General features: G+C 43.7%; 9 non-coding genes across 9 annotated transcripts; all 9 read right to left on the bottom strand.

Annotated features, from left to right (window-relative positions):
• Positions 1-2,370: 2,370 nt before the first annotated feature.
• TRNAY-GUA (transfer RNA tyrosine (anticodon GUA)) lies at positions 2,371-2,456 on the bottom strand. The gene is given in 2 exon segments: positions 2,371-2,406; positions 2,420-2,456. It is a non-coding gene; the product is annotated as a tRNA-Tyr (tRNA).
• Positions 2,457-3,836: 1,380 nt separating this feature from the next.
• TRNAY-GUA (transfer RNA tyrosine (anticodon GUA)) lies at positions 3,837-3,922 on the bottom strand. Its single transcript is given in 2 exon segments — positions 3,837-3,872; positions 3,886-3,922. It is a non-coding gene; the product is annotated as a tRNA-Tyr (tRNA).
• Positions 3,923-12,662: 8,740 nt separating this feature from the next.
• TRNAY-GUA (transfer RNA tyrosine (anticodon GUA)) lies at positions 12,663-12,748 on the bottom strand. Its single transcript is given in 2 exon segments — positions 12,663-12,698; positions 12,712-12,748. It is a non-coding gene; the product is annotated as a tRNA-Tyr (tRNA).
• Positions 12,749-14,601: 1,853 nt separating this feature from the next.
• On the bottom strand, positions 14,602-14,687 carry TRNAY-GUA (transfer RNA tyrosine (anticodon GUA)). The gene is given in 2 exon segments: positions 14,602-14,637; positions 14,651-14,687. It is a non-coding gene; the product is annotated as a tRNA-Tyr (tRNA).
• A 12,798-nt stretch (positions 14,688-27,485) lies between these two features.
• Positions 27,486-27,571, bottom strand: TRNAY-GUA (transfer RNA tyrosine (anticodon GUA)). Its single transcript is given in 2 exon segments — positions 27,486-27,521; positions 27,535-27,571. It is a non-coding gene; the product is annotated as a tRNA-Tyr (tRNA).
• A 3,051-nt stretch (positions 27,572-30,622) lies between these two features.
• TRNAY-GUA (transfer RNA tyrosine (anticodon GUA)) lies at positions 30,623-30,708 on the bottom strand. Its single transcript is given in 2 exon segments — positions 30,623-30,658; positions 30,672-30,708. It is a non-coding gene; the product is annotated as a tRNA-Tyr (tRNA).
• Positions 30,709-31,913: 1,205 nt separating this feature from the next.
• TRNAY-GUA (transfer RNA tyrosine (anticodon GUA)) lies at positions 31,914-31,999 on the bottom strand. The gene is given in 2 exon segments: positions 31,914-31,949; positions 31,963-31,999. It is a non-coding gene; the product is annotated as a tRNA-Tyr (tRNA).
• An 8,740-nt stretch (positions 32,000-40,739) lies between these two features.
• Positions 40,740-40,825, bottom strand: TRNAY-GUA (transfer RNA tyrosine (anticodon GUA)). Its single transcript is given in 2 exon segments — positions 40,740-40,775; positions 40,789-40,825. It is a non-coding gene; the product is annotated as a tRNA-Tyr (tRNA).
• A 1,853-nt stretch (positions 40,826-42,678) lies between these two features.
• Positions 42,679-42,764, bottom strand: TRNAY-GUA (transfer RNA tyrosine (anticodon GUA)). The gene is given in 2 exon segments: positions 42,679-42,714; positions 42,728-42,764. It is a non-coding gene; the product is annotated as a tRNA-Tyr (tRNA).
• Positions 42,765-71,687: the final 28,923 nt, after the last annotated feature.

Below are 71,687 nucleotides of genomic sequence, written 5' to 3' on the forward strand. Positions count from 1 at the left end.
CAAAATACTACAAATTTGGCTTGTGAGGTTCCCGAATTGAGTAAAAGCACATCAGTTCCCAATTAAAAAAATGACCCCCTCCGCAGTCTCCCGCATGTTACTGACCACCATACTAAGGGGGAAAAGTTGAAAGGCGGCGCCTCACAGGCTATCTCCTCAGAGTATTCAGCCGTGTTGGGCCTTGACAATATTTTAATATCTTGGATGGTGTATAGTGTTCTCTGATTTCCCTTGAGAAATCAAGATTGTCAAGGGGATTCTGCTGTTTTGCCAGTTCATAGCAAGAGATGGGGATCCAAAACACCTCACAGGAAACCAATGAAGATTCGTGTTGGACAGAAAAATAACATGGTCACAGCCTCAAAGGAAAAGGCATCTATTTTCAGTGATATAATATAATTATAAATTGTCTGTTATTTTACTTTCCAAGTATTTTACTTTCCAAGTATTCAATAAAATGTGCATTTGGCAAAAGTCCTTCGAGCCCGATTTGAACCAGCGACCTAAGGATGCCTGTTTTACTACTACAATCCTCCGCTCTACCAACTGAGCTATCGAAGGCTTGGCAAATCAGTCTCTAGCAAGCTCAATACGAGCTTCCACTTCAACCGTCGACATTCAAACATCTCTTGCAATTCGTGCAAAATACTTTAAATTGGGCTTGTGAGGTTCCCGAATTGAGTAAAAGCACATCAGTTCACAATTAAAAAAATGACCCCCTCCGCAGTCTCCCGCATGTTACTGACCACCATACTAAAGAGGAAAAGTTGAAAGGCGGCGCCTCACAGGCCATCTCCTCAGAGTATTCATCAGTGTTCGGTCTTGACAATATTTTAATATCTTGGATGGTGTATAGTGTTCTCCAATTTCCCTTGAGAAATCAAGATTGTCAAGGGGATTCTGCTGTTTTGTCAGTTCATAGCAAGAGATAGGGATCCAAAATACCTCACAGGAAACCAACGAAGATTGGTGCCGGACAGAAAAATAACGTGGCCACAGCCTCAAAGCAAAAGGCATCTATTTTCAGTGATGAAATATAATATAATTATAAATTGTCTGTTATTTTACTTTCCAAGTATTTTACTTTCCAAGTATTCAATAAAATGTGCATTTGGCAAAAGTCCTTTGAGCCGGATTTGAACCAGCGACGAGCTATCGAAGGCTTGGCAAATCATTCTCTAGCAAACTCAATACGAGCTTCCACTTCAACCGTCGACTTGTAAACATCTCTTGCAATTCTTGCAAAATACTACAAATTTGGCTTGTGAGGTTCCCGAATTGAGTAAAAGCACATCAGTTCACAATTAAAAAAATGACCCCGTCCGCAGTCTCCCGCATGTTACTGACCACCATACTAAGGGGGAAAAGTTGAAAGGCGGCACCTCACAGGCCATCTCCTCAGAGTATTCAGCCGCGTTGGGCCTTGACAATATTTTAATATCTTGGATGGTGTATAGTGTGCTCTCATTTTCCTTGAGAAATCAAGATTGTCAAGGGGATTATGCTGTTTTGCCAGTTCATAGCAAGAGATGGGGATCAAAAAAACACCTCACAGGAAACCAAAGAAGATTGGTGTTGGACAGAAAAATAATGTGGCCACAGCCTCAAAGCAAAAGGCATCTATTTTCAGTGATGAAATATAATATAATTATAAATTGTCTGTTATTTTACTTTCCAAGTATTTTACTTTCCAAGTATTCAATAAAATTTGCATTTGGCAAAAGTCCTTCGAGCCGGATTTGAACCAGCGACCTAAGGATGCCTGTTTTACCACTACAGTCCTCTCCTCTACCAACTGAGCTATCGAAGGCTTGGCAAACCGTTCTCTAGCAAGCTCAATTCGAGCTTCCACTTCAACCGTCGACATGCAAACATCTCTTGCAATTCGTGCAAAATACTACAAATTTGGCTTGTGAGGTTCCCGAATTGAGTAAAAGCACATTAGTTCCAAATTAAAAAAATGACCGCCTCCGCAGTCTCCCGCATGTTACTGACCACCATACTAAGGAGGAAAAGTTGAAAGGCGGCGCCTCACAGGACATCTCCTCAGAGTATTCATCAGTGTTCGGCCTTGACAATATTTTAATATCTTGGATGGTGTATGGTGTTCTCCCATTTCCCTTGAGAAATCAAGATTGTCAAGGGGATTCTGCTGTTTTGTCAGTTCATAGCAAGAGATGGGGATCCAAAACACCTCACAGGAAACCAACGAAGATTGGTGTCGGACAGAAAAATAACGTGGCCACAGCCTCAAAGCAAAAGGCATCTATTTTCAGTGATGAAATATAATATAATTATAAATTGTCTGTTATTTTACTTTCCAAGTATTTTACTTTCCAAGTATTCAATAAAATTTGCATTTGGCAAAAGTCCTTCGAGCCGGATTTGAACCAGCGACCTAAGGATGCCTGTTTTACCACTACAGTCCTCCGCTCTACCAACTGAGCTATCGAAGGCTTGGCAAATCAACTCTAGCAAACTCAATACGAGCTTCCACTTCAACCGTCGACATTCAAACATCTCTTGCAATTCGTGCAAAATACTACAAATTTGGCTTGTGAGGTTCCCGAATTGAGTAAAAGCACATCAGTTCACAATTAAAAAAATGACCCCCTCCGCAGTCTCCCGGATGTTACTGACCACCATACAAAGGAGGAAAAGTTGAAAGGCGGCGCCTCACAGGCCATCTCCTCAGAGTATTCATCAGTGTTCGGCCTTGACAATATTTGAATATCTTGGATGGTGTATAGTGTTCTCCCATTTCCCTTGAGAAATCAAGATTGTCAAGGGGATTCTGCTGTTTTGTCAGTTCATAGCAAGAGATGGGGATCCAAAATACCTCACAGGAAACCAATGAAGATTGGTGTCGGACAGAAAAATAACGTGGCCACAGCCTCAAAGCAAAAGGCATCTATTTTCAGTGATGAAATATAATATAATTATAAATTGTCTGTTATTTTACTTTCCAAGTATTTTACTTTCCAAGTATTCAATAAAATGTGCATTTGGCAAAAGTCCTTCGAGCCGGATTTGAACCAGCCACCTAAGGATGCCTGTTTTACCACTACAGTCCTCTGCTCTACCAACTGAGCTATCGAAGGCTTGGCAAAACGTTCTCTAGCAAACTCAATACGAGCTTCCACTTCAACCGTCGACTTGTAAACATCTCTTGCAATTCGTGCAAAATACTACAAATTTGGCTTGTGAGGTTCCCGAATTGAGTAAAAGCATATCAGTTCCCAATTAAAAAAATGACCCCCTCCGCAGTCTCCCGCATGTTACTGACCACCATACTAAGGGGGAAAAGTTGAAAGGCGGCGCCTCACAGGCCATCTCCTCAGAGTACATAGCTCTCAACCATTTGTGTCACAAAGGCGGGTGAAAACACCCGATTTTATTTTTGGCGGGTGAGAGGCCCATTGAAATGAATGGGCGTGCAGGAGGCTTGGCGGGTGAGTCAGCTGTTTAGAAGGCGGGTGACACCCGCCAAAAGCGTGTGAGTTGAGAGCTATGCAGAGTATTCAGCCGTGTTGGGCCTTGACAATATTTTAATATCTTGGATGGTGTATAGTGTTCTCTCATTTCCCTTGAGAAATCAAGATTGTCAAGGGGATTCTGCTGTTTTGTCAGTTCATAGCAAGAGATGGGGATCCAAAACACCTCACAGGAAACCAACGAAGATTGGTGTCGGACAGAAAAATAACGTGGCCACAGCCTCAAAGCAAAAGGCATCTATTTTCAGTGATGAAATATAATATAATTATAAATTGTCTGTTATTTTACTTTCCAAGTATTTTACTTTCCAAGTATTCAATAAAATTTGCATTTGGCAAAAGTCCTTCGAGCCGGATTTGAACCAGCGACCTAAGGATGCCTGTTTTACCACTACAGTCCTCCGCTCTACCAACTGAGCTATCGAAGGCTTGGCAAATCAACTCTAGCAAACTCAATACGAGCTTCCACTTCAACCGTCGACATTCAAACATCTCTTGCAATTCGTGCAAAATACTACAAATTTGGCTTGTGAGGTTCCCGAATTGAGTAAAAGCACATCAGTTCACAATTAAAAAAATGACCCCCTCCGCAGTCTCCCGGATGTTACTGACCACCATACAAAGGAGGAAAAGTTGAAAGGCGGCGCCTCACAGGCCATCTCCTCAGAGTATTCATCAGTGTTCGGCCTTGACAATATTTGAATATCTTGGATGGTGTATAGTGTTCTCCCATTTCCCTTGAGAAATCAAGATTGTCAAGGGGATTCTGCTGTTTTGTCAGTTCATAGCAAGAGATGGGGATCCAAAATACCTCACAGGAAACCAATGAAGATTGGTGTCGGACAGAAAAATAACGTGGCCACAGCCTCAAAGCAAAAGGCATCTATTTTCAGTGATGAAATATAATATAATTATAAATTGTCTGTTATTTTACTTTCCAAGTATTTTACTTTCCAAGTATTCAATAAAATGTGCATTTGGCAAAAGTCCTTCGAGCCGGATTTGAACCAGCCACCTAAGGATGCCTGTTTTACCACTACAGTCCTCTGCTCTACCAACTGAGCTATCGAAGGCTTGGCAAAACGTTCTCTAGCAAACTCAATACGAGCTTCCACTTCAACCGTCGACTTGTAAACATCTCTTGCAATTCGTGCAAAATACTACAAATTTGGCTTGTGAGGTTCCCGAATTGAGTAAAAGCATATCAGTTCCCAATTAAAAAAATGACCCCCTCCGCAGTCTCCCGCATGTTACTGACCACCATACTAAGGGGGAAAAGTTGAAAGGCGGCGCCTCACAGGCCATCTCCTCAGAGTATTCAGCCGTGTTGGGCCTTGACAATATTTTAATATCTTGGATGGTGTATAGTGTTCTCTCATTTCCCTTGAGAAATCAAGATTGTCAAGGGGATTCTGCTGTTTTGCCAGTTCATAGCAAGAGATGGGGATCCAAAACACCTGACAGGAAACCAATGAAGATTCGTGTTGGACAGAAAAATAACGTGGCCACAGCCTCAAAGCAAAAGGCATCTATTTTCAGTGATGAAATATAATATAATTATAAATTGTCTGTTATTTTACTTTCCAAGTATTCAATGAAATGTGCATTTGGCAAAAGTCCTGCAAGCCGGATTTGAACCAGCGACCTAAGGATGCCTGTTTTACCACTACAGTCCTCTGCTCTACCAACTGAGCTATCGAAGGCTTGGCAAATCAGTCTCTAGCAAGCTCAATACGAGCTTCCACTTCAACCATCGACATTCAAACATCTCTTGCAATTCGTGCAAAATACTACAAATTTGGCTTGTGAGGTTCCCGAATTGAGTAAAAGCACATCAGTTCACAATTAAAAAAATGACCCCCTCCGCAGTCTCCCGCATGTTAATGACCACCATACTAAGGGGGAAAAGTTGAAAGGCGGCGCCTCACAGGCCATCTCCTCAGAGTATTCATCAGTGTTCTGCCTTGACAATATTTTAATATCTTGGATGGTGTATAGTGTTCTCCCATTTCCCTTGAGAAATCAAGATTGTCAAGGGGATTCTGCTGTTTTGTCAGTTCATAGCAAGAGATGGGGATCCAAAATACCTCACAGGAAACCAACGAAGATTGGTGTCGGACAGAAAAATAACGTGGTCACAGCCTCAAAGCAAAAGGCATCTATTTTCAGTGATGAAATATAATATAATTATAAATTGTCTGTTATTTTACTTTCCAAGTATTTTACTTTCCAAGTATTCAATAAAATGTGCATTTGGCAAGAGTCCTTCCAGCCGGATTTGAACCAGCGACCTAAGGATGTCTGTTTTACCACTACAGTCCTCTGCTCTACCAACTGAGCTATCAAAGGCTTGGCAAATCAACTCTAGCAAACTCAATACGAGCTTCCACTTCAACCGTCGACTTGTAAACATCTCTTGCAATTCGTGCAAAATACTACAAATTTGGCTTGTGAGGTTCCCGAATTGAGTAAAAGCACATCAGTTCCCAATAAAAAAAATGACCCCCTCCGCAGTCTCCCGCATGTTACTGACCACCATACTAAGGGGGAAAAGTTGAAAGGCGGCACCTCACAGGCCATCTCCTCAGAGTATTCAGCCTAGTTGGGCCTTGACAATATTTTAATATCTTGGATGGTGTATAGTGTTCTCTCATTTCCCTTGAGAAATCAAGATTGTCAAGGGGATTCTGCTGTTTTGCCAGCTCATAGCAAGAGATGGGGATCCAAAACACCTCACAGGAAAGCAATGAAGATTCATGTTGGACAGAAAAATAACGTGGTCACAGCCTCAAAGCAAAAGGCATCTATTTTCAGTGATGAAATATAATGTAATTATAAATTGTCTGTTATTTTACTTTCCAAGTATTCAATGAAATGTGCATTTGGCAAAAGTCCTGCGAGCCGGATTTGAACCAGCGACCTAAGGATGCCTGTTTTATCACTACAGTCCTCCGCTCTATCAACTGAGCTATCGGAGGCTTGGCAAATCAGTTTCTAGCAAGCTCAATACGAGCTTCCACTTCAACCGTCGACATTCAAACATCTCTTGCAAAATGACCCCCTCCGCAGTCTCCCGCATGTTACTGACCACCATACTAAGGGGGAAATGTTGAAAGGCGCGCCTCACAGGCCATCTCCTCAGAGTATTCAGCCGTGTTGGGCCTTGACAATATTTTAATATCTTGGATGGTGTATAGTGTTCTCCCATTTCCCTTGAGAAATCAAGATTGTCAAGGGGATTCTGCTGTTTTGTCAGTTCATAGCAAGAGATGGGGATCCAAAACACCTCACAGGAAACCAACGAAGATTGGTGTCGGACAGAAACATAACGTGGCCACAGCCTCAAAGCAAAAGGCATCTATTTTCAGTGATGAAATATAATATAATTATAAATTGTCTGTTATTTTATTTTCCAAGTATTTTACTTTCCAAGTATTCAATAAAATGTGCATTTGGCAAAAGTCCTTTGAGCCGGATTTGAACCAGCGACCTAAGGATGCCTGTTTTACCACTACACTCCCCTCTACCAACTGAGCTATCGAAGGCTTGGCAAACCATTCTCTAGCAAGCTCAATTCGAGCTTCCACTTCAACCGTCGACATGCAAACATCTCTTGCAATTCGTGCAAAATACTACTAATTTGGCTTGTGAGGTTCCCGAATTGAGTAAAAGCACATCAGTTTCCCAATTAAAAAAATGAGCGCCTCCGCAGTCTCCCGCATGTTACTGACCACCATACTAAGGAGGAAAAGTTGAAAGGCGGCGCCTCACAGGCCATCTCCTCAGAGTATTCATCAGTGTTCGGCCTTGACAATATTTTAATATCTTGGATGGTGTATAGTGTTCTCCCATTTCCCTTGAGAAATCAAGATTGTCAAGGGGATTCTGCTGTTTTGTCAGTTCATAGCAAGAGATGGGGATCCAAAACACCTCACAGGAAACCAACGAAGATTGGTGTCGGACAGAAAAATAACGTGGCCACAGCCTCAAAGCAAAAGGCATCTATTTTCAGTGATGAAATACAATATAATTATAAATTGTCTGTTATTTTACTTTCCAAGTATTTTACTTTCCAAGTATTCAATAAAATGTGCATTTGGCAAAAGTCCTTCGAGCCGGATTTCAACCAACGACCTAAGGATGCCTGTTTTACCACTACAGTCCTCCGCTCTACCAACTGAGCTATCGAAGGCTTGGCAAATCAGTCTCTAGCAAGCTCAATACGAGCTTCCACTTCAACCGTCGACATGCAAACATCTATTGCAATTCGTGCAAAATACTACAAATTTGGCTTGTGAGGTTCCCGAATTGAGTAAAAGCACATCAGTTCCCAATTAAAAAAATGACCCCCTCCGCAGTCTCCCGCATGTTACTGACCACCATACTAAGGAGGAAAAGTTGAAAGGCGGCGCCTCACAGGCCATCTCCTCAGAGTATTCATCAGTGTTCTGCCTTGACAATATTTTAATATCTTGGATGGTGTATAGTGTTCTCCCATTTCCCTTGAGAAATCAAGATTGTCAAGGGGATTCTGCTGTTTTGTCAGTTCATAGCAAGAGATGGGGATCCAAAATACCTCACAGGAAACCAACGAAGATTGGTGTTGGACAGAAAAATAACGTGGCCACAGCCTCAAAGCAAAAGGCATCTATTTTCAGTGATGAAATATAATATAATTATAAATTGTCTGTTATGTTATTTTCCAAGTATTTTACTTTCCAAGTATTCAATAAAATGTGCATTTGGCAAAAGTCCTTCGAGCCGGATTTGAACCAGCGAACTAAGGATGCCTGTTTTACCACTACACTCCCCTCTACCAACTGAGCTATCAAAAGCTTGCCAAACCATTCTCTAGCAAGCTCAATTCGAGCTTCCACTTCAACCGTCGACATGCAAACATCTCTTGCAATTCGTGCAAAATACTACTAATTTGGCTTGTGAGGTTCCCGAATTGAGTAAAAGCACATCAGTTTCCCAATTAAAAAAATGAGCGCCTCCGCAGTCTCCCGCATGTTACTGACCACCATACTAAGGAGGAAAAGTTGAAAGGCGGCGCCTCACAGGCCATCTCCTCAGAGTATTCATCAGTGTTCGGCCTTGACAATATTTTAATATCTTGGATGGTGTATAGTGTTCTCCCATTTCCCTTGAGAAATCAAGATTGTCAAGGGGATTCTGCTGTTTTGTCAGTTCATAGCAAGAGATGGGGATCCAAAACACCTCACAGGAAACCAACGAAGATTGGTGTCGGACAGAAAAATAACGTGGCCACAGCCTCAAAGCAAAAGGCATCTATTTTCAGTGATGAAATATAATATAATTATAAATTGTCTGTTATTTTACTTTCCAAGTATTTTACTTTCCAAGTATTCAATAAAATGTGCATTTGGCAAAAGTCCTTCGAGCCGGATTTCAACCAACGACCTAAGGATGCCTGTTTTACCACTACAGTCCTCCGCTCTCCCAACTGAGCTATCGAAGGCTTGGCAAATCAGTCTCTAGCAAGCTCAATACGAGCTTCCACTTCAACCGTCGACATGCAAACATCTATTGTAATTCGTGCAAAATACTACAAATTTGGCTTGTGAGGTTCCCGAATTGAGTAAAAGCACATCAGTTCCCCATTAAAAAAATGACCCCCTCCGCAGTCTCCCGCATGTTACTGACCACCATACTAAGGAGGAAAAGTTGAAAGGCGGCGCCTTACAGGCCATCTCCTCAGAGTATTCATCAGTGTTCGGCCTTGACAATATTTTAATATCTTGGATGGTGTATAGTGTTCTCCCATTTCCCTTGAGAAATCAAGATTGTCAAGGGGATTCTGCTGTTTTGCCAGTTCATAGCAAGAGATGGGGATCCAAAACACCTCACAGGAAACCAATGAAGATTGGTGTCGGACAGAAAAATAACGTGGCCACAGCCTCAAATCAAAAGGCATCTATTTTCAGTGATGAAATATAATATAATTATAAATTGTCTGTTATTTTACTTTCCAAGTATTTTACTTTCCAAGTATTCAATAAAATGTGCATTTGGCAAAAGTCCTTCGAGCCGGATTTGAACCAGCGACCTAAGGATGCCCCGCTCTACCAACTGAGCTATCGAAGGCTTGGCAAATCATGCTCTAGCAAGCTCAATATGAGCTTCCACTTCAACCGTCGACATGCAAACATCTATTGCAATTCGTGCAAAATACTACAAATTTGGCTTGTGAGGTTCCCGAATTGAGTAAAAGAACATCAGTTCCCAATTAAAAAAATGACCCCCTCCGCAGTCTCCCGCATGTTACTGACCACCATACTAAGGAGGAAAAGTTGAAAGGCGGCGCCTTACAGGCCATCTCCTCAGAGTATTCATCAGTGTTCGGCCTTGACAATATTTTAATATCTTGGATGGTGTATAGTGTTCTCCCATTTCCCTTGAGAAATCAAGATTGTCAAGGGGATTCTGCTGTTTTGCCAGTTCATAGCAAGAGATGGGGATCCAAAACACCTCACAGGAAACCAATGAAGATTGGTGTCGGACAGAAAAATAACGTGGCCACAGCCTCAAATCAAAAGGCATCTATTTTCAGTGATGAAATATAATATAATTATAAATTGTCTGTTATTTTACTTTCCAAGTATTTTACTTTCCAAGTATTCAATAAAATGTGCATTTGGCAAAAGTCCTTCGAGCCGGATTTGAACCAGCGACCTAAGGATGCCCCGCTCTACCAACTGAGCTATCGAAGGCTTGGCAAATCATTCTCTAGCAAACTCAATACGAGCTTCCACTTCAACCGTCGACTTGTAAACATCTCTTGCAATTCGTGCAAAATACTACAAATTTGGCTTGTGTGGTTCCCGAATTGAGTAAAAGCACATCAGTTCCCAATTAAAAAAATGACCCCCTCCGCAGTCTCCCGCATGTTACTGACCACCATACTAAGGGGGAAAAGTTGAAAGGCGGCGCCTCACAGGCCATCTCCTCAGAGTATTCAGCCGTGTTGGGCCTTGACAATATTTTAATATCTTGGATGGTGTATAGTGTTCTCTCATTTCCCTTGAGAAATCAAGATTGTCAAGGGGATTCTGCTGTTTTGCCAGTTCATAGCAAGAGATGGGGATCCAAAACACCTCACAGGAAACCAATGAAGATTGGTGTTGGACAGAAACATAACGTGGCCACAGCCTCAAAGCAAAAGGCATCTATTTTCAGTGATGAAATATAATATAATTATAAATTGTCTGTTATTTTATTTTCCAAGTATTTTACTTTCCAAGTATTCAATAAAATTTGCATTTGGCAAAAGTCCTTCGAGCCGGATTTGAACCAGCGACCTAAGGATGCCTGTTTTACCACTACAGTCCTCCGCTCTACCAACTGAGGTATCGAAGGCTTGGCAAATCATTCTCTAGCAAACTCAATACGAGCTTCCAATTCAACCGTCGACTTGTAAACATCTCTTGCAATTCGTGCAAAATACGACAAATTTGGCTCGTGAGGTTCCCGAATTGAGTAAAAGCACATCAGTTCCCAATTAAAAAAATGACCCCCTCCGCAGTCTCCCGCATGTTACTGACCACCATACTAAGGGGGAAAAGTTGAAAGGCGGCGCCTCACAGGCCATCTCCTCAGAGTATTCAGCCGTGTTGGGCCTTGACAATATTTTAATATCTTGGATGGTGTATAGTGTTCTCTCATTTCCCTTGAGAAATCAAGATTGTCAAGGGGATTCTGCTGTTTTGCCAGTTCATAGCAAGAGATGGGGATCCGAATCACCTCACAGGAAACCAATGAAGATTGGTCTTGGACAGAAACATAACGTGGCCACAGCCTCAAAGCAAAAGGCATCTATTTTCAGTGATGAAATATAATATAATTATAAATTGTCTGTTATTTTACTTTCCAAGTATTTTACTTTCCAAGTATTCAATAAAATGTGCATTTGGCAAAAGTCCTTCGAGCCGGATTTGAACCAGCGACCTAAGGATGCCCCGCTCTACCAACTGAGCTATCGAAGGCTTGGCAAATCATTCTCTAGCAAGCTCAATACGAGCTTCCACTTCAACCGTCGACATGCAAACATCTATTGCAATTCGTGCAAAATACTACAAATTTGGCTTGTGAGGTTCCCGAATTGAGTAAAAGCACATCAGTTCCCAATTAAAAAAATGAGCGCCTCCGCAGTCTCCCGCATGTTACGGACCACCATACTAAGGAGGAAAAGTTGAAAGGCGGCGCCTCACAGGCCATCTCCTCAGAGTATTCATCAGTGTTCGGCCTTGACAATATTTTAATATCTTGGATGGTGTATAGTGTTCTCCCATTTCCCTTGAGAAATCAAGATTGTCAAGGGGATTCTGCTGTTTTGTCAGTTCATAGCAAGAGATGGGGATCCAAAATACCTCACAGGAAACCAACGAAGATTGGTGTCGGACAGAAAAATCACGTGGCCACAGCCTCAAAGCAAAAGGCATCTATTTTCAGTGATGAAATATAATATAATTATAAATTGTCTGTTATTTTACTTTCCAAGTATTTTACTTTCCAAGTATTCAATAAAATGTGCATTTGGCAAAAGTCCTTTGAGCCGGATTTGAACCAGCGACGAGCTATCGAAGGCTTGGCAAATTATTCTCTAGCAAACTCAATACGAGCTTCCACTTCAACCGTCGACATGCAAACATCTCTTGCAATTCGTGCAAAATACTACTAATTTGGCTTGTGAGGTTCCCGAATTGAGTAAAAGCACATCAGTTTCCCAATTAAAAAAATGAGCGCCTCCGCAGTCTCCCGCATGTTACTGACCACCATACTAAGGAGGAAAAGTTGAAAGGCGGCGCATCACAGGCCATCTCCTCAGAGTATTCATCAGTGTTCGGCCTTGACAATATTTTAATATCTTGGATGGTGTATAGTGTTCTCCCATTTCCCTTGAGAAATCAAGATTGTCAAGGGGATTCTGCTGTTTTGTCAGTTCATAGCAAGAGATGGGGATCCAAAACACCTCACAGGAAACCAACGAAGATTGGTGTTGGACAGAAAAATAACGTGGCCACAGCCTCAAAGCAAAAGGCATCTATTTTCAGTGATGAAATATAATATAATTATAAATTGTCTGTTATGTTATTTTCCAAGTATTTTACTTTCCAAGTATTCAATAAAATGTGCATTTGGCAAAAGTCCTTCGAGCCGGATTTGAACCAACGACCTAAGGATGCCTGTTTTACCACTACAGTCCTCCGCTCTACCAACTGAGCTATCGAAGGCTTGGCAAATCAGTCTCTAGCAAGCTCAATACGAGCTTCCACTTCAACCGTCGACATGCAAACATCTATTGCAATTCGTGCAAAATACTACAAATTTGGCTTGTGAGGTTCCCGAATTGAGTAAAAGCACATCAGTTCCCAATTAAAAAAATGACCCCCTCCGCAGTCTCCCGCATGTTACTGACCACCATACTAAGGAGGAAAAGTTGAAAGGCGGCGCCTTACAGGCCATCTCCTCAGAGTATTCAGCCGTGTTGGGCCTTGACAATATTTTAATATCTTGGATGGTGTATAGTGTTCTCTCATTTTCCTTGAGAAATCAAGATTGTCAAGGGGATTCTGCTGTTTTGCCAGTTCATAGCAAGAGATGGGGATCAAAAAAACACCTCACAGGAAACCAAAGAAGATTGGTGTTGGACAGAAAAATAACGTGGCCACAGCCTCAAAGCAAAAGGCATCTATTTTCAGTGATGAAATATAATATAATTATAAATTGTCTGTTATGTTATTTTCCAAGTATTTTACTTTCCAAGTATTCAATAAAATGTGCATTTGGCAAAAGTCCTTCGAGCCGGATTTGAACCAGCGACCTAAGGATGCCTGTTTTACCACTACACTCCCCTCTACCAACTGAGCTATCGAAGGCTTGGCAAACCATTCTCTAGCAAGCTCAATTCGAGCTTCCACTTCAACCGTCGACATGCAAACATCTCTTGCAATTCGTGCAAAATACTACTAATTTGGCTTGTGAGGTTCCCGAATTGAGTAAAAGCACATCAGTTTCCCAATTGAAAAAATGAGCTCCTCCGCAGTCTCCCGGATGTTACTGACCACCATACTAAGGAGGAAAAGTTGAAAGGCGGCGCCTCACAGGCCATCTCCTCAGAGTATTCATCAGTGTTCGGCCTTGACAATATTTTAATATCTTGGATGGTGTATAGTGTTCTCCCATTTCCCTTGAGAAATCAAGATTGTCAAGGGGATTCTGCTGTTTTGTCAGTTCATAGCAAGAGATGGGGATCCAAAACACCTCACAGGAAACCAACGAAGATTGGTGTCGGACAGAAAAATAACGTGGCCACAGCCTCAAAGCAAAAGGCATCTATTTTCAGTGGTGAAATATAATATAATTATAAATTGTCTGTTATTTTACTTTCCAAGTATTTTACTTTCCAAGTATTCAATAAAATGTGCATTTGGCAAAAGTCCTTCGAGCCGGATTTCAACCAACGACCTAAGGATGCCTGTTTTACCACTACAGTCCTCCGCTCTACCAACTGAGCTATCAAAGGCTTGGCAAATCAGTCTCTAGCAAGCTCAATGCGAGCTTCCACTTCAACCGTCGACATGCAAACATCTATTGCAATTCGTGCAAAATACTACAAATTTGGCTTGTGAGGTTCCCGAATTGAGTAAAAGCACATCAGTTCCCAATTAAAAAAAATGACCCCCTCCGCAGTCTCCCGCATGTTACTGACCACCATACTAAGGAGGAAAAGTTGAAAGGCGGCGCCTTACAGGCCATCTCCTCAGAGTATTCAGCCGTGTTGGGCCTTGACAATATTTTAATATCTTGGATGGTGTATAGTGTTCTCTCATTTTCCTTGAGAAATCAAGATTGTCAAGGGGATTCTGCTGTTTTGTCAGTTCATAGCAAGAGATGGGGATCCAAAACACCTCACAGGAAACCAACGAAGATTGGTGTCGGACAGAAAAATAACGTGGCCACAGCCTCAAAGCAAAAGGCATCTATTTTCAGTGATGAAATATAATATAATTATAAATTGTCTGTTATTTTACTTTCCAAGTATTTTACTTTCCAAGTATTCAATAAAATGTGCATTTGGCAAAAGTCCTTCGAGCCGGATTTGAACCAGCGACCTAAGGATGCCTGTTTTACCGCTACAGTCCTCCGCTCTACCAACTGAGCTATCGAAGGCTTGGCAAATCAGTCTCTAGCAAGCTCAATACGAGCTTCCACTTCAACCGTCGACATGCAAACATCGATTGTAATTCGTGCAAAATACTACAAATTTGGCTTGTGAGGTTCCCGAATTGAGTAAAAGCACATCAGTTCCCAATTAAAAAAATGACCCCCTCCGCAGTCTCCCGCATGTTACTGACCACCATACTAAGGAGGAAAAGTTGAAAGGCGGCGCCTTACAGGCCATCTCCTCAGAGTATTCATCAGTGTTCGGCCTTGACAATATTTTAATATCTTGGATGGTGTATAGTGTTCTCCCATTTCCCTTGAGAAATCAAGATTGTCAAGGGGATTCTGCTGTTTTGCCAGTTCATAGCAAGAGATGGGGATCCAAAACACCTCACAGGAAACCAATGAAGATTGGTGTCGGACAGAAAAATAACGTGGCCACAGCCTCAAATCAAAAGGCATCTATTTTCAGTGATGAAATATAATATAATTATAAATTGTCTGTTATTTTACTTTCCAAGTATTTTACTTTCCAAGTATTCAATAAAATGTGCATTTGGCAAAAGTCCTTCGAGCCGGATTTGAACCAGCGACCTAAGGATGCCCCGCTCTACCAACTGAGCTATCGAAGGCTTGGCAAATCATTCTCTAGCAAGCTCAATACGAGCTTCCACTTCAACCGTCGACATGCAAACATCTATTGCAATTCGTGCAAAATACTACAAATTTGGCTCGTGAGGTTCCCGAATTGAGTAAAAGCACATCAGTTCCCAATTAAAAAAATGACCCCCTCCGCAGTCTCCCGCATGTTACTGACCACCATACTAAGGGGGAAAAGTTGAAAGGCGGCGCCTTACAGGCCATCTCCTCAGAGTATTCATCAGTGTTCGGCCTTGACAATATTTTAATATCTTGGATGGTGTATAGTGTTCTCCCATTTCCCTTGAGAAATCAAGATTGTCAAGGGGATTCTGCTGTTTTGCCAGTTCATAGCAAGAGATGGGGATCCAAAACACCTCACAGGAAACCAATGAAGATTGGTGTCGGACAGAAAAATAACGTGGCCACAGCCTCAAATCAAAAGGCATCTATTTTCAGTGATGAAATATAATATAATTATAAATTGTCTGTTATTTTACTTTCCAAGTATTTTACTTTCCAAGTATTCAATAAAATGTGCATTTGGCAAAAGTCCTTCGAGCCGGATTTGAACCAGCGACCTAAGGATGCCCCGCTCTACCAACTGAGCTATCGAAGGCTTGGCAAGTCATTCTCTAGCAAACTCAATACGAGCTTCCACTTCAACCGTCGACTTGTAAACATCTCTTGCAATTCGTGCAAAATACTACAAATTTGGCTTGTGAGGTTCCCGAATTGAGTAAAAGCACATCAGTTCCCAATTAAAAAAATGACCCCCTCCGCAGTCTCCCGCATGTTACTGACCACCATACTAAGGGGGAAAAGTTGAAAGGCGGCGCCTCACAGGCCATCTCCTCAGAGTATTCAGCCGTGTTGGGCCTTGACAATATTTTAATATCTTGGATGGTGTATAGTGTTCTCTAATTTCTCTTGAGAAATCAAGATTGTCAAGGGGATTCTGCTGTTTTGCCAGTTCATAGCAAGAGATGGGGATCCAAAACACCTCACAGGAAACCAATGAAGATTGGTGTTGGACAGAAACATAACGTGGCCACAGCCTCAAAGCAAAAGGCATCTATTTTCAGTGATGAAATATAATATAATTATAAATTGTCTGTTATTTTATTTTCCAAGTATTTTACTTTCCAAGTATTCAATAAAATTTGCATTTGGCAAAAGTCCTTCGAGCCGGATTTGAACCAGCGACCTAAGGATGCCTGTTTTACCACTACAGTCCTCCGCTCTACCAACTGAGGTATCGAAGGCTTGGCAAATCATTCTCTAGCAAACTCAATACGAGCTTCCAATTCAACCGTCGACTTGTAAACATCTCTTGCAATTTGTGCAAAATACTACAAATTTGGCTCGTGAGGTTCCCGAATTGAGTAAAAGCACATCAGTTCCCAATTAAAAAAATGACCCACTCCGCAGTCTCCCGCATGTTACTGACCACCATACTAAGGGGGAAAAGTTGAAAGGCGGCGCCTCACAGGCCATCTCCTCAGAGTATTCAGCCGTGTTGGGCCTTGACAATATTTTAATATCTTGGATGGTGTATAGTGTTCTCTCATTTCCCTTGAGAAATCAAGATTGTCAAGGGGATTCTGCTGTTTTGCCAGTTCATAGCAAGAGATGGGGATCCGAATCACCTCACAGGAAACCAATGAAGATTGGTGTTGGACAGAAACATAACGTGGCCACAGCCTCAAAGCAAAAGGCATCTATTTTCAGTGATGAAATATAATATAATTATAAATTGTCTGTTATTTTACTTTCCAAGTATTTTACTTTCCAAGTATTCAATAAAATGTGCATTTGGCAAAAGTCCTTCGAGCCGGATTTGAACCAGCGACCTAAGGATGCCCCGCTCTACCAACTGAGCTATCGAAGGCTTGGCAAATCATTCTCTAGCAAGCTCAATACGAGCTTCCACTTCAACCGTCGACATGCAAACATCTATTGCAATTCGTGCAAAATACTACAAATTTGGCTTGTGAGGTTCCCGAATTGAGTAAAAGCACATCAGTTCCCAATTAAAAAAAATGACCCCCTCCGCAGTCTCCCGCATGTTACTGACCACCATACTAAGGAGGAAAAGTTGAAAGGCGGCGCCTTACAGGCCATCTCCTCAGAGTATTCATCAGTGTTCGGCCTTGACAATATTTTAATATCTTGGATGGTGTATAGTGTTCTCCCATTTCCCTTGAGAAATCAAGATTGTCAAGGGGATTCTGCTGTTTTGTCAGTTCATAGCAAGAGATGGGGATCCAAAATACCTCACAGGAAACCAACGAAGATTGGTGTCGGACAGAAAAATCACGTGGCCACAGCCTCAAAGCAAAAGGCATCTATTTTCAGTGATGAAATATAATATAATTATAAATTGTCTGTTATTTTACTTTCCAAGTATTTTACTTTCCAAGTATTCAATAAAATGTGCATTTGGCAAAAGTCCTTTGAGCCGGATTTGAACCAGCAACGAGCTATCGAAGGCTTGGCAAATCATTCTCTAGCAAACTCAATACGAGCTTCCACTTCAACCGTCGACTTGTAAACATCTCTTGCAATTCGTGCAAAATACTACAAATTTGGCTTGTGAGGTTCCCGAATTGAGTAAAAGCACATCAGTTCCCAATTAAAAAAATGACCCCCTCCGCAGTCTCCCGCATGTTACTGACCACCATACTAAGGGGGAAAAGTTGAAAGGCGGCGCCTCACAGGCCATCTCCTCAGAGTATTCAGCCGTGTTGGGCCTTGACAATATTTTAATATCTTGGATGGTGTATAGTGTTCTCTCATTTCTCTTGAGAAATCAAGATTGTCAAGGGGATTCTGCTGTTTTGCCAGTTCATAGCAAGAGATGGGGATCCAAAACACCTCACAGGAAACCAATGAAGATTGGTGTTGGACAGAAACATAACGTGGCCACAGCCTCAAAGCAAAAGGCATCTATTTTCAGTGATGAAATATAATATAATTATAAATTGTCTGTTATTTTATTTTCCAAGTATTTTACTTTCCAAGTATTCAATAAAATTTGCATTTGGCAAAAGTCCTTCGAGCCGGATTTGAACCAGCGACCTAAGGATGCCTGTTTTACCACTACAGTCCTCCGCTCTACCAACTGAGGTATCGAAGGCTTGGCAAATCATTCTCTAGCAAACTCAATACGAGCTTCCACTTCAACCGTCGACTTGTAAACATCTCTTGCAATTCGTGCAAAATACTACAAATTTGGCTTGTGAGGTTCCCGAATTGAGTAAAAGCACATCAGTTCCCAATTAAAAAAATGACCCCCTCCGCAGTCTCCCGCATGTTACTGACCACCATACTAAGGGGGAAAAGTTGAAAGGCGCGCCTCACAGGCCATCTCCTCAGAGTATTCATCAGTGTTCGGCCTTGACAATATTTTAATATCTTGGATGGTGTATAGTGTTCTCCCATTTCCCTTGAGAAATCAAGATTGTCAAGGGGATTCTGCTGTTTTGCCAGTTCATAGCAAGAGATGGGGATCCAAAACACCTCACAGGAAACCAATGAAGATTGGTGTCGGACAGAAAAATAACGTGGCCACAGCCTCAAATCAAAAGGCATCTATTTTCAGTGATGAAATATAATATAATTATAAATTGTCTGTTATTTTACTTTCCAAGTATTTTACTTTCCAAGTATTCAATAAAATGTGCATTTGGCAAAAGTCCTTCAATCCGGATTTCAACCAGCGACCTAAGGATGCCTGTTTTACCACTACAGTCCTCCGCTCTACCAACTGAGGTATCGAAGGCTTGGCAAATCATTCTCTAGCAAACTCAATACGAGCTTCCACTTCAACCGTCGACTTGTAAACATCTCTTGCAATTCGTGCAAAATACTACAAATTTGGCTTGTGAGGTTCCCGAATTGAGTAAAAGCACATCAGTTCCCAATTAAAAAAATGACCCCCTCCGCAGTCTCCCGCATGTTACTGACCACCATACTAAGGGGGAAAAGTTGAAAGGCGCGCCTCACAGGCCATCTCCTCAGAGTATTCAGCCGTGTTGGGCCTTGACAATATTTTAATATCTTGGATGGTGTATAGTGTTCTCTCATTTTCCTTGAGAAATCAAGATTGTCAAGGGGATTCTGCTGTTTTGCCAGTTCATAGCAAGAGATGGGGATCAAAAAAACACCTCACAGGAAACCAAAGAAGATTGGTGTTGGACAGAAAAATAACGTGGCCACAGCCTCAAAGCAAAAGGCATCTATTTTCAGTGATGAAATATAATATAATTATAAATTGTCTGTTATGTTATTTTCCAAGTATTTTACTTTCCAAGTATTCAATAAAATGTGCATTTGGCAAAAGTCCTTCGAGCCGGATTTGAACCAGCGACCTAAGGATGCCTGTTTTACCACTACACTCCCCTCTACCAACTGAGCTATCAGAGGCGTGGCAAACCATTCTCTAGCAAGCTCAATTCGAGCTTCCACTTCAACCGTCGACATGCAAACATCTCTTGCAATTCGTGCAAAATACTACTAATTTGGCTTGTGAGGTTCCCGAATTGAGTAAAAGCACATCAGTTTCCCAATTAAAAAAATGAGCGCCTCCGCAGTCTCCCGCATGTTACTGACCACCATACTAAGGAGGAAAAGTTGAAAGGCGGCGCCTCACAGGCCATCTCCTCAGAGTATTCATCAGTGTTCGGCCTTGACAATATTTTAATATCTTGGATGGTGTATAGTGTTCTCCCATTTCCCTTGAGAAATCAAGATTGTCAAGGGGATTCTGCTGTTTTGTCAGTTCATAGCAAGAGATGGGGATCCAAAACACCTCACAGGAAACCAACGAAGATTGGTGTCGGACAGAAAAATAACGTGGCCACAGCCTCAAAGCAAAAGGCATCTATTTTCAGTGATGAAATATAATATAATTATAAATTGTCTGTTATTTTACTTTCCAAGTATTTTACTTTCCAAGTATTCAATAAAATGTGCATTTGGCAAAATTCCTTCAAGCCGGATTTCAACCAACGACCTAAGGATGCCTGTTTTACCACTACAGTCCTCCGCTCTACCAACTGAGCTATCGAAGGCTTGGCAAATCAGTCTCTAGCAAGCTCAATACGAGCTTCCACTTCAACCATCGACATGCAAACATCTATTGCAATTCGTGCAAAATACTACAAATTTGGCTTGTGAGGTTCCCGAATTGAGTAAAAGCACATCAGTTCCCAATTAAAAAAATGACCCCCTCCGCAGTCTCCCGCATGTTACTGACCACCATACTAAGGAGGAAAAGTTGAAAGGCGGCGCCTTACAGGCCATCTCCTCAGAGTATTCATCAGTGTTCGGCCTTGACAATATTTTAATATCTTGGATAGTGTATAGTGTTCTCCCATTTCCCTTGAGAAATCAAGATTGTCAAGGGGATTCTGCTGTTTTGCCAGTTCATAGCAAGAGATGGGGATCCAAAACACCTCACAGGAAACCAATGAAGATTGGTGTCGGACAGAAAAATAACGTGGCCACAGCCTCAAATCAAAAGGCATCTATTTTCAGTGATGAAATATAATATAATTATAAATTGTCTGTTATTTTACTTTCCAAGTATTTTACTTTCCAAGTATTCAATAAAATGTGCATTTGGCAAAAGTCCTTCGAGACGGATTTGAACCAGCGACCTAAGGATGCCCCGCTCTACCAACTGAGCTATCGAAGGCTTGGCAAATCATTCTCTAGCAAACTCAATACGAGCTTCCACTTCAACCGTCGACTTGTAAACATCTCTTGCAATTCGTGCAAAATACTACAAATTTGGCTTGTGAGGTTCCCGAATTGAGTAAAAGCACATCAGTTCCCAATTAAAAAAATGACCCCCTCCGCAGTCTCCCGCATGTTACTGACCACCATACTAAGGGGGAAAAGTTGAAAGGCGGCGCCTCACAGGCCACCTCCTCAGAGTATTCAGCCGTGTTGGGCCTTGACAATATTTTAATATCTTGGATGGTGTATAGTGTTCTCTCATTTCCCTTGAGAAATCAAGATTGTCAAGGGGATTCTGCTGTTTTGCCAGTTCATAGCAAGAGATGGGGATCAAAAATACCTCACAGGAAACCAACGAAGATTGGTGTCGGACAGAAAAATAATGTGGCCACAGCCTCAAAGCAAAAGGCATCTATTTTCAGTGATGAAATATAATATAATTATAAATTGTCTGTTATTTTACTTTCCAAGTATTTTACTTTCCAAGTATTCAATAAAATGTGCATTTGGCAAAAGTCCTTTGAGCCGGATTTGAACCAGCGACGAGCTATCGAAGGCTTGGCAAATCATTCTCTAGCAAACTCAATACGAGCTTCCACTTCAACCGTCGACTTGTAAACATCTCTTGCAATTCGTGCAAAATACTACAAATTTGGCTTGTGAGGTTCCCGAATTGAGTAAAAGCACATCAGTTCCCAATTAAAAAAATGACCCCCTCCGCAGTCTCCCGCATGTTACTGACCACCATATTAAGGGGGAAAAGTTGAAAGGCGCGCCTCACAGGCCATCTCCTCAGAGTATTCAGCCGTGTTGGGCCTTGACAATATTTTAATATCTTGGATGGTGTATAGTGTTCTCCCATTTCCCTTGAGAAATCAAGATTGTCAAGGGGATTCTGCTGTTTTGTCAGTTCATAGCAAGAGATGGGGATCCAAAACACCTCACAGGAAACCAACGAAGATTGGTGTCGGACAGAAACATGACGTGGCCACAGCCTCAAAGCAAAAGGCATCTATTTTCAGTGATGAAATATAATATAATTATAAATTGTCTGTTATTTTATTTTCCAAGCATTTTACTTTCCAAGTATTCAATAAAATTTGCATTTGGCAAAAGTCCTTCAATCTGGATTTGAACCATCGACCTAAGGATGCCTGTTTTACCACTACAGTCCTCTGCTCTACCAACTGAGCTATCGAAGGCTTGGCAAATCAGTCTCTAGCAAGCTCAATACGAGCTTCCACTTCAACCATCGACATTCAAACATCTCTTGCAATTCGTGCAAAATACTACGAATTTGGCTTGTGAGGTTCCCGAATTGAGTAAAATCACATCAGTTCCCAATTAAAAAAATGACCCCCTCCGCAGTCTCCGGCATGTTAATGACCACCATACTAAGGGGGAAAAGTTGAAAGGCGGCGCCTCACAGGCTATCTCCTCAGAGTATTCAGCCGTGTTGGGCCTTGACAATATTTTAATATCTTGGATGGTGTATAGTGTTCTCTGATTTCCCTTGAGAAATCAAGATTGTCAAGGGGATTCTGCTGTTTTGCCAGTTCATAGCAAGAGATGGGGATCCAAAACACCTGACAGGAAACCAATGAAGATTCGTGTTGGCTTGGCAAATCAACTCTAGCAAACTCAATACGAGCTTCCACTTCAACCGTCGACTTGTAAACATCTCTTGCAATTCGTGCAAAATACTACAAATTTGGCTTGTGAGGTTCCCAAATTGAGTAAAAGCACATCAGTTCCCAATTAAAAAAATGACCCCCTCCGCAGTCTCCCGCATGTTACTGACCACCATACTAAGGGGGAACAGTTGAAAGGCGGCACCTCACAGGCCATCTCCTCAGAGTATTCAGCCGCGTTGGGCCTTGACAATATTTTAATATCTTGGATGGTGTATAGTGTTCTCTCATTTCCCTTGAGAAATCAAGATTGTCAAGGGGATTCTGCTGTTTTGCCAGTTCATAGCAAGAGATGGGGATCCAAAACACCTCACAGGAAACCAATGAAGATTCGTGTTGGACAGAAAAATAACATGGTCACAGCCTCAAAGGAAAAGGCATCTATTTTCAGTGATGAAATATAATATAATTATAAATTGTCTGTTATTTTACTTTCCAAGTATTTTACTTTCCAAGTATTCAATAAAATGTACATTTGGCAAAAGTCCTTTGAGCCGGATTTGAACCAGCGACCTAAGGATGCCTGTTTTACCACTACAGTCCTCCGCTCAACCAACTGAGCTATCAAAGGCTTGGCAAATCAGTCTCTAGCAAGCTCAATACGAGTTTCCACTTCAACCGTCGACATTCAAACATCTCTTGCGATTCGTGCAAAATACTACAAATTTGGCTTGTGAGGTTCCCGAATTGAGTAAAAGCACATCAGTTCACAATTAAAAAAATGACCCCCTCCGCAGTCTCCCGCATGTTACTGACCACCATACTAAGGAGGAAAAGTTGAAAGGCGGCGCCTCACAGGCCATGTCCTCAGAGTATTCATCAGTGTTCGGCCTTGACAATATTTTAATATCTTGGATGGTGTATAGTGTTCTCCAATTTCCCTTGAGAAATCAAGATTGTCAAGGGGATTCTGCTGTTTTGTCAGTTCATAGCAAGAGATAGGGATCCAAAATACCTCACAGGAAACCAACGAAGATTGGTGCCGGACAGAAAAATAACGTGGCCACAGCCTCAAAGCAAAAGGCATCTATTTTCAGTGATGAAATATAATATAATTATAAATTGTCTGTTATTTTACTTTCCAAGTATTTTACTTTCCAAGTATTCAATAAAATGTGCATTTGGCAAAAGTCCTTTGAGCCGGATTTGAACCAGCGACGAGCTATCGAAGGCTTGGCAAATCATTCTCTAGCAAACTCAATACGAGCTTCCACTTCAACCGTCGACTTGTAAACATCTCTTGCAATTCGTGCAAAATACTACAAATTTGGCTTGTGAGGTTCCCGAATTGAGTAAAAGCACATCAGTTCACAATTAAAAAAATGACCCCCTCCGCAGTCTCCCGCATGTTACTGACCACCATACTAAGGGGGAAAATTTGAAAGGCGGCGCCTCACAGGCCATCTCCTCAGAGTATTCAGCCGTGTTGGGCCTTGACAATATTTTAATATCTTGGATGGTGTATAGTGTTCTCTCATTTCCCTTGAGAAATCAAGATTGTCAAGGGGATTCTGCTGTTTTGCCAGTTCATAGCAAGAGATGGGGATCCAAAACACCTCACATGAAACCAATGAAGATTCGTGTTGGACAGAAACATAACGTGGCCACAGCCTCAAAGCAAAAGGCATCTATTTTCAGTGATGAAATATAATATAATTATAAATTGTCTGTTATTTTACTTTCCAAGTATTTTACTTTCCAAGTATTCAATAAAATTTGCATTTGGCAAAAGTCCTTCGAGCCGGATTTGAACCAGCAACCTAAGGATGCCTGTTGTACCACTACAGTCCTCCTCTACCAACTGAGCTATCGAAGGCTTGGCGAATCATTCTCTAGCAAACTCAATACGAGCTTCCACTTCAACCGTCGACTTGTAAACATCTCTTGCAATTCGTGCAAAATACTACAAATTTGGCTTGTGAGGTTCCCGAATTGAGTAAAAGCACATCAGTTCCCAATTAAAAAAATGACCCCCTCCGCAGTCTCCCGCATGTTACTGACCACCATACTAAGGGGGAAAAGTTGAAAGGCGGCACCTCACAGGCCATCTCCTCAGAGTATTCAGCCGCGTTGGGCCTTGACAATATTTTAATATATTGGATGGTGTATAGTGTTCTCTCATTTTCCTTGAGAAATCAAGATTGTCAAGGGGATTATGCTGTTTTGCCAGTTCATAGCAAGAGATGGGGATCAAAAAAACACCTCACAGGAAACCAAAGAAGATTGGTGTTGGACAGAAAAATAATGTGGCCACAGCCTCAAAGCAAAAGGCATCTATTTTCAGTGATGAAATATAATATAATTATAAATTGTCTGTTATGTTATTTTCCAAGTATTTTACTTTCCAAGTATTCAATAAAATTTGCATTTGGCAAAAGTCCTTTGAGGCGGATTTGAACCAGCCACCTAAGGATGCCTGTTTTACCACTACAGTCCTCGGCTCTACCAACTGAGCTATCGAAGGCTTGGCAAATCGTTCTCTAGCAAACTCAATACGAGCTTCCACTTCAACCGTCGACTTGTAAACATCTCTTGCAATTCGTGCAAAATACTACAAATTTGGCTTGTGAGGTTCCCGAATTGAGTAAAAGCACATCAGTTCCCAATTAAAAAAATGACCCCCTCCGCAGTCTCCCGCATGTTACTGACCACCATATTAAGGGGGAAAAGTTGAAAGGCGCGCCTCACAGGCCATCTCCTCAGAGTATTCAGCCGTGTTGGGCCTTGACAATATTTTAATATCTTGGATGGTGTATAGTGTTCTCCCATTTCCCTTGAGAAATCAAGATTGTCAAGGGGATTCTGCTGTTTTGTCAGTTCATAGCAAGAGATGGGGATCCAAAACACCTCACAGGAAACCAACGAAGATTGGTGTCGGACAGAAACATAACGTGGCCACAGCCTCAAAGCAAAAGGCATCTATTTTCAGTGATGAAATATAATATAATTATAAATTGTCTGTTATTTTATTTTCCAAGCATTTTACTTTCCAAGTATTCAATAAAATTTGCATTTGGCAAAAGTCCTTCAATCTGGATTTGAACCATCGACCTAAGGATGCCTGTTTTACCACTACAGTCCTCTGCTCTACCAACTGAGCTATCGAAGGCTTGGCAAATCAGTCTCTAGCAAGCTCAATACGAGCTTCCACTTCAACCATCGACATTCAAACATCTCTTGCAATTCGTGCAAAATACTACGAATTTGGCTTGTGAGGTTCCCGAATTGAGTAAAAGCACATCAGTTCCCAATTAAAAAAATGACCCCCTCCGCAGTCTCCGGCATGTTAATGACCACCATACTAAGGGGGAAAAGTTGAAAGGCGGCGCCTCACAGGCTATCTCCTCAGAGTATTCAGCCGTGTTGGGCCTTGACAATATTTTAATATCTTGGATGGTGTATAGTGTTCTCTGATTTCCCTTGAGAAATCAAGATTGTCAAGGGGATTCTGCTGTTTTGCCAGTTCATAGCAAGAGATGGGGATCCAAAACACCTGACAGGAAACCAATGAAGATTCGTGTTGGCTTGGCAAATCAACTCTAGCAAACTCAATACGAGCTTCCACTTCAACCGTCGACTTGTAAACATCTCTTGCAATTCGTGCAAAATACTACAAATTTGGCTTGTGAGGTTCCCAAATTGAGTAAAAGCACATCAGTTCCCAATTAAAAAAATGACCCCCTCCGCAGTCTCCCGCATGTTACTGACCACCATACTAAGGGGGAACAGTTGAAAGGCGGCACCTCACAGGCCATCTCCTCAGAGTATTCAGCCGCGTTGGGCCTTGACAATATTTTGATATCTTGGATGGTGTATAGTGTTCTCCCATTTCCCTTGAGAAATCAAGATTGTCAAGGGGATTCTGCTGTTTTGTCAGTTCATAGCAAGAGATGGGGATCCAAAATACCTCACAGGAAACCAACGAAGATTGGTGTCGGACAGAAAAATAACGTGGCCACAGCCTCAAAGCAAAAGGCATCTATTTTCAGTGATGAAATATAATATAATTATAAATTGTCTGTTATTTTACTTTCCAAGTATTTTACTTTCCAAGTATTCAATAAAATGTGCATTTGGCAAAAGTCCTTTGAGCCGGATTTGAACCAGCCACCTAAGGATGCCTGTTTTACCACTACAGTCCTCGGCTCTACCAACTGAGCTATCGAAGGCTTGGCAAATCGTACTCTAGCAAACTCAATACGAGCTTCCACTTCAACCGTCGACTTGTAAACATCTCTTGCAATTCGTGCAAAATACTACAAATTTGGCTTGTGAGGTTCCCGAATTGAGTAAAAGCATATCAGTTCCCAATTAAAAAAATGACCCCCTCCGCAGTCTCCCGCATGTTACTGACCACCATACTAAGGGGGAAAAGTTGAAAGGCGGCGCCTCACAGGCCATCTCCTCAGAGTATTCAGCCGTGTTGGGCCTTGACAATATTTTAATATCTTGGATGGTGTATAGTGTTCTCTCATTTCCCTTGAGAAATCAAGATTGTCAAGGGGATTCTGCTGTTTTGCCAGTTCATAGCAAGAGATGGGGATCCAAAACACCTGACAGGAAACCAATGAAGATTCGTGTTGGACAGAAAAATAACGTGGCCACAGCCTCAAAGCAAAAGGCATCTCCTTTCAGTGATGAAATATAATATAATTATAAATTGTCTGTTATTTTACATTCCAAGTATTTTACTTTCCAAGTATTCAATAAAATGTGCATTTGGCAAAAGTCCTTTGAGCCGGATTTGAACCAGCGACCTAAGGATGCCTGTTTTACCACTACAGTCCTCCGCTCTACCAACTGAGCTATCAAAGGCTTGGCAAATCAGTCTCTAGCAAGCTCAATACGAGTTTCCACTTCAACCGTCGACATTCAAACATCTCTTGCAATTCGTGCAAAATACTACAAATTTGGCTTGTGAGGTTCCCGAATTGAGTAAAAGCACATCAGTTCACAATTAAAAAAATGACCCCCTCCGCAGTCTCCCGCATGTTACTGACCACCATACTAAGGAGGAAAAGTTGAAAGGCGGCGCCTCACAGGCCATCTCCTCAAAGTATTCATCAGTGTTCGGCCTTGACAATATTTTAATATCTTGGATGGTGTATAGTGTTCTCCCATTTCCCTTGAGAAATCAAGATTGTCAAGGGGATTCTGCTGTTTTGTCAGTTCATAGCAAGAGATGGGGATCCAAAATACCTCACAGGAAACCAACGAAGATTGGTGTCGGACAGAAAAATAACGTGGCCACAGCCTCAAAGCAAAAGGCATCTATTTTCAGTGATGAAATATAATATAATTATAAATTGTCTGTTATTTTACTTTCCAAGTATTTTACTTTCCAAGTATTCAATAAAATGTGCATTTGGCAAAAGTCCTTTGAGCCGGATTTGAACCAGCGACGAGCTATCGAAGGCTTGGCAAATCATTCTCTAGCAAACTCAATACGAGCTTCCACTTCAACCGTCGACTTGTAAACATCTCTTGCAATTCGTGCAAAATACTACAAATTTGGCTTGTGAGGTTCCCGAATTGAGTAAAAGCACATCAGTTCCCAATTAAAAAAATGACCCCCTCCGCAGTCTCCCGCATGTTACTGACCACCATACTAAGGGGGAAAAGTTGAAAGGCGGCGCCTCACAGGCTATCTCCTCAGAGTATTCAGCCGTGTTGGGCCTTGACAATATTTTAATATCTTGGATGGTGTATAGTGTTCTCTGATTTCCCTTGAGAAATCAAGATTGTCAAGGGGATTCTGCTGTTTTGCCAGTTCATAGCAAGAGATGGGGATCCAAAACACCTCACAGGAAACCAATGAAGATTCGTGTTGGACAGAAAAATAACATGGTCACAGCCTCAAAGGAAAAGGCATCTATTTTCAGTGATATAATATAATTATAAATTGTCTGTTATTTTACTTTCCAAGTATTTTACTTTCCAAGTATTCAATAAAATGTGCATTTGGCAAAAGTCCTTCGAGCCCGATTTGAACCAGCGACCTAAGGATGCCTGTTTTACCACTACAATCCTCCGCTCTACCAACTGAGCTATCGAAGGCTTGGCAAATCAGTCTCTAGCAAGCTCAATACGAGCTTCCACTTCAACCGTCGACATTCAAACATCTCTTGCAATTCGTGCAAAATACTTTAAATTGGGCTTGTGAGGTTCCCGAATTGAGTAAAAGCACATCAGTTCACAATTAAAAAAATGACCCCCTCCGCAGTCTCCCGCATGTTACTGACCACCATACTAAAGAGGAAAAGTTGAAAGGCGGCGCCTCACAGGCCATCTCCTCAGAGTATTCATCAGTGTTCGGTCTTGACAATATTTTAATATCTTGGATGGTGTATAGTGTTCTCCAATTTCCCTTGAGAAATCAAGATTGTCAAGGGGATTCTGCTGTTTTGTCAGTTCATAGCAAGAGATAGGGATCCAAAATACCTCACAGGAAACCAACGAAGATTGGTGCCGGACAGAAAAATAACGTGGCCACAGCCTCAAAGCAAAAGGCATCTATTTTCAGTGATGAAATATAATATAATTATAAATTGTCTGTTATTTTACTTTCCAAGTATTTTACTTTCCAAGTATTCAATAAAATGTGCATTTGGCAAAAGTCCTTTGAGCCGGATTTGAACCAGCGACGAGCTATCGAAGGCTTGGCAAATCATTCTCTAGCAAACTCAATACGAGCTTCCACTTCAACCGTCGACTTGTAAACATCTCTTGCAATTCTTGCAAAATACTACAAATTTGGCTTGTGAGGTTCCCGAATTGAGTAAAAGCACATCAGTTCACAATTAAAAAAATGACCCCGTCCGCAGTCTCCCGCATGTTACTGACCACCATACTAAGGGGGAAAAGTTGAAAGGCGGCACCTCACAGGCCATCTCCTCAGAGTATTCAGCCGCGTTGGGCCTTGACAATATTTTAATATCTTGGATGGTGTATAGTGTGCTCTCATTTTCCTTGAGAAATCAAGATTGTCAAGGGGATTATGCTGTTTTGCCAGTTCATAGCAAGAGATGGGGATCAAAAAAACACCTCACAGGAAACCAAAGAAGATTGGTGTTGGACAGAAAAATAATGTGGCCACAGCCTCAAAGCAAAAGGCATCTATTTTCAGTGATGAAATATAATATAATTATAAATTGTCTGTTATTTTACTTTCCAAGTATTTTACTTTCCAAGTATTCAATAAAATTTGCATTTGGCAAAAGTCCTTCGAGCCGGATTTGAACCAGCGACCTAAGGATGCCTGTTTTACCACTACAGTCCTCTCCTCTACCAACTGAGCTATCGAAGGCTTGGCAAACCGTTCTCTAGCAAGCTCAATTCGAGCTTCCACTTCAACCGTCGACATGCAAACATCTCTTGCAATTCGTGCAAAATACTACAAATTTGGCTTGTGAGGTTCCCGAATTGAGTAAAAGCACATTAGTTCCAAATTAAAAAAATGACCGCCTCCGCAGTCTCCCGCATGTTACTGACCACCATACTAAGGAGGAAAAGTTGAAAGGCGGCGCCTCACAGGACATCTCCTCAGAGTATTCATCAGTGTTCGGCCTTGACAATATTTTAATATCTTGGATGGTGTATGGTGTTCTCCCATTTCCCTTGAGAAATCAAGATTGTCAAGGGGATTCTGCTGTTTTGTCAGTTCATAGCAAGAGATGGGGATCCAAAACACCTCACAGGAAACCAACGAAGATTGGTGTCGGACAGAAAAATAACGTGGCCACAGCCTCAAAGCAAAAGGCATCTATTTTCAGTGATGAAATATAATATAATTATAAATTGTCTGTTATTTTACTTTCCAAGTATTTTACTTTCCAAGTATTCAATAAAATTTGCATTTGGCAAAAGTCCTTCGAGCCGGATTTGAACCAGCGACCTAAGGATGCCTGTTTTACCACTACAGTCCTCCGCTCTACCAACTGAGCTATCGAAGGCTTGGCAAATCAACTCTAGCAAACTCAATACGAGCTTCCACTTCAACCGTCGACATTCAAACATCTCTTGCAATTCGTGCAAAATACTACAAATTTGGCTTGTGAGGTTCCCGAATTGAGTAAAAGCACATCAGTTCACAATTAAAAAAATGACCCCCTCCGCAGTCTCCCGGATGTTACTGACCACCATACAAAGGAGGAAAAGTTGAAAGGCGGCGCCTCACAGGCCATCTCCTCAGAGTATTCATCAGTGTTCGGCCTTGACAATATTTGAATATCTTGGATGGTGTATAGTGTTCTCCCATTTCCCTTGAGAAATCAAGATTGTCAAGGGGATTCTGCTGTTTTGTCAGTTCATAGCAAGAGATGGGGATCCAAAATACCTCACAGGAAACCAATGAAGATTGGTGTCGGACAGAAAAATAACGTGGCCACAGCCTCAAAGCAAAAGGCATCTATTTTCAGTGATGAAATATAATATAATTATAAATTGTCTGTTATTTTACTTTCCAAGTATTTTACTTTCCAAGTATTCAATAAAATGTGCATTTGGCAAAAGTCCTTCGAGCCGGATTTGAACCAGCCACCTAAGGATGCCTGTTTTACCACTACAGTCCTCTGCTCTACCAACTGAGCTATCGAAGGCTTGGCAAAACGTTCTCTAGCAAACTCAATACGAGCTTCCACTTCAACCGTCGACTTGTAAACATCTCTTGCAATTCGTGCAAAATACTACAAATTTGGCTTGTGAGGTTCCCGAATTGAGTAAAAGCATATCAGTTCCCAATTAAAAAAATGACCCCCTCCGCAGTCTCCCGCATGTTACTGACCACCATACTAAGGGGGAAAAGTTGAAAGGCGGCGCCTCACAGGCCATCTCCTCAGAGTATTCAGCCGTGTTGGGCCTTGACAATATTTTAATATCTTGGATGGTGTATAGTGTTCTCTCATTTCCCTTGAGAAATCAAGATTGTCAAGGGGATTCTGCTGTTTTGTCAGTTCATAGCAAGAGATGGGGATCCAAAACACCTCACAGGAAACCAACGAAGATTGGTGTCGGACAGAAAAATAACGTGGCCACAGCCTCAAAGCAAAAGGCATCTATTTTCAGTGATGAAATATAATATAATTATAAATTGTCTGTTATTTTACTTTCCAAGTATTTTACTTTCCAAGTATTCAATAAAATTTGCATTTGGCAAAAGTCCTTCGAGCCGGATTTGAACCAGCGACCTAAGGATGCCTGTTTTACCACTACAGTCCTCCGCTCTACCAACTGAGCTATCGAAGGCTTGGCAAATCAACTCTAGCAAACTCAATACGAGCTTCCACTTCAACCGTCGACATTCAAACATCTCTTGCAATTCGTGCAAAATACTACAAATTTGGCTTGTGAGGTTCCCGAATTGAGTAAAAGCACATCAGTTCACAATTAAAAAAATGACCCCCTCCGCAGTCTCCCGGATGTTACTGACCACCATACAAAGGAGGAAAAGTTGAAAGGCGGCGCCTCACAGGCCATCTCCTCAGAGTATTCATCAGTGTTCGGCCTTGACAATATTTGAATATCTTGGATGGTGTATAGTGTTCTCCCATTTCCCTTGAGAAATCAAGATTGTCAAGGGGATTCTGCTGTTTTGTCAGTTCATAGCAAGAGATGGGGATCCAAAATACCTCACAGGAAACCAATGAAGATTGGTGTCGGACAGAAAAATAACGTGGCCACAGCCTCAAAGCAAAAGGCATCTATTTTCAGTGATGAAATATAATATAATTATAAATTGTCTGTTATTTTACTTTCCAAGTATTTTACTTTCCAAGTATTCAATAAAATGTGCATTTGGCAAAAGTCCTTCGAGCCGGATTTGAACCAGCCACCTAAGGATGCCTGTTTTACCACTACAGTCCTCTGCTCTACCAACTGAGCTATCGAAGGCTTGGCAAAACGTTCTCTAGCAAACTCAATACGAGCTTCCACTTCAACCGTCGACTTGTAAACATCTCTTGCAATTCGTGCAAAATACTACAAATTTGGCTTGTGAGGTTCCCGAATTGAGTAAAAGCATATCAGTTCCCAATTAAAAAAATGACCCCCTCCGCAGTCTCCCGCATGTTACTGACCACCATACTAAGGGGGAAAAGTTGAAAGGCGGCGCCTCACAGGCCATCTCCTCAGAGTATTCAGCCGTGTTGGGCCTTGACAATATTTTAATATCTTGGATGGTGTATAGTGTTCTCTCATTTCCCTTGAGAAATCAAGATTGTCAAGGGGATTCTGCTGTTTTGCCAGTTCATAGCAAGAGATGGGGATCCAAAACACCTGACAGGAAACCAATGAAGATTCGTGTTGGACAGAAAAATAACGTGGCCACAGCCTCAAAGCAAAAGGCATCTATTTTCAGTGATGAAATATAATATAATTATAAATTGTCTGTTATTTTACTTTCCAAGTATTCAATGAAATGTGCATTTGGCAAAAGTCCTGCAAGCCGGATTTGAACCAGCGACCTAAGGATGCCTGTTTTACCACTACAGTCCTCTGCTCTACCAACTGAGCTATCGAAGGCTTGGCAAATCAGTCTCTAGCAAGCTCAATACGAGCTTCCACTTCAACCATCGACATTCAAACATCTCTTGCAATTCGTGCAAAATACTACAAATTTGGCTTGTGAGGTTCCCGAATTGAGTAAAAGCACATCAGTTCACAATTAAAAAAATGACCCCCTCCGCAGTCTCCCGCATGTTAATGACCACCATACTAAGGGGGAAAAGTTGAAAGGCGGCGCCTCACAGGCCATCTCCTCAGAGTATTCATCAGTGTTCTGCCTTGACAATATTTTAATATCTTGGATGGTGTATAGTGTTCTCCCATTTCCCTTGAGAAATCAAGATTGTCAAGGGGATTCTGCTGTTTTGTCAGTTCATAGCAAGAGATGGGGATCCAAAATACCTCACAGGAAACCAACGAAGATTGGTGTCGGACAGAAAAATAACGTGGTCACAGCCTCAAAGCAAAAGGCATCTATTTTCAGTGATGAAATATAATATAATTATAAATTGTCTGTTATTTTACTTTCCAAGTATTTTACTTTCCAAGTATTCAATAAAATGTGCATTTGGCAAGAGTCCTTCCAGCCGGATTTGAACCAGCGACCTAAGGATGTCTGTTTTACCACTACAGTCCTCTGCTCTACCAACTGAGCTATCAAAGGCTTGGCAAATCAACTCTAGCAAACTCAATACGAGCTTCCACTTCAACCGTCGACTTGTAAACATCTCTTGCAATTCGTGCAAAATACTACAAATTTGGCTTGTGAGGTTCCCGAATTGAGTAAAAGCACATCAGTTCCCAATAAAAAAAATGACCCCCTCCGCAGTCTCCCGCATGTTACTGACCACCATACTAAGGGGGAAAAGTTGAAAGGCGGCACCTCACAGGCCATCTCCTCAGAGTATTCAGCCTAGTTGGGCCTTGACAATATTTTAATATCTTGGATGGTGTATAGTGTTCTCTCATTTCCCTTGAGAAATCAAGATTGTCAAGGGGATTCTGCTGTTTTGCCAGCTCATAGCAAGAGATGGGGATCCAAAACACCTCACAGGAAAGCAATGAAGATTCATGTTGGACAGAAAAATAACGTGGTCACAGCCTCAAAGCAAAAGGCATCTATTTTCAGTGATGAAATATAATGTAATTATAAATTGTCTGTTATTTTACTTTCCAAGTATTCAATGAAATGTGCATTTGGCAAAAGTCCTGCGAGCCGGATTTGAACCAGCGACCTAAGGATGCCTGTTTTATCACTACAGTCCTCCGCTCTATCAACTGAGCTATCGAAGGCTTGGCAAATCAGTTTCTAGCAAGCTCAATACGAGCTTCCACTTCAACCGTCGACATTCAAACATCTCTTGCAAAATGACCCCCTCCGCAGTCTCCCGCATGTTACTGACCACCATACTAAGGGGGAAATGTTGAAAGGCGCGCCTCACAGGCCATCTCCTCAGAGTATTCAGCCGTGTTGGGCCTTGACAATATTTTAATATCTTGGATGGTGTATAGTGTTCTCCCATTTCCCTTGAGAAATCAAGATTGTCAAGGGGATTCTGCTGTTTTGTCAGTTCATAGCAAGAGATGGGGATCCAAAACACCTCACAGGAAACCAACGAAGATTGGTGTCGGACAGAAACATAACGTGGCCACAGCCTCAAAGCAAAAGGCATCTATTTTCAGTGATGAAATATAATATAATTATAAATTGTCTGTTATTTTATTTTCCAAGTATTTTACTTTCCAAGTATTCAATAAAATGTGCATTTGGCAAAAGTCCTTTGAGCCGGATTTGAACCAGCGACCTAAGGATGCCTGTTTTACCACTACACTCCCCTCTACCAACTGAGCTATCGAAGGCTTGGCAAACCATTCTCTAGCAAGCTCAATTCGAGCTTCCACTTCAACCGTCGACATGCAAACATCTCTTGCAATTCGTGCAAAATACTACTAATTTGGCTTGTGAGGTTCCCGAATTGAGTAAAAGCACATCAGTTTCCCAATTAAAAAAATGAGCGCCTCCGCAGTCTCCCGCATGTTACTGACCACCATACTAAGGAGGAAAAGTTGAAAGGCGGCGCCTCACAGGCCATCTCCTCAGAGTATTCATCAGTGTTCGGCCTTGACAATATTTTAATATCTTGGATGGTGTATAGTGTTCTCCCATTTCCCTTGAGAAATCAAGATTGTCAAGGGGATTCTGCTGTTTTGTCAGTTCATAGCAAGAGATGGGGATCCAAAACACCTCACAGGAAACCAACGAAGATTGGTGTCGGACAGAAAAATAACGTGGCCACAGCCTCAAAGCAAAAGGCATCTATTTTCAGTGATGAAATACAATATAATTATAAATTGTCTGTTATTTTACTTTCCAAGTATTTTACTTTCCAAGTATTCAATAAAATGTGCATTTGGCAAAAGTCCTTCGAGCCGGATTTCAACCAACGACCTAAGGATGCCTGTTTTACCACTACAGTCCTCCGCTCTACCAACTGAGCTATCGAAGGCTTGGCAAATCAGTCTCTAGCAAGCTCAATACGAGCTTCCACTTCAACCGTCGACATGCAAACATCTATTGCAATTCGTGCAAAATACTACAAATTTGGCTTGTGAGGTTCCCGAATTGAGTAAAAGCACATCAGTTCCCAATTAAAAAAATGACCCCCTCCGCAGTCTCCCGCATGTTACTGACCACCATACTAAGGAGGAAAAGTTGAAAGGCGGCGCCTCACAGGCCATCTCCTCAGAGTATTCATCAGTGTTCTGCCTTGACAATATTTTAATATCTTGGATGGTGTATAGTGTTCTCCCATTTCCCTTGAGAAATCAAGATTGTCAAGGGGATTCTGCTGTTTTGTCAGTTCATAGCAAGAGATGGGGATCCAAAATACCTCACAGGAAACCAACGAAGATTGGTGTTGGACAGAAAAATAACGTGGCCACAGCCTCAAAGCAAAAGGCATCTATTTTCAGTGATGAAATATAATATAATTATAAATTGTCTGTTATGTTATTTTCCAAGTATTTTACTTTCCAAGTATTCAATAAAATGTGCATTTGGCAAAAGTCCTTCGAGCCGGATTTGAACCAGCGAACTAAGGATGCCTGTTTTACCACTACACTCCCCTCTACCAACTGAGCTATCAAAAGCTTGCCAAACCATTCTCTAGCAAGCTCAATTCGAGCTTCCACTTCAACCGTCGACATGCAAACATCTCTTGCAATTCGTGCAAAATACTACTAATTTGGCTTGTGAGGTTCCCGAATTGAGTAAAAGCACATCAGTTTCCCAATTAAAAAAATGAGCGCCTCCGCAGTCTCCCGCATGTTACTGACCACCATACTAAGGAGGAAAAGTTGAAAGGCGGCGCCTCACAGGCCATCTCCTCAGAGTATTCATCAGTGTTCGGCCTTGACAATATTTTAATATCTTGGATGGTGTATAGTGTTCTCCCATTTCCCTTGAGAAATCAAGATTGTCAAGGGGATTCTGCTGTTTTGTCAGTTCATAGCAAGAGATGGGGATCCAAAACACCTCACAGGAAACCAACGAAGATTGGTGTCGGACAGAAAAATAACGTGGCCACAGCCTCAAAGCAAAAGGCATCTATTTTCAGTGATGAAATATAATATAATTATAAATTGTCTGTTATTTTACTTTCCAAGTATTTTACTTTCCAAGTATTCAATAAAATGTGCATTTGGCAAAAGTCCTTCGAGCCGGATTTCAACCAACGACCTAAGGATGCCTGTTTTACCACTACAGTCCTCCGCTCTCCCAACTGAGCTATCGAAGGCTTGGCAAATCAGTCTCTAGCAAGCTCAATACGAGCTTCCACTTCAACCGTCGACATGCAAACATCTATTGTAATTCGTGCAAAATACTACAAATTTGGCTTGTGAGGTTCCCGAATTGAGTAAAAGCACATCAGTTCCCCATTAAAAAAATGACCCCCTCCGCAGTCTCCCGCATGTTACTGACCACCATACTAAGGAGGAAAAGTTGAAAGGCGGCGCCTTACAGGCCATCTCCTCAGAGTATTCATCAGTGTTCGGCCTTGACAATATTTTAATATCTTGGATGGTGTATAGTGTTCTCCCATTTCCCTTGAGAAATCAAGATTGTCAAGGGGATTCTGCTGTTTTGCCAGTTCATAGCAAGAGATGGGGATCCAAAACACCTCACAGGAAACCAATGAAGATTGGTGTCGGACAGAAAAATAACGTGGCCACAGCCTCAAATCAAAAGGCATCTATTTTCAGTGATGAAATATAATATAATTATAAATTGTCTGTTATTTTACTTTCCAAGTATTTTACTTTCCAAGTATTCAATAAAATGTGCATTTGGCAAAAGTCCTTCGAGCCGGATTTGAACCAGCGACCTAAGGATGCCCCGCTCTACCAACTGAGCTATCGAAGGCTTGGCAAATCATGCTCTAGCAAGCTCAATATGAGCTTCCACTTCAACCGTCGACATGCAAACATCTATTGCAATTCGTGCAAAATACTACAAATTTGGCTTGTGAGGTTCCCGAATTGAGTAAAAGAACATCAGTTCCCAATTAAAAAAATGACCCCCTCCGCAGTCTCCCGCATGTTACTGACCACCATACTAAGGAGGAAAAGTTGAAAGGCGGCGCCTTACAGGCCATCTCCTCAGAGTATTCATCAGTGTTCGGCCTTGACAATATTTTAATATCTTGGATGGTGTATAGTGTTCTCCCATTTCCCTTGAGAAATCAAGATTGTCAAGGGGATTCTGCTGTTTTGCCAGTTCATAGCAAGAGATGGGGATCCAAAACACCTCACAGGAAACCAATGAAGATTGGTGTCGGACAGAAAAATAACGTGGCCACAGCCTCAAATCAAAAGGCATCTATTTTCAGTGATGAAATATAATATAATTATAAATTGTCTGTTATTTTACTTTCCAAGTATTTTACTTTCCAAGTATTCAATAAAATGTGCATTTGGCAAAAGTCCTTCGAGCCGGATTTGAACCAGCGACCTAAGGATGCCCCGCTCTACCAACTGAGCTATCGAAGGCTTGGCAAATCATTCTCTAGCAAACTCAATACGAGCTTCCACTTCAACCGTCGACTTGTAAACATCTCTTGCAATTCGTGCAAAATACTACAAATTTGGCTTGTGTGGTTCCCGAATTGAGTAAAAGCACATCAGTTCCCAATTAAAAAAATGACCCCCTCCGCAGTCTCCCGCATGTTACTGACCACCATACTAAGGGGGAAAAGTTGAAAGGCGGCGCCTCACAGGCCATCTCCTCAGAGTATTCAGCCGTGTTGGGCCTTGACAATATTTTAATATCTTGGATGGTGTATAGTGTTCTCTCATTTCCCTTGAGAAATCAAGATTGTCAAGGGGATTCTGCTGTTTTGCCAGTTCATAGCAAGAGATGGGGATCCAAAACACCTCACAGGAAACCAATGAAGATTGGTGTTGGACAGAAACATAACGTGGCCACAGCCTCAAAGCAAAAGGCATCTATTTTCAGTGATGAAATATAATATAATTATAAATTGTCTGTTATTTTATTTTCCAAGTATTTTACTTTCCAAGTATTCAATAAAATTTGCATTTGGCAAAAGTCCTTCGAGCCGGATTTGAACCAGCGACCTAAGGATGCCTGTTTTACCACTACAGTCCTCCGCTCTACCAACTGAGGTATCGAAGGCTTGGCAAATCATTCTCTAGCAAACTCAATACGAGCTTCCAATTCAACCGTCGACTTGTAAACATCTCTTGCAATTCGTGCAAAATACGACAAATTTGGCTCGTGAGGTTCCCGAATTGAGTAAAAGCACATCAGTTCCCAATTAAAAAAATGACCCCCTCCGCAGTCTCCCGCATGTTACTGACCACCATACTAAGGGGGAAAAGTTGAAAGGCGGCGCCTCACAGGCCATCTCCTCAGAGTATTCAGCCGTGTTGGGCCTTGACAATATTTTAATATCTTGGATGGTGTATAGTGTTCTCTCATTTCCCTTGAGAAATCAAGATTGTCAAGGGGATTCTGCTGTTTTGCCAGTTCATAGCAAGAGATGGGGATCCGAATCACCTCACAGGAAACCAATGAAGATTGGTCTTGGACAGAAACATAACGTGGCCACAGCCTCAAAGCAAAAGGCATCTATTTTCAGTGATGAAATATAATATAATTATAAATTGTCTGTTATTTTACTTTCCAAGTATTTTACTTTCCAAGTATTCAATAAAATGTGCATTTGGCAAAAGTCCTTCGAGCCGGATTTGAACCAGCGACCTAAGGATGCCCCGCTCTACCAACTGAGCTATCGAAGGCTTGGCAAATCATTCTCTAGCAAGCTCAATACGAGCTTCCACTTCAACCGTCGACATGCAAACATCTATTGCAATTCGTGCAAAATACTACAAATTTGGCTTGTGAGGTTCCCGAATTGAGTAAAAGCACATCAGTTCCCAATTAAAAAAATGAGCGCCTCCGCAGTCTCCCGCATGTTACGGACCACCATACTAAGGAGGAAAAGTTGAAAGGCGGCGCCTCACAGGCCATCTCCTCAGAGTATTCATCAGTGTTCGGCCTTGACAATATTTTAATATCTTGGATGGTGTATAGTGTTCTCCCATTTCCCTTGAGAAATCAAGATTGTCAAGGGGATTCTGCTGTTTTGTCAGTTCATAGCAAGAGATGGGGATCCAAAATACCTCACAGGAAACCAACGAAGATTGGTGTCGGACAGAAAAATCACGTGGCCACAGCCTCAAAGCAAAAGGCATCTATTTTCAGTGATGAAATATAATATAATTATAAATTGTCTGTTATTTTACTTTCCAAGTATTTTACTTTCCAAGTATTCAATAAAATGTGCATTTGGCAAAAGTCCTTTGAGCCGGATTTGAACCAGCGACGAGCTATCGAAGGCTTGGCAAATTATTCTCTAGCAAACTCAATACGAGCTTCCACTTCAACCGTCGACATGCAAACATCTCTTGCAATTCGTGCAAAATACTACTAATTTGGCTTGTGAGGTTCCCGAATTGAGTAAAAGCACATCAGTTTCCCAATTAAAAAAATGAGCGCCTCCGCAGTCTCCCGCATGTTACTGACCACCATACTAAGGAGGAAAAGTTGAAAGGCGGCGCATCACAGGCCATCTCCTCAGAGTATTCATCAGTGTTCGGCCTTGACAATATTTTAATATCTTGGATGGTGTATAGTGTTCTCCCATTTCCCTTGAGAAATCAAGATTGTCAAGGGGATTCTGCTGTTTTGTCAGTTCATAGCAAGAGATGGGGATCCAAAACACCTCACAGGAAACCAACGAAGATTGGTGTTGGACAGAAAAATAACGTGGCCACAGCCTCAAAGCAAAAGGCATCTATTTTCAGTGATGAAATATAATATAATTATAAATTGTCTGTTATGTTATTTTCCAAGTATTTTACTTTCCAAGTATTCAATAAAATGTGCATTTGGCAAAAGTCCTTCGAGCCGGATTTGAACCAACGACCTAAGGATGCCTGTTTTACCACTACAGTCCTCCGCTCTACCAACTGAGCTATCGAAGGCTTGGCAAATCAGTCTCTAGCAAGCTCAATACGAGCTTCCACTTCAACCGTCGACATGCAAACATCTATTGCAATTCGTGCAAAATACTACAAATTTGGCTTGTGAGGTTCCCGAATTGAGTAAAAGCACATCAGTTCCCAATTAAAAAAATGACCCCCTCCGCAGTCTCCCGCATGTTACTGACCACCATACTAAGGAGGAAAAGTTGAAAGGCGGCGCCTTACAGGCCATCTCCTCAGAGTATTCAGCCGTGTTGGGCCTTGACAATATTTTAATATCTTGGATGGTGTATAGTGTTCTCTCATTTTCCTTGAGAAATCAAGATTGTCAAGGGGATTCTGCTGTTTTGCCAGTTCATAGCAAGAGATGGGGATCAAAAAAACACCTCACAGGAAACCAAAGAAGATTGGTGTTGGACAGAAAAATAACGTGGCCACAGCCTCAAAGCAAAAGGCATCTATTTTCAGTGATGAAATATAATATAATTATAAATTGTCTGTTATGTTATTTTCCAAGTATTTTACTTTCCAAGTATTCAATAAAATGTGCATTTGGCAAAAGTCCTTCGAGCCGGATTTGAACCAGCGACCTAAGGATGCCTGTTTTACCACTACACTCCCCTCTACCAACTGAGCTATCGAAGGCTTGGCAAACCATTCTCTAGCAAGCTCAATTCGAGCTTCCACTTCAACCGTCGACATGCAAACATCTCTTGCAATTCGTGCAAAATACTACTAATTTGGCTTGTGAGGTTCCCGAATTGAGTAAAAGCACATCAGTTTCCCAATTAAAAAAATGAGCTCCTCCGCAGTCTCCCGGATGTTACTGACCACCATACTAAGGAGGAAAAGTTGAAAGGCGGCGCCTCACAGGCCATCTCCTCAGAGTATTCATCAGTGTTCGGCCTTGACAATATTTTAATATCTTGGATGGTGTATAGTGTTCTCCCATTTCCCTTGAGAAATCAAGATTGTCAAGGGGATTCTGCTGTTTTGTCAGTTCATAGCAAGAGATGGGGATCCAAAACACCTCACAGGAAACCAACGAAGATTGGTGTCGGACAGAAAAATAACGTGGCCACAGCCTCAAAGCAAAAGGCATCTATTTTCAGTGGTGAAATATAATATAATTATAAATTGTCTGTTATTTTACTTTCCAAGTATTTTACTTTCCAAGTATTCAATAAAATGTGCATTTGGCAAAAGTCCTTCGAGCCGGATTTCAACCAACGACCTAAGGATGCCTGTTTTACCACTACAGTCCTCCGCTCTACCAACTGAGCTATCAAAGGCTTGGCAAATCAGTCTCTAGCAAGCTCAATGCGAGCTTCCACTTCAACCGTCGACATGCAAACATCTATTGCAATTCGTGCAAAATACTACAAATTTGGCTTGTGAGGTTCCCGAATTGAGTAAAAGCACATCAGTTCCCAATTAAAAAAAATGACCCCCTCCGCAGTCTCCCGCATGTTACTGACCACCATACTAAGGAGGAAAAGTTGAAAGGCGGCGCCTTACAGGCCATCTCCTCAGAGTATTCAGCCGTGTTGGGCCTTGACAATATTTTAATATCTTGGATGGTGTATAGTGTTCTCTCATTTTCCTTGAGAAATCAAGATTGTCAAGGGGATTCTGCTGTTTTGTCAGTTCATAGCAAGAGATGGGGATCCAAAACACCTCACAGGAAACCAACGAAGATTGGTGTCGGACAGAAAAATAACGTGGCCACAGCCTCAAAGCAAAAGGCATCTATTTTCAGTGATGAAATATAATATAATTATAAATTGTCTGTTATTTTACTTTCCAAGTATTTTACTTTCCAAGTATTCAATAAAATGTGCATTTGGCAAAAGTCCTTCGAGCCGGATTTGAACCAGCGACCTAAGGATGCCTGTTTTACCGCTACAGTCCTCCGCTCTACCAACTGAGCTATCGAAGGCTTGGCAAATCAGTCTCTAGCAAGCTCAATACGAGCTTCCACTTCAACCGTCGACATGCAAACATCGATTGTAATTCGTGCAAAATACTACAAATTTGGCTTGTGAGGTTCCCGAATTGAGTAAAAGCACATCAGTTCCCAATTAAAAAAATGACCCCCTCCGCAGTCTCCCGCATGTTACTGACCACCATACTAAGGAGGAAAAGTTGAAAGGCGGCGCCTTACAGGCCATCTCCTCAGAGTATTCATCAGTGTTCGGCCTTGACAATATTTTAATATCTTGGATGGTGTATAGTGTTCTCCCATTTCCCTTGAGAAATCAAGATTGTCAAGGGGATTCTGCTGTTTTGCCAGTTCATAGCAAGAGATGGGGATCCAAAACACCTCACAGGAAACCAATGAAGATTGGTGTCGGACAGAAAAATAACGTGGCCACAGCCTCAAATCAAAAGGCATCTATTTTCAGTGATGAAATATAATATAATTATAAATTGTCTGTTATTTTACTTTCCAAGTATTTTACTTTCCAAGTATTCAATAAAATGTGCATTTGGCAAAAGTCCTTCGAGCCGGATTTGAACCAGCGACCTAAGGATGCCCCGCTCTACCAACTGAGCTATCGAAGGCTTGGCAAATCATTCTCTAGCAAGCTCAATACGAGCTTCCACTTCAACCGTCGACATGCAAACATCTATTGCAATTCGTGCAAAATACTACAAATTTGGCTCGTGAGGTTCCCGAATTGAGTAAAAGCACATCAGTTCCCAATTAAAAAAATGACCCCCTCCGCAGTCTCCCGCATGTTACTGACCACCATACTAAGGGGGAAAAGTTGAAAGGCGGCGCCTTACAGGCCATCTCCTCAGAGTATTCATCAGTGTTCGGCCTTGACAATATTTTAATATCTTGGATGGTGTATAGTGTTCTCCCATTTCCCTTGAGAAATCAAGATTGTCAAGGGGATTCTGCTGTTTTGCCAGTTCATAGCAAGAGATGGGGATCCAAAACACCTCACAGGAAACCAATGAAGATTGGTGTCGGACAGAAAAATAACGTGGCCACAGCCTCAAATCAAAAGGCATCTATTTTCAGTGATGAAATATAATATAATTATAAATTGTCTGTTATTTTACTTTCCAAGTATTTTACTTTCCAAGTATTCAATAAAATGTGCATTTGGCAAAAGTCCTTCGAGCCGGATTTGAACCAGCGACCTAAGGATGCCCCGCTCTACCAACTGAGCTATCGAAGGCTTGGCAAGTCATTCTCTAGCAAACTCAATACGAGCTTCCACTTCAACCGTCGACTTGTAAACATCTCTTGCAATTCGTGCAAAATACTACAAATTTGGCTTGTGAGGTTCCCGAATTGAGTAAAAGCACATCAGTTCCCAATTAAAAAAATGACCCCCTCCGCAGTCTCCCGCATGTTACTGACCACCATACTAAGGGGGAAAAGTTGAAAGGCGGCGCCTCACAGGCCATCTCCTCAGAGTATTCAGCCGTGTTGGGCCTTGACAATATTTTAATATCTTGGATGGTGTATAGTGTTCTCTAATTTCTCTTGAGAAATCAAGATTGTCAAGGGGATTCTGCTGTTTTGCCAGTTCATAGCAAGAGATGGGGATCCAAAACACCTCACAGGAAACCAATGAAGATTGGTGTTGGACAGAAACATAACGTGGCCACAGCCTCAAAGCAAAAGGCATCTATTTTCAGTGATGAAATATAATATAATTATAAATTGTCTGTTATTTTATTTTCCAAGTATTTTACTTTCCAAGTATTCAATAAAATTTGCATTTGGCAAAAGTCCTTCGAGCCGGATTTGAACCAGCGACCTAAGGATGCCTGTTTTACCACTACAGTCCTCCGCTCTACCAACTGAGGTATCGAAGGCTTGGCAAATCATTCTCTAGCAAACTCAATACGAGCTTCCAATTCAACCGTCGACTTGTAAACATCTCTTGCAATTCGTGCAAAATACTACAAATTTGGCTCGTGAGGTTCCCGAATTGAGTAAAAGCACATCAGTTCCCAATTAAAAAAATGACCCACTCCGCAGTCTCCCGCATGTTACTGACCACCATACTAAGGGGGAAAAGTTGAAAGGCGGCGCCTCACAGGCCATCTCCTCAGAGTATTCAGCCGTGTTGGGCCTTGACAATATTTTAATATCTTGGATGGTGTATAGTGTTCTCTCATTTCCCTTGAGAAATCAAGATTGTCAAGGGGATTCTGCTGTTTTGCCAGTTCATAGCAAGAGATGGGGATCCGAATCACCTCACAGGAAACCAATGAAGATTGGTGTTGGACAGAAACATAACGTGGCCACAGCCTCAAAGCAAAAGGCATCTATTTTCAGTGATGAAATATAATATAATTATAAATTGTCTGTTATTTTACTTTCCAAGTATTTTACTTTCCAAGTATTCAATAAAATGTGCATTTGGCAAAAGTCCTTCGAGCCGGATTTGAACCAGCGACCTAAGGATGCCCCGCTCTACCAACTGAGCTATCGAAGGCTTGGCAAATCATTCTCTAGCAAGCTCAATACGAGCTTCCACTTCAACCGTCGACATGCAAACATCTATTGCAATTCGTGCAAAATACTACAAATTTGGCTTGTGAGGTTCCCGAATTGAGTAAAAGCACATCAGTTCCCAATTAAAAAAAATGACCCCCTCCGCAGTCTCCCGCATGTTACTGACCACCATACTAAGGAGGAAAAGTTGAAAGGCGGCGCCTTACAGGCCATCTCCTCAGAGTATTCATCAGTGTTCGGCCTTGACAATATTTTAATATCTTGGATGGTGTATAGTGTTCTCCCATTTCCCTTGAGAAATCAAGATTGTCAAGGGGATTCTGCTGTTTTGTCAGTTCATAGCAAGAGATGGGGATCCAAAATACCTCACAGGAAACCAACGAAGATTGGTGTCGGACAGAAAAATCACGTGGCCACAGCCTCAAAGCAAAAGGCATCTATTTTCAGTGATGAAATATAATATAATTATAAATTGTCTGTTATTTTACTTTCCAAGTATTTTACTTTCCAAGTATTCAATAAAATGTGCATTTGGCAAAAGTCCTTTGAGCCGGATTTGAACCAGCAACGAGCTATCGAAGGCTTGGCAAATCATTCTCTAGCAAACTCAATACGAGCTTCCACTTCAACCGTCGACTTGTAAACATCTCTTGCAATTCGTGCAAAATACTACAAATTTGGCTTGTGAGGTTCCCGAATTGAGTAAAAGCACATCAGTTCCCAATTAAAAAAATGACCCCCTCCGCAGTCTCCCGCATGTTACTGACCACCATACTAAGGGGGAAAAGTTGAAAGGCGGCGCCTCACAGGCCATCTCCTCAGAGTATTCAGCCGTGTTGGGCCTTGACAATATTTTAATATCTTGGATGGTGTATAGTGTTCTCTCATTTCTCTTGAGAAATCAAGATTGTCAAGGGGATTCTGCTGTTTTGCCAGTTCATAGCAAGAGATGGGGATCCAAAACACCTCACAGGAAACCAATGAAGATTGGTGTTGGACAGAAACATAACGTGGCCACAGCCTCAAAGCAAAAGGCATCTATTTTCAGTGATGAAATATAATATAATTATAAATTGTCTGTTATTTTATTTTCCAAGTATTTTACTTTCCAAGTATTCAATAAAATTTGCATTTGGCAAAAGTCCTTCGAGCCGGATTTGAACCAGCGACCTAAGGATGCCTGTTTTACCACTACAGTCCTCCGCTCTACCAACTGAGGTATCGAAGGCTTGGCAAATCATTCTCTAGCAAACTCAATACGAGCTTCCACTTCAACCGTCGACTTGTAAACATCTCTTGCAATTCGTGCAAAATACTACAAATTTGGCTTGTGAGGTTCCCGAATTGAGTAAAAGCACATCAGTTCCCAATTAAAAAAATGACCCCCTCCGCAGTCTCCCGCATGTTACTGACCACCATACTAAGGGGGAAAAGTTGAAAGGCGCGCCTCACAGGCCATCTCCTCAGAGTATTCATCAGTGTTCGGCCTTGACAATATTTTAATATCTTGGATGGTGTATAGTGTTCTCCCATTTCCCTTGAGAAATCAAGATTGTCAAGGGGATTCTGCTGTTTTGCCAGTTCATAGCAAGAGATGGGGATCCAAAACACCTCACAGGAAACCAATGAAGATTGGTGTCGGACAGAAAAATAACGTGGCCACAGCCTCAAATCAAAAGGCATCTATTTTCAGTGATGAAATATAATATAATTATAAATTGTCTGTTATTTTACTTTCCAAGTATTTTACTTTCCAAGTATTCAATAAAATGTGCATTTGGCAAAAGTCCTTCAATCCGGATTTCAACCAGCGACCTAAGGATGCCTGTTTTACCACTACAGTCCTCCGCTCTACCAACTGAGGTATCGAAGGCTTGGCAAATCATTCTCTAGCAAACTCAATACGAGCTTCCACTTCAACCGTCGACTTGTAAACATCTCTTGCAATTCGTGCAAAATACTACAAATTTGGCTTGTGAGGTTCCCGAATTGAGTAAAAGCACATCAGTTCCCAATTAAAAAAATGACCCCCTCCGCAGTCTCCCGCATGTTACTGACCACCATACTAAGGGGGAAAAGTTGAAAGGCGCGCCTCACAGGCCATCTCCTCAGAGTATTCAGCCGTGTTGGGCCTTGACAATATTTTAATATCTTGGATGGTGTATAGTGTTCTCTCATTTTCCTTGAGAAATCAAGATTGTCAAGGGGATTCTGCTGTTTTGCCAGTTCATAGCAAGAGATGGGGATCAAAAAAACACCTCACAGGAAACCAAAGAAGATTGGTGTTGGACAGAAAAATAACGTGGCCACAGCCTCAAAGCAAAAGGCATCTATTTTCAGTGATGAAATATAATATAATTATAAATTGTCTGTTATGTTATTTTCCAAGTATTTTACTTTCCAAGTATTCAATAAAATGTGCATTTGGCAAAAGTCCTTCGAGCCGGATTTGAACCAGCGACCTAAGGATGCCTGTTTTACCACTACACTCCCCTCTACCAACTGAGCTATCAGAGGCGTGGCAAACCATTCTCTAGCAAGCTCAATTCGAGCTTCCACTTCAACCGTCGACATGCAAACATCTCTTGCAATTCGTGCAAAATACTACTAATTTGGCTTGTGAGGTTCCCGAATTGAGTAAAAGCACATCAGTTTCCCAATTAAAAAAATGAGCGCCTCCGCAGTCTCCCGCATGTTACTGACCACCATACTAAGGAGGAAAAGTTGAAAGGCGGCGCCTCACAGGCCATCTCCTCAGAGTATTCATCAGTGTTCGGCCTTGACAATATTTTAATATCTTGGATGGTGTATAGTGTTCTCCCATTTCCCTTGAGAAATCAAGATTGTCAAGGGGATTCTGCTGTTTTGTCAGTTCATAGCAAGAGATGGGGATCCAAAACACCTCACAGGAAACCAACGAAGATTGGTGTCGGACAGAAAAATAACGTGGCCACAGCCTCAAAGCAAAAGGCATCTATTTTCAGTGATGAAATATAATATAATTATAAATTGTCTGTTATTTTACTTTCCAAGTATTTTACTTTCCAAGTATTCAATAAAATGTGCATTTGGCAAAATTCCTTCAAGCCGGATTTCAACCAACGACCTAAGGATGCCTGTTTTACCACTACAGTCCTCCGCTCTACCAACTGAGCTATCGAAGGCTTGGCAAATCAGTCTCTAGCAAGCTCAATACGAGCTTCCACTTCAACCATCGACATGCAAACATCTATTGCAATTCGTGCAAAATACTACAAATTTGGCTTGTGAGGTTCCCGAATTGAGTAAAAGCACATCAGTTCCCAATTAAAAAAATGACCCCCTCCGCAGTCTCCCGCATGTTACTGACCACCATACTAAGGAGGAAAAGTTGAAAGGCGGCGCCTTACAGGCCATCTCCTCAGAGTATTCATCAGTGTTCGGCCTTGACAATATTTTAATATCTTGGATAGTGTATAGTGTTCTCCCATTTCCCTTGAGAAATCAAGATTGTCAAGGGGATTCTGCTGTTTTGCCAGTTCATAGCAAGAGATGGGGATCCAAAACACCTCACAGGAAACCAATGAAGATTGGTGTCGGACAGAAAAATAACGTGGCCACAGCCTCAAATCAAAAGGCATCTATTTTCAGTGATGAAATATAATATAATTATAAATTGTCTGTTATTTTACTTTCCAAGTATTTTACTTTCCAAGTATTCAATAAAATGTGCATTTGGCAAAAGTCCTTCGAGACGGATTTGAACCAGCGACCTAAGGATGCCCCGCTCTACCAACTGAGCTATCGAAGGCTTGGCAAATCATTCTCTAGCAAACTCAATACGAGCTTCCACTTCAACCGTCGACTTGTAAACATCTCTTGCAATTCGTGCAAAATACTACAAATTTGGCTTGTGAGGTTCCCGAATTGAGTAAAAGCACATCAGTTCCCAATTAAAAAAATGACCCCCTCCGCAGTCTCCCGCATGTTACTGACCACCATACTAAGGGGGAAAAGTTGAAAGGCGGCGCCTCACAGGCCACCTCCTCAGAGTATTCAGCCGTGTTGGGCCTTGACAATATTTTAATATCTTGGATGGTGTATAGTGTTCTCTCATTTCCCTTGAGAAATCAAGATTGTCAAGGGGATTCTGCTGTTTTGCCAGTTCATAGCAAGAGATGGGGATCAAAAATACCTCACAGGAAACCAACGAAGATTGGTGTCGGACAGAAAAATAATGTGGCCACAGCCTCAAAGCAAAAGGCATCTATTTTCAGTGATGAAATATAATATAATTATAAATTGTCTGTTATTTTACTTTCCAAGTATTTTACTTTCCAAGTATTCAATAAAATGTGCATTTGGCAAAAGTCCTTTGAGCAGGATTTGAACCAGCCACCTAAGGATGCCTGTTTTACCACTACAGTCCTCCGCTCTACCAACTGAGCTATCGAAGGCTTGGCAAATCGTTCTCTAGCAAACTCAATACGAGCTTCCACTTCAACCGTCGACTTGTAAACATCTCTTGCAATTCGTGCAAAATACTACAAATTTGGCTTGTGAGGTTCCCGAATTGAGTAAAAGCATATCAGTTCCCAATTAAAAAAATGACCCCCTCCGCAGTCTCCCGCATGTTACTGACCACCATACTAAGGGGGAAAAGTTGAAAGGCGGCGCCTCACAGGCCATCTCCTCAGAGTATTCAGCCGTGTTGGGCCTTGACAATATTTTAATATCTTGGATGGTGTATAGTGTTCTCTCATTTCCCTTGAGAAATCAAGATTGTCAAGGGGATTCTGCTGTTTTGCCAGTTCATAGCAAGAGATGGGGATCCAAAACACCTGACAGGAAACCAATGAAGATTCGTGTTGGACAGAAAAATAACGTGGCCACAGCCTCAAAGCAAAAGGCATCTATTTTCAGTGATGAAATATAATATAATTATGAATTGTCTGTTATTTTACTTTCCAAGTATTTTACTTTCCAAGTATTCAATAAAATGTGCATTTGGCAAAAGTCCTTTGAGCCGGATTTGAACCAGCGACCTAAGGATGCCTGTTTTACCACTAAAGTACTCTGCTCTACCAACTGAGCTATCAAAGGCTTGGCAAATCAGTCTCTAGCAAGCTCAATACGAGTTTCCACTTCAACCGTCGACATTCAAACATCTCTTGCAATTCGTGCAAAATACTACAAATTTGGCTTGTGAGGTTCCCGAATTGAGTAAAAGCACATCAGTTCACAATTAAAAAAATGACCCCCTCCCCAGTCTCCCGCATGTTACTGACCACCATACTAAGGAGGAAAAGTTGAAAGGCGGCGCCTCACAGGCCATCTCCTCAGAGTATTCATCAGTGTTCGGCCTTGACAATATTTTAATATCTTGGATGGTGTATAGTGTTCTCCCATTTCCCTTGAGAAATCAAGATTGTCAAGGGGATTCTGCTGTTTTGTCAGTTCATAGCAAGAGATGGGGATCCAAAATACCTCACAGGAAACCAACGAAGATTGGTGTCGGACAGAAAAATAACGTGGCCACAGCCTCAAAGCAAAAGGCATCTATTTTCAGTGATGAAATATAATATAATTATAAATTGTCTGTTATTTTACTTTCCAAGTATTTTACTTTCCAAGTATTCAATAAAATGTGCATTTGGCAAAAGTCCTTTGAGCTGGATTTGAACCAGCGACGAGCTATCGAAGGCTTGGCAAATCATTCTCTAGCAAACTCAATACGAGCTTCCACTTCAACCGTCGACTTGTAAACATCTCTTGCAATTCGTGCAAAATACTACAAATTTGGCTTGTGAGGTTCCCGAATTGAGTAAAAGCACATCAGTTCCCAATTAAAAAAATGACCCCCTCCGCAGTCTCCCGCATGTTACTGACCACCATACTAAGGGGGAAAAGTTGAAAGGCGCGCCTCACAGGCCATCTCCTCAGAGTATTCAGCCGTGTTGGGCCTTGACAATATTTTAATATCTTGGATGGTGTATAGTGTTCTCCCATTTCCCTTGAGAAATCAAGATTGTCAAGGGGATTCTGCTGTTTTGTCAGTTCATAGCAAGAGATGGGGATCCAAAACACCTCACAGGAAACCAACGAAGATTGGTGTCGGACAGAAACATAACGTGGCCACAGCCTCAAAGCAAAAGGCATCTATTTTCAGTGATGAAATATAATATAATTATAAATTGTCTGTTATTTTATTTTCCAAGCATTTTACTTTCCAAGTATTCAATAAAATTTGCATTTGGCAAAAGTCCTTCAATCTGGATTTGAACCAGCGACCTAAGGATGCCTGTTTTACCACTACAGTCCTCTGCTCTACCAACTGAGCTATCGAAGGCTTGGCAAATCAGTCTCTAGCAAGCTCAATACGAGCTTCCACTTCAACCATCGACATTCAAACATCTCTTGCAATTCGTGCAAAATACTTCAAATTTGGTTTGTGAGGTTCCCGAATTGAGTAAAAGCACATCAGTTCCCAATTAAAAAAATGACCCCCTCCGCAGTCTCCCGCATGTTACTGACCACCATACTAAGGGGGAAAAGTTGAAAGGCGGCGCCTCACAGGCCATCTCCTCAGAGTATTCAGCCGTGTTGGGCCTTGACAATATTTTAATATCTTGGATGGTGTATAGTGTTCTCTCATTTCCCTTGAGAAATCAAGATTGTCAAGGGAATTCTGCTGTTTTGCCAGTTCATAGCAAGAGATGGGGATCCAAAACACCTCACATGAAACCAATGAAGATCGGTGTTGGACAGAAACATAACGTGGCCACAGCCTCAAAGCAAAAGGCATCTATTTTCAGTGATGAAATATAATATAATTATAAATTGTCTGTTATTTTACTTTCCAAGTATTTTACTTTCCAAGTATTCAATAAAATTTGCATTTGGCAAAAGTCCTTCGAACCGGATTTGAACCAGCGACCTAAGGATGCCTGTTGTACCACTACAGTCCTCCTCTACCAACTGAGCTATCGAAGGCTTGGCAAATCATTCTCTAGCAAACTCAATACGAGCTTCCACTTCAACAGTCGACTTGTAATCATCTCTTGCAATTCGTGCAAAATACTACAAATTTGGCTTGTGAGGTTCCCGAATTGAGTAAAAGCACATCAGTTCCCAATTTAAAAAATGACCCCCTCCGCAGTCTCCCGCATGTTACTGACCACCATACTAAGGGGGAAAAGTTGAAAGGCGGCACCTCACAGGCCATCTCCTCAGAGTATTCAGCCGCTTTGGGCCTTGACAATATTTTAATATCTTGGATGGTGTATAGTGTTCTCTCATTTTCCTTGAGAAATCAAGATTGTCAAGGGGATTATGCTGTTTTGCCAGTTCATAGCAAGAGATAGGGATCAAAAAAACACCTCACAGGAAACCAAAGAAGATTGGTGTTGGACAAAAAAATAATGTGGCCACAGCCTCAAAGCAAAAGGCATCTATTTTCAGTGATGAAATATAATATAATTATAAATTGTCTGTTATTTTACTTTCCAAGTATTTTACTTTCCAAGTATTCAATAAAATGTGCATTTGGCAAAAGTCCTTCGAGCCGGATTTCAACCGATGACCTAAGGATGCCTGTTTTACCACTACAGTCCTCCGCTCTACCAACTGAGCTATCGAAGGCTTGGCAAATCAGTCTCTAGCAAGCTCAATACGAGCTTCCACTTCAACCGTCCACATGCAAACATCTATTGCAATTCGTGCAAAATACTACAAATTTGGCTTGTGAGGTTCCCGAATTGAGTAAAAGCACATCAGTTCCCAATTAAAAAAATGACCCCCTCCGCAGTCTCCCGCATGTTACTGACCACCATACTAAGGGGGAAAAGTTGAAAGGCGGCGCCTCACAGGCCATCTCCTCAGAGTATTCAGCCGTGTTCGGCCTTGACAATATTTTAATATCTTGGATGGTGTATAGTGTTCTCCCATTTCCCTTGAGAAATCAAGATTGTCAAGGGGATTCTGCTGTTTTGCCAGTTCATAGCAAGAGATGGGGATCCAAAACACCTCACAGGAAACCAATGAAGATTGGTGTCGGACAGAAAAATAACGTGGCCACAGCCTCAAATCAAAAGGCATCTTTTTTCAGTGATGAAATATAATATAATTATAAATTGTCTGTTATTTTACTTTCCAAGTATTTTACTTTCCAAGTATTCAATAAAATGTGCATTTGGCAAAAATCCTTCGAGCCGGATTTGAACCAGCCACCTAAGGATGCCTGTTTTACCACTACAGTCCACCGGCATACCAACTGAGCTATCGAAGGCTTGGCAAATTATTCTCTAGCAAGCTCAATACGAGCTTCCATTTCAACCGTCGACATGTAAACATCTCTTGCAATTCGTGCAAAATACTACAAATTTGGCTTGTGAGGTTCCCGAATTGAGTAAGAGCACATTGTTCCCAATTAAAAAAATGACCCTCTCCGCAGTCTCCCACATGTTACTGACCACCATACTAAGGAGGAAAAGTTGAAAGGCGGCGCCTCACAGGCCATCTCCTCAGAGTATTCAGCAGTGTTGGGTGTTAGCCCCCCTTCATGGGGCCGCTCCACACACCAAATGATCACGCAGGAGCCATTGTGCTCTACAACCTCCTCTTTACTCCTCCATACTCGTACTGAACTCCCGCTTCCCTTGCCCCTCCCTTTCCTCCCGCTTCCCGCTCCCTCCCATAGTCCTGGGCTCCCCTCTTAAAGGGGCTCTGTCCCTTTTCCCACTTACAACACCTCCCCCTTGCTTAACATGAGACTTCCGGGGTCACATTTGCTCGATGAGACGTTGGGGTCTCTTTGTGGCTCGGTGGGGCCTGCCTGGTTGCTCGTGGGTCTCTTCCACGCTCTCACGTTGCAGTGCTTCATAAGTCTTTGCTCTCTCCTTTTCCTTCCTCTCGATCGCTTCTCCTTTCATTGGTTCCTGCTCTTCAAAGTATAGCTCGTGGAGGAGGGAGTCCTTTGGCGTCATTTTGCCGTAGTTCTCTGTCATAGTTGTCACCTGCTCTTTGTCCCTTGTCGCTAGGATGGGGTCTGCGCGGTTCGGCTGTCCTCTGGCTTTGTTTTCTTCTCCCGCATCTTGCTCCGGCACGTGGTCCTTCTTGTGGGTTACTCCGAATGACCTATAGTGAATGCTGATGAGTGCATGCTGTAGTGCTGTCCGGTGGCTGAGACGGCTGTGCCCTATGGCGGGACTCGGTATCATCCGGATGGCGTCAGACACTCTGCGGCCTCCTTGGGTTGGGTCGCGTCGTGACTGACCTTTTGGCTGTATTGTCTGTGCGGTCCTCCATTGGCCGGCATGGTCCTGGGGTTTGTCTAGGGGTTGTTCTTCCACCCGTGTCTGGTACAGTTGCCTTGTACCAACGTTTCCTGTGGCTTCCGCATTCCCTCCCCCATACGATATCTCGAAGGGTACTGGGTGGTTGCGAGACTCATAGTTCTCTCGCAGGACGGGTGAGGTTCGTGTGTCAAGTGCTGGTCCGTCCTCTTTTGGGTGGGTCAACCCAGGGTGGAGGGGGTGTGCATGCCCGTGATGTCTAGAAGGGCTGGTGTTCACGGTCTCTGTGTTTTTCCTGGTCTTTGACAGTGCCAACGGTATGTTCGGGTATCTTTCCTGGGCAGGTGGTATGGGTCGATATGCAGCACTTGTGGGTGCTTGTGTTCCGCATTTTGCTTGAAGGTGACCTTCCTGGCCACAGCGCCAGCATGTTCGTCCCAAGGCTGAATATGGTTGTCCGTGTGTGTGTTTCCAGCCCCGCCTGTGGAATTGCTCTTTGTTTGGGGTTTGTTGCCGGTGTCTTCTGAGGTTTTGCTGTCTCCAGGGTTGAGTGGGCTTGGACTGTTGCGGTTGCCTTTCCGTGAGGGCCGCAATGGCGTTGCGTTCAACTTGCCTCTCAATGGTGGTTGCCTGTGCGTCAACTCTCTCGTAGGTTTTTGCCATATTTAGTATTTTCGCTAGGGGTAGGGGCTTTATGAGAAGGTGTTTTCTGAATGTTGACGAGATGCACCCTTCTATGATCCTTAGTCTTATAGCTTCTTCATCATTGAAGTTGGCGAAGTCGCAGTCTCCTATCTTCTGCTGGAGACGTGTGACAAACTCTCCAATTGATTCGTGTGGACGCTGCCTGTGTTGGTTAAATGCAAGGCGTTCGTAGTCTTTGTTGGATCCTACTATGAGTTTGTCGTTGACTGCCTCGAGGAGACGTTGGTACGTGGTTTTGTCTGTAGCTGGGATTGTCTTGATGATGTCCTTTACCTCTTTTCCTACCAAGTTTCTAAATATGCTGAGTTTGTTTGGCGGGTCTTTGTTCCCAATTGCACCTAGAAAGTCCTCAAATTCTTCGACCCATTCTTCCCATCTTGTTCCTTGGTCGTGGTGCGGGGTCAAGGCGAATGGGTTGGGCCTTCTCATGACGGTGGCATATGATGTGGGGCCCAAGTCTGCTAGGACTTGCGCGCTTGCGTCGGCATCTGCTTGATCTAGGTCAGTCATGGTGGCCGGTGTTTAGTTTGGGTATGGAGTCGCTGTGTTTTGGTCCTTTGGTTTGTTCCGCCCTGGATGTCTGACGTGGTTTTAGGCACTGCGGCGTGCGATGCACTGTGCGTGGTGCGTGTATACTCCTTGGATGGCTAAGGTCATCTATAGTATTGACCGGCTCTTTACTGTTCTTTTATCTCGACGAAGTGTCACCAAGCGGGAGACACAAGGCCTTATGACCTGGGCTGGGTGTGATGTAGCTACTTAAGTGTCACGTGGGCACCGGTCGTAGTTGTTTCTTGAGGCACTGTGGTCACTTGTTTAGCGTGTCATACTACGTCTTTTCTTTGTAAGTAGCTTCTACCTGCTGGTTTGGTATGGTAGGGCCAGCCGTGTTATTATTCTTGGCTTTTATTGTTCATGTTTTGCAGTTGGGCCATAGGGTTTATCCTTTATTTTCACTGTCACCCTTGTGCTTATTCTTATTTTCTTTTTTTTTTTTTTCAGTGTCACTGGGCGGGAGACACGGGGTTAGTGCTGCTGGCTATACGTTTCAACTTTATTATTTTTCTCAATGTCACTTGTGGGAGACTCGGGGTTTAGTACCTCTAACAACCGCGTGCTCCTCGCGGCATCTCGTTTTCACCCTTGGGGCTGCTCCTGATGGCGGCTCTTCTTCCTGCTGGGGTCCGCCTCTGCGTTGTCCTTCACCTGCCGTTGTATTCGCTCCGGCATCTCTGCTGTGCTTTAATGGGTTGAGCTCTTGTTGTTTCCCCACGTTGGTGGTTTCTCCTTTGGGCCTTGTGGCAGGCGTGGCTGAGTGCTCCCTGTTTTATGCTCTCTGGAGGTAGGGTGCTGGTGATACATTTCCTCGTGAGTAAGGTGCAGGCATGTGTCAATAATTTGTTCAGTTCCTCAGTGTCCCTTTTTTTTGTGTTGTTGGGCTCTTGCCGTGGCGGCGTTGAGGTGTTGGGTGGATGCCTCTTTGTTCTACTTTGTTGTCCCTTTCCGTGATCCTCCCGCCTGGGATTGGAGCACCTTTCCCGGCATTAGTGTGGGTTGGGGGTGGCCACGTGTGTTATTGGTGGCTTACGGCTGTTCATTGTCTGTGGGCGTCCCACCCAACAGCTGGTTGTTTCCCGTATTCGGCTCGTGCCGGTCGGGGCAGCCAGGGGCGCTGTCAGGCCGCTGGGTGGCGTTTTCGCCCTGCCTTTTGTTCCTACAGGGTCGGGTGTGCGTGTCTTCTTACCCGTACTTGTTTGTCTTATTCTGGAGAGGCGAGGTGGGTCCTACGCGGCTCCAGCGTATTAGTCGCTGTCATCCGTTTACTTCGTGGACGTTGGGTTTCACCGTCGCGGTGCACCCGAGGTCCTTCGTCTGTGTTTTTCCTCTTCGGAGCGCTGGGTGTTCTTCTTTTTTTCCGGGCACACAGGTCCTCCTCCTGGGCTCCTCTTCGTTGGCGCTGCAGGGCACGCAGGCCCTCCTCCCGTGTCCCGTCGCTGCAGGGCACACGGGCCCGCCTTTACTGCCGGGTTCGCAGGCCCACGAACGTTGGGCGCACGGGCCCACGTATCTTTCTGGGCGCACGGGCCCGCCTTGTTTGTCGGGCTCTCGGGCCAGCGACCGTTGGGCACACGCGCCCCCGCAATCTGCCGGGCCCCCGGGCCCACCTAGTTGGTCGGGCTCACGGGCCCGCGACAAGCATTGAGCACACGGGCTCACGCAACCTGCCGGGCACGCAAACCCACCTTGTTTGCTGGGCGCACGGGCCCTTCACTCTGGGCGCACGGGCCCTTTACCCAGGGCGCACAGGCCCTCTGCAGGGCTCACGGGCCCACCTCCTACTGCCGGGCACACAGGCCCACAACGAGGGCACACCGGCCCGTTTACTCAGGGCGCACAGGCCCGCTGCAGGGCTCACAGGCCCACCTCCTATTGCCGGGCGCGCTGGCCCACCGTTCTTCCGAGCTCACAGGCTCACTGCAGGGCTCACGGGCCCCTCACTGCTGCTGGGCACACGGGCCCACTACTGCTGGGCACGTTCTTCTGCCGGGTCGGGTCCACCGCACCCTCCTTTTTGCTGGGCTCCTTCATTTTGCTGGGCTCACCTCTGCCAGAGCACTGCTGGGGCTCGTTTCCCTTCGTCGCCAGTTGTTAGCCCCCCTTCATGGGGCCGCTCCACACACCAAATGATCACGCAGGAGCCATTGTGCTCTACAACCTCCTCTTTACTCCTCCATACTCGTACTGAACTCCCGCTTCCCTTGCCCCTCCCTTTCCTCCCACTTCCCGCTCCCTCCCATAGTCCTGGGCTCCCCTCTTAAAGGGGCTCTGTCCCTTTTCCCACTTACAACATTGGGCCTTGACAATATTTTAATATCGTGGATGGTGTATAGTGTTCTCTCATTTCCCTTGAGCAATCAAGATTGTCAAGGGGATTCTTCTGTTTTACCAGTTCATAGCAAGAGATTGGGAGCCAAACACCTCACAGGAAACCAATGAAGATTGGTGTCATACAGAAAAATAACGTGGCCACAGCCTCAAAGCAAAAGGCATCTTTTTTTCAGTGATGAAATATAATATAATTATAAATTGTCTGTTATTTTACTTTCCAAGTATTTTACTTTCCAAGTATTCAATAAAATTTGCATTTGGCAAAAGTCCTTTGCGTCGGATTTGAACCAGCGACCTAAATAAGCCCGTTTTACCACTACAGTCCTCCGCTCTACCAACTGAGCTATCAAAGGCTTTCCAAAAATATTCTAGCAAGCTAAATACGAGCTTCCACTTCAACCGTCGACATGTAAACATCTCTTGCAATTCGTGCAAAATACTACAAATTTGGCTTGTGAGGTTCCCGAATTGAGTAAAAGCACATCGTTCCCAATTAAAAAAATGGACCCCCTCCGCAGTCTCCCGCATTTTACTGACCACCATACTAAGGAGGAAAAGTTGAAAGGCGGCGCCTCACAGGCCATCTCCTCAGAGTATTCAGCCGTGTTGGGCCTTGACTATATTTTAATATCTTGGATGGTGTATAGTGTTCTCTCATTTCTCTTGAGAAACAAGATTGTCAAGGGGATTCTGCTGTTTTGCCAGTTCATAGCAAGAGATTGGGATCCAAACACCTCACAGGAAACCAATGAAGGTTGGTGTCGGACAGAAAAATAACGTGGCCACAGCCTCAAAGCAAAAGGCATCTATTTTCAGTGATGAAATATAATATAATTATAAACTGTCAGTTATTTTACTTTCCAAGTATTTTACTTTCCAAGTATTCAATAAAATGTGCATTTGGCAAAAGTCCTTCGAGCCGGATTTGAACCAGCAACCTACAGATGTCTGTTTCACCACTACAGTCCTCTGCTCTACCAACTGAGCTATCGAAGGCTTGGCAAATCATTCTCTAGCAAGCTCAATACGAGCTTCTATTTCAACCATCGACATGTAAACATCTCTTGCAATTCGTGCAAAATACTACAAATTTGGCTTGTGAGGTTCCCGAACTGAGTAAGAGCACATCGTTCCCAATTTAAAAAATGACCCTCTCCACAGTCTCCCACATGTTACTGACCACCATACTAAGGAGGAAAAGTTGAAAGGCGGCGCCTCACAGGCCATCTCCTCAGAGTATTCAGCAGTGTTGGGCCTTGACAATATTTTAATATCTTGGATGGTGTATAGTGTTCTCTCATTTCCCTTGAGAAATCAAGATTGTCAAGGGGATTCTGCTGTTTTGCCAGTTCATAGCAAGAGATCGGGATCCAAACACCTCACAGGAAACCAATGAAGGTTGGTGTCGGACAGAAAAATAACATGGCCACTACCTCAAAGCAAAAGGCATCTATTTTCAGTGATGAAATATAATATAATTATAAATTGTCTGTTATTTTACTTTCCAAGTATTTTACTTTCCAAGTATTCAATAAAATTTGCATTTGGCAAAAGTCCTTCAAGCCGGATTTGAACCAGCAACCTAAGGATGCCTGTTTCATCACTACAGTCCTCCGCTCTACCAACTGAGCTATCGAAGGCTTGGATACTCACTCTCTTTAGCAAGCTCAATACGAGCTTCCATTTCAAGCGTCGACATGTAAACATCTCTTGCATTTCGTGCAAAATACTATAAATTTGGCTTGTGAGGTTCCCGAAATTGAGTAAAAGCACATCAGTTCCCAATTAAAAAAAGACCCCCTCCGCAGTCTCCCGCATGTTACTGATCACCATACTAAGGAGGAAAAGTTGAAAGGCGGCGCCTCACAGGCCATCTCCTCAGAGTATTCAGCAGTGTTGGGCCTTGACAATATTTTAATATCTTGGATGGTGTATAGTGTTCTCTCATTTCCCTTGTGAAATCAAGATTGTCAAGGGGATTCTGCTGTTTTGCCAGTTCATAGCAAGAGATGGGGATCCAAAACACCCCTCAGGAAACCAATGAAGATTGGTGTCGGACAGAAAAATAACGTGCCCACCTCCTCAAAGCAAAAGGCATCTATTTTCAGTGATGAAATATAATATAATTATAAATTGTCTGTTATTTTACTTTCCAAGTATTCAATAAAGTTTGCATTTGTCGAAAGTCCTTCAAGCCGGATTTGAACAAGCAACCTAAGGTTGCCCGTTTTTTCACTACAGTCCTCGGCTCTACCAACTGAGCTATCGAAGGCTTGGCAAAGCTGTTTCTAGGAAGCACGATACGAGCTTCCACTTCAGCCATCGTCCTGTAAACATTTCTTAAAATTCGTACAAAATATTACAAATTTGGCTTGTGAGGTTCCCGAATTGAGTAAAAGCACATCGTTCCCAATTAAAAAAATGGACCCCCTCCGCAGTCTCCCGCATGTTACTGATCACCATACTAAGGAGGAAAAGTTGAAAGGCGGTGCCTCACAGGCCATCTCCTCAGAGTATTCAGCAGTGTTGGGCCTTGACAATATTTTAATATCTTGGATGGTGTGTTAGCCCCCTTTCATGGGGCCGCTCCACGCATACCAAATGACCACGCAGGAGCCATTGTGCTGTACAACCTCCTCTTTATTCCTCCATACTCTTACTGATCTCCCGCTTCCCTTGCCCCTCCCTTTCCTCCCGCTTCCCGCTCCCTCCCATAGTCCTGGGCTCCCCTCTTAAAGGGGCTCTGTCCCTTTTCCCACTTACAACACCTCCCCCTTGCTTAACATGAGACTTCCGGGGTCACATTTGCTCGATGAGACGTTGGGGTCTCTTTGTGGCTCGGTGGGGCCTGCCTGGTTGCTCGTGGGTCTCTTCCACGCTCTCTCGTTGCAGTGCTTCATAAGTCTTTGCTCTCTCCTTTTCCTTCCTCTCGATCGCTTCTCCTTTCATTGGTTCCTGCTCTTCAAAGTATAGCTCGTGGAGGAGGGAGTCCTTTGGCGTCATTTTGCCGTAGTTCTCTGTCATAGTTGTCACCTGCTCTCTGTCCCTTGTCGCTAGGATGGGGTCTGCGCGGTTTGTCTGTCCTCTGGTCTTGTTTTCTTCTCCCGCGTCTTGCTCCGGCACGTGGTCCTTCTTGTGGGTTACTCTGAATGACCTATAGTGAATGCTGACGAGTGCATGCTGTAGTGCTGTCCGGTGGCTGAGACGGCTGTGCCCTATGGCGGGACTCGGTATCATGCGGATGTCGTCAGACACTCTGCGGCCTCCTTGGGTTGGGTCGCATCGTGACGGACCTTTTGGCTGTATTGTCTGTGCGGTCCTCCATTGGCCGGCATGGTCCTGGAGTTTGTCTAGGGGTTGTTCTTCCGCCAGTGTCTGGTACAGTTGCCTTGTACCAACGTTTCCTGTGGCTTCCGCATTCCCTCCCCCGTATGATATCTCGAAGGGTACTGGGTGGTTGCGAGACTCATAGTTCTCTCGCAGGACGGGTGAGGTTTGTGTGTCAAGTGCTGGTCCGTCCTCTTTTGGGTGGGTCAACCCAGGGTGGAGGGGGTGTGCATGCCTGTGATGTCTAGAAGGGCTGGTGTTCACGGTCTCTGTGTTTTTCCTGGTCTCTGACAGTGCCATCGGTAAGTTCGGGTATCTTTCCTGGGCAGGTGGTATCAGTCGATATGCAGCACTTGTGGGTGCTTGTGTCCCGCCTTTTGTTTGAAGGTGACCTTCCCGGCCACAGCGCCAGCATGTTCGTCCCAAGGCTGAATATGGTTGTCCGTGTGTGTGTTTCCAGCCCCGCCTGTGGAATTGCTCTTTGCTTGGGGTTTGTTGCCGGTGTCTTCTGAGTTTTCGCTGTCTCCAGGGTTGAGTGGGCTTGGACTGTTGCGGTTGTCTTTCCGTGAGGGCCGCGATGGCATTGCGTTCAACTTGCCTCTCAATGGTGGTTGCCTGTGCGTCAACTCTCTCGTAGGTTTTTGCCAGATTAATATTTTCACTAGGGGTAGGGGCTTTATGAGAAGGTGTTTTCTGAATGTTGACGAGGTGCACCCTTCTATGATCCTTAGTCTTATAGCTTCTTCATCGTTGAAGTTGGCGAAGTCGCAGTCTCCTATCTTTTGCTGGAGACGTATGACGAACTCCCCAATCGATTCGTGTGGACGCTGCCTGTGTTGGTTGAATGCAAGGCGTTCGTAGTCTTTGTTGGATCCTGTTATGAGTTTGTCGTTTAGTGCACCTAGGAGACGTTGGTACGTGGTTTTGTCTGTAGCTGGGATTGTCTTGATGATGTCCTTTACCTCTTTTCCTACCAGGTTCCTAAATATGCTAATTTTGTTTGGCGGGTCTTTGTTCCCAATTGCACCTAAAAAGTCCTCAAATTCTTCCATCCACTCTTCCCATCGTTGGCCCTGGTCGTGACGTGGGTTTAATGTGAATGGAGCGGGTCGCCTCATTAGGCTTGCGTGAGAGGAGGGTGCTCCTGGTACTGGTGGTTGGGCATTGGGGTCCGCTGCATCCGGGGCCGACATGATGGTGTCGCTTGGTCTGCTTTCGTTAGTCAGGTGGCACGTGGGCATTGGTCAGTTGACTCTTGGTGTTATGGCTTCCTGATTGGTTCTCACGTGGGAAGCACAGGCTTTCTTTCTTTTGTTGTGGTTTGGTTTAACTGTATGGTCTCATTAAATGTTGTGTGTGGGTGGGGGACACAGGGTTTCTTTCTCCCTCGTAGCGTCGCTCACTCCTTTATTTTTGAATGTCACTTGGGGAGACACGGGGTTTCCCTCCTTCTTTGGCTTTGGGAGTCCCTTCTTTGTTTTTATTTCTCTCTGTTCTCTGTAGGGGTGTCACTCATGGGAGACACAGGGTTCCTCTCTCTGCTGTGGTGGTCTCTGTCGCACAATTGCTTTAATGTCACACGGGGAGACACAGGGATTCCCTTCTGCCGTAGCGTTCTTAGCTTATTATACCCTTGGGTGTCGCGTGGGGAAACACGGGGATTCCTTTTTCGTATTGTAGTTCCCCGTATTATTTTATGTGTCACATGCGGGAGACACGGGGATTCCCTTTTGGTCGGAATGTGGTTTTCCTGTATGTGTTTGAGTGTCACACGGGGAGACGCGAGGTTCCTTTTCCCCCTTTTTTTTTTTTTTTCCCGACCCCCGACAGAACACCTTACTTGTTGGGGTTGCAGTTGGCAAACAGCCGGGCCTGCTGCGCTGTCACGGTTGCTGCAGGCGTGTTCTTCTCCTCGCTGTTCGGCAGCTCCGTAGTCTTGGTGGCAGCTCCTCTTCCTGCTGGGGTCCCCTTGTGCGTTGGCCTCCCCCTGCCGTTGGATTCGTTCCGACGGCTCTGCTGGACCACCCTTGGCGGCTCCTCCTTCAGCTGGTCTTCGGTCGGCGGTCCTCTCTGCTGTCGGGGTGGGCTCCTGCGACGTCTTCCCTCTGCTGGGCTGCGTCCGGCGGTCCTCTCTGCTGTCGGGGTGGGCTCCCGTGACGTCTTCCCTCTGCTGGGCTGCGTCCGGCGGTCCTCTCTGCTGTCGGGGTGGGCTCCCGCGACGTCTTCCCTCTGCTGGGCTGCGTCCGGCGGTCCTCTCTGCTGTCGGGGTGGGCTCCCGCGACGTCTTCCTTCTGCTGGGCTCACGGACCCTCCTCCGGAGCTCCTCACGGGTCTTCATCTGCTGCGGGTGCACGGGTCCACCGTCTCCTCCGCTGCTGGGCGCACGGGCCCCTGTTCATAGCGGGCACACGGGCCCCAGGTGCTGCTGGGCGCACCGGCCTCCACCTCCTCAGCTGCTGGGCGCGCAGGCCCTACCACACTTTGGGCGCACGGGCCCTGCCGCTCGCGCGGGCTCGCAGGCCCGATGATGCTGGGCACGCAGGCCCACTGCGGGCACTCAGGCCCCCTTGTAATTGCAGGGCGCTCTGGCCCACCTCTGTTCCTGGGCGCACGGGCCCACTGCAGGACACACGGGTCCACCACGAGGGCACACCGGCCCGTTATTCTGAGCGCGCAGGCTCGCTGCAGAGCTCACGGGCCCACCTCCTACTGCCGGGCATACAGGCCCCGTTGCCACTGGGCACATGGGCCCCCGTTACTGCTGGGCACACGGGCCCCCGTCGCTGCTGGGCACATGGGCCCCCGTCGCTGCTGGGCACACAGGCCCCCGTTGCTGCTGGGCACACGGGCCCTCCATTGTTGCTGGGCGCACGGGCCCTTCACTGCTGGGCACACGGCCCTCGTCGCTACCGGGCACACGGGCCCCCGTTACTGCTGGGCACACGGGCCCTCCATTGTTGCTGGGTGCCCAGGCCCTTCACTGCTGGGCACACGGGCCCCTGTTACTGCTGGGCACACGGGCCCTTCACCATTTCCTCCACGGCGCGGGACGTTTCCCTTCGTCGCCAGTTGTTAGCCCCCTTTCATGGGGCCGCTCCACGCACACCAAATGACCACGCAGGAGCCATTGTGCTGTACAACCTCCTCTTTATTCCTCCATACTCTTACTGATCTCCCGCTTCCCTTGCCCCTCCCTTTCCTCCCGCTTCCCGCTCCCTCCCATAGTCCTGGGCTCCCCTCTTAAAGGGGCTCTGTCCCTTTTCCCACTTACAACATGGTGTATAGTGTTCTCTCATTTCCCTTGAGAAATTAAGATTGTTAAGGGGATTCTGCTGTTTTGCCAGTTCATAGCAAGAGATGGGGATCCAAAACACCTCACAGGAAACCAATGAAGATTGGTGTCGGACAGAAAATTAACGTGGCCACAGCCTCAAAGCAAAAGGCATCTATTTTCAGTGATGAAATATAATATAATTATAAATTGTCTGTTATTTTACTTTCCAAATGTTCAATAAAATTTGCATTTGGCAAAAGTCCTTCAAGCCAGATTTGAACCAGCGACCTAAGGTTGCCTGTTTCATCACTACAGTCCTCTGCGCTCTACCAACTAAGCTATCTAAGGCTTAACAAAGCAGTTTCTAGGAAGCACAATACGAGCTTCCACTTCAACCGTCGACATGTAAACATCTCTTGCAATTCGTGCAAAATACTACAAATTTGGCTTGTGAGGTTCCCGAATTGAGTAAAAGCACTTTGTTCTCAATTAAAAAAATGTCATCCTCCGCAGTCTCCCGCATGTTACTGACCACCATACTAAGGAGGAAAAGTTGAAAGGCAGCGCCTCACAGGCCATCTCCTCAGAGTATTCAGCAGTGTTGGGCCTTGACAATATTTTAACATCTTGGATGGTGTATAGTGTTCTCTCATTTCCCTTGTGAAATCAAGATTGTCAAGGTGATTCTGCTGTTTTGCCAGTTCATAGCAAGAGATGGGGATCCAAAAGACCTCACAGGAAACCAATGAAGATTGGTGTCAGACAAAAAAACAACGTGGCCACAGCCTCAAAGCAAAAGGCATCTATTTTCAGTGATGAAATATAATATAATTATAAATTGTATGTTATTTTACTTTCCAAGTATTCAATTAAATTGCATTTGGCAAAAGTCCTCTGCGTCGGATTTGAACCAGCGACTTAAGGAAGCCTGCTTTACCACTACAGTCCTCGGCTCTACCAACTGAGCTATCGAAGGCTTAGCAAATATACTCTAGCAAGCTCAATACGAGCTTTCACTTCAACCATCTACATGTAAACATCTCTTGCAATTCGTGCAAAATACTAAAAATGTGGCTTGTGAGGTTCCCGAATTGAGTAAAAGCACATCAGTTCCCAATTAAAAAAATGACCACCTCCGCAGTCTCCCGCATGTTACTGACCACCATAGTAAGGAGGAAAAGTTGAAAGGCGGCGCCTCACAGGCCATCTCCTCAGAGTATTCAGCAGTGTTGGGCCTTGACAATATTTTAATATCTTGGATGGTCTATGGTGTTCTCTCATTTCCCTTGAGAAATCAAGATTGTCAAGGGGATTCTGCTGTTTTGCCAGTTCACAGCAAGAGATGGGGATCCAAAACACCTCACAGGAAACCAATGAAGATTGGTGTCGGACAGAAAAATAACATGGCCACAGCCTCAAAGCAAAAGGCGTCTATTTTCAGTGATGAAATATAATATAATTATAAATTGTCTATTATTTTACTTTCCAAATATTCAATAAAATTAGCATTTGGCAAGAGTCCTTCCAACCGGCTTTGAACCAGCGACCAAAGGATGCCTGGTTCACCACTACAGTCCACCGGCATACCAACTGAGCTATCGAAGGTTTGGCAAATTATTCTCTAGCAAGCTGAATACGAGCTTCCATTTCAACCGTCGACATGTAAACATCTCTTGCAATTCGTGCAAAATACTACAAATTTGGCTTGTGAGGTTCCCGAATTGAGTAAGAGCACATTGTTCCCAATTAAAAAAATGACCCTCTCCGCAGTCTCCCACATGTTACTGACCACCATACTAAGGAGGAAAAGTTGAAAGGCGGCGCCTCACAGGCCATCTCCTCAGAGTATTCAGCAGTGTTGGGCCTTGACAATATTTTAATATCGTGGATGATGTATAGTGTTCTCTCATTTCCCTTGAGCAATCAAGATTGTCAAGGGGATTCTTCTGTTTTACCAGTTCATAGCAAGAGATTGGGAGCCAAACACCTCACAGGAAACCAATGAAGATTGGTGTCACACAGAAAAATAACGTGGCCACAGCCTCAAAGCAAAAGGCATCTTTTTTTCAGTGATGAATTATAATATAATTATAAATTGTCTGTTATTTTACTTTCCAAGTATTTTACTTTCCAAGTATTCAATAAAATTTGCATTTGGCAAAAGTCCTTTGCGTCGGATTTGAACCAGCGACCTAAATAAGCCTGTTTTACCACTACAGTCCTCCGCTCTACCAAGTGAGCTATCAAAGGCTTTCCAAAAATATTCTAGCAAGCTAAATACGAGCATCCACTTCAACCGTCGACATGTAAACATCTCTTGCAATTCGTGCAAAATACTACAAATTTGGCTTGTGGGGTTTGTAGGGGAGGAATGGCCACGAGGCCCTCCTCACCTACAGCTCCCTCCCCAGGTGAGGACCATGGCTCGGTGGGAGCACCCTCATGCCACCCGGGCCCAGGTGGAGGGGGGTTCACCCGCCGACGACATTGCCCACACGCACCCTGTCTTTGCATTTACCGAAACTTAAGTTAGGCCTAGACGCCATCTTGCACAGCAAACATGGTGTGAGTTCAGCACACTGTAACGAGGCCCCCACCTTTGGAGGGCCTTTCATGCATCTCTGCCGCCTCAGCAGCCCTGGCAGATCCGCTGCGAGCGCGTTCCCATGAGAAAGTCGGAGATGAGCTAAACCCGAGATGCCAACACGGCAACATTATATTAGTAACAATGTGATATTGCACCCCGTATGACCCGGACCGCAAGGCCGGGGCAACGGGGAAAAAAGCTGAAGCATCACTATCTGAAGAAGGTAGAAAATAGTTCAAGTATTGGTATTAATGAACTACCTCTGTTTAAAATGTGAATGAACCATAAAAATGTAACGTTATATGATATCCCTCCAGGTCTGGACTAATGCTGCTATAACCACGGAGAAAGATGTTGACCAAACGTGTAACCTCTATTTGTAAAAGTGTTTTTCAATAGTATGTAGAAACTTGAACTCATATATGTTTTGAATCACCCAAAGCGGCGAGCATCAATCCCTGTAGGCCATAACCTAGATATCCCTCGTATAACGTCTAATGTACATACAATACGCACACAATGTAGTGAACATAATGTTAGGTAATGAAAAGGTACTGGAACCGACTGTATTAAAGAAATGTGTAACGAAAATGAAATATATATATATATATGTGTGTCTGAATAACGTTAAAATAAGGCAGAACAGTATAAAACTTCTGCATTCACTGATCAGCAACGCACGAGGAAAATACCTTTGTGAGTATATGCAAGGTCATTCCCTCTCCCACCCCACCAAGCCTGCCAGATAAAAAAGCTAAGACTTGTGCTGCGCTCCCTCACCTCCCCCAACCAAGCTGGCGTTACTTCAGAGAGTCAGAGGCCCCGGCGCCGCAACCAAGGCCACAGCCCGCCACCTGTGTTATTTACAGCACGGTAATAAACCCACGGATGAACCCACTGATCTACCAGCACCCTCTCATAAATCCCCACGAACCCCCCAAGAATCCTGACCCCGTGTAAGGACGACCCCCATCATTGGGACAAGACACAGAGACCCATCTATATAATAACTTCTAACGCAGCAGACAGACATGTATCACTCGGCCCAGGTCCCAGAGCCCCGTCCCGTGACCTAAAATACCGGTCAATAAGACACAGGTAAATCTCACCCCAACCGACAACCACCAGACCTCTCACGAGGTGCATTCCTCATGTGTTGTGTTTATTTTATAAGATAAGCTGGTGAAGCGATTTATTAATGAACGTAAATGTCATTTTCTGAATAACTGTAGTGTGCATGGCCTAGGGCAAATGAGACAGGAAAGGTATTCGTCATTGTCACAGGCTGCCCCAGCACATCAACACCGCACGGATGACCTCAAGCCGGCCTGCCAGGCCCAACCCAACCCACGAGGCTGACCAGTGACGTCGTCCCGCCAAGACCAACCCCGCGGCAGCAACACCTATAGTTAGTCGACACCACCCAATCCCAATTGACTTGTGCCCCCTATAGTGTTTAGGTGTTGATGACGTTTTTTGTATTAGAAATACGCCTGTCTTTGCTATTGTCAGGCAGAGCGCTCTCGTAGGTTGCAGAGTTCTTTGCATGCCTTATCCTTGGATAAACTCCCACTTACGCTCACCCGCACTCTGTCTTGGTCTTATTCCCACTACGGGAGAGTCCCTTATTGTCTCTCATTGCGGGGAGGATCGTGCTGAATTGGGGGCGCTTCCTTTCAGTGGTGACCCCGACGTGATATCTCCAAACTATTTTTCCTAACTCCTTCTTAAACGACCCCCTTGTGGCACGAGAATCTCCGGTCAAGAAGGGATACGCACGGTGAGCCGTCTCCGGGAGGCCGCCCGCCAACGGCGACCGGCACAATAAGAAGTGCGCACTCAATGAGAAAGGGTACGGGATCCCGATTGGAAAAAAATCCCCTTTGAGTGCCGCTCGCCGGAGCCAGGGGCTGACCGTTGAGTTACCGGTGACGCCGCCTGGACGGACCCAGTTTCGGAGAGTATCGGTTCAAGACGGGCACGTGAGTACCGAGTGCGAGTGATCGTCAAGGGGAAAAGAAGGGGAATTGGGAATAAAAGAACGGGGACAGGTAGAGGAGAAGAATATCGGGGGTCTACTACAGACGGGTCTTGAAATTTTCTTTATTCTTTCTTTTGCATATGGCCATTAGGAGTAAGAAATAAGTGACGTGGTAGAAGTGACGGAAACCTAGCTCCGAGAGGGGGTGGAAGGCGGCGCCGCATAGTGCTATCTAGACTAGTACTGGGAATATATGAAGAAGTGAGAAATAAGTTATTGGTGTCTAGCAAAAGGAGACACCGGGAATATTTTTTAGTGATTGTGCTCTCTCTCTCTATTTCTTCTTTTTCCATTTCCACGGGGTAGGGGGCGAAAATGAGAAGGGTATAAAGAAGTTAGAACATCTTAAAAAGCGGGGACTCAGTAGTGGCACGTACAGACGTGAACACAGTAACCTTAGCAGGAAAACAGGGACAGCTGGTTAGGGAGGAAAGGGAGGAGAAAGACAAAGAGTGTGAGTGGAAAGCATTGTGAAGGGTGCGCGCACCGTACGAGTGTGAGAGACGAACGGGTGGCCGCGAGGTGGTGTCAGAGAGTGTGGCCATAACCAGTACTTGATCAATTACAAGTGAGATCACATAAGAGTGCCTGGGAATGGGAAGGAGATGAGATATGGTGAGTGAGAAGAGATTTGTGCAGTGAATAACGGTGGGTGATAATTTTAAGAGGTCCGCTCTTGTCTGTGCCATAAAGGAATACATACGCATATTTACAGCTAATAAAAAGTAACGAAAGCGAACGTGGTAGCGCTAGCGATTTAAAGGATGGGGGCTGAAACTCCCTTGTCACACATTTGCAAGAGCTTGCCGGGATATGCTGAACGCATAAATAAATATCATGATCAATGGTTAACAGAATTGAAAGGGGAGGGGTTGCCCCAGATTTGGCCAGAAGGAGGGTCTTTTGACAAAAGCGTTCTTGATATGGTATGTACATGTATTCGCCTCAAGTATAAGGGAAAACAATGGCAGAACAGGAAGGAGATATTAGATCTTTGGAGATTGTTTGAGGAAGTACCCCCACCCAAAGCTCCAGCTCCAAATATTGATTTACCCTCCACCACAGACAATCCACTAATGATCCCGCGAGAGGAAAAGGAACAGTTAAGTACAGAACAGCCTGCGGAAGTGGTTATGTTGTACCCAATATTACCTAAACCAGCCCCTGCAGCAGGATATAGCGACCCGATTTATGTGCCTCCCCCTTCAACCAGCACGCCACAAAGACCAACTGCACCCCCACCATACGAAAACACCAGAGAGCGCACCCAGGGAGGCACACAGAGAGTGGACATAGAGAAGTTAACGAGTGACTTAGAGTCGAGGCTTACAGTGGCACGAGATGAGCTCTCAAGAATAAAAGACATATGTGAACGCACAGCATGCGCCCCCACACAATCTGGACGCACGTCTAGAGCGTCGAGCGAAAGTAGACAAATTGAGGAAGGATGGAAAAAGGGGGAAATACTGTTCAGAATTGAGGAAGAACCGACCAGGATAATAGAAGTAGGGACAGCAGAAGGAAGCATTGGTGATGTCTCGCGAGAGAGAGGGATCAGAGAGGATTTGTTATGTGATGTCAGAGGAGGGGGGGATGAGAGTGATAGATTGAGCATGGCAGTAGGAGGAGAAGGCGAGGAGCTAGATGGTGCATGTTCACTGGGGACTATAGAAGATGAATGGATGGGACGACTAAGAAATAGGGTGGGGAAGATGGCGTCATTAGAGTCAGCAGGGACTAAGGAAAAGGAAGCTGCAACGGCAAAAGGGAAATTACAACTCCCATTACTCTACAGGGGGGGCGGGAGGCCGAACTATATACCGTGGGCTCAGATGGACAAGGCTAACTTAATGAAATTACTACCACAGCTGTCAGGAGGGGCAAGCAAGTGGATATATGCATTTGAGAAACATACCGCGGGTATACCGCTGGCGGTAGGAGATGTGAAAAGCCTACTAGTGTCCGCAGTAGGGGATCAGGCAGACAGAGTGTGGGCTAAAGCGGGTTTTCCAGCTGTAACTTTAGAGTGTGATCGCCATGATGGGGCTTCTTTTAACACCGTGCGAGCAAGGGTGTGGGACGCACTGCGGGAAACCTTCCCAGATACCCCTGATTTGCAGTCAGTAATGCAATGTACCATGAATGATGGGGAGGACGCTATGGATTACATTCTCCGGGTGCAGGAGATGTGGAGAGCGGAAACGGGTACGCCCTGGCACCAATCCACGTCTCTATTTTACTTCATCATTAAAAGAGGGCTCCCAAAGGAAGTGCAAAAGGCACT

The sequence above is a fragment of the Ambystoma mexicanum genome, chromosome 1p (assembly GCF_040938575.1).
Source record: "Ambystoma mexicanum isolate Mex_15411 chromosome 1p, UKY_AmexF1_1, whole genome shotgun sequence".
Classification (NCBI taxonomy): domain Eukaryota; kingdom Metazoa; phylum Chordata; class Amphibia; order Caudata; family Ambystomatidae; genus Ambystoma; species Ambystoma mexicanum.